General features: G+C 40.4%; 1 protein-coding gene across 1 annotated transcript; it reads left to right on the top strand.

Annotated features, from left to right (window-relative positions):
• The first annotated feature begins 26,964 nt into the window (after positions 1-26,964).
• Positions 26,965-68,619, top strand: LOC122399236 (protein lozenge-like). Its single transcript, XM_043399768.1, has 6 exons — positions 26,965-27,895; positions 29,707-29,937; positions 37,307-37,420; positions 46,373-46,672; positions 66,739-66,909; positions 67,641-68,619. Exons 1-6 carry the CDS (start codon positions 27,640-27,642, stop codon positions 68,108-68,110), a joined length of 1,542 nt encoding a protein of 513 aa, XP_043255703.1. The 5' UTR covers positions 26,965-27,639; the 3' UTR covers positions 68,111-68,619.
• Positions 68,620-72,089: the final 3,470 nt, after the last annotated feature.

The following is a 72,089-nucleotide window of genomic DNA, read 5'->3' as shown; positions in this document are numbered from 1 at the left end:
TGCCATGTCTATTTTTTAATCCTATAAAAATTTCTAAACGTACTCACTGATAAAAATTGAAAAAAGAAAATGTATTCTGTTCAAAAATTTTGTCAAAATAAATTAACGAAGCCCACATACCAGTGTGAATAATTAAATACCTTAATCGGAGTTAAACGAATCAACATCTAAAGTGATCGACAGTAAAAATATCCCTGAGTAAACAAAACTTGAATAATATTTAAAGGAAATAATCTAATTAAATTACAGTTGTATTCAAAACCGAGGTACGTAAATAATTTTGTAGTAGTTCCGTGTAATCGGGAAAACAGTCCGCCATTTGCAAGAGTTTAGCTCCCCGGTTGAACATAAAAGTTGCATATAAAAATGGAAAATTTGCGAATAAACTGAACTTATTGACATCGTTTTAAATATTTCAAGTGAATCTGCTGATCCTGTGTGGTCGAGGGCAGAAAATATTTATCGTTCGCTTGATGGATTTATTTTAAATTATTTAACCTATACCGGGGACACTGCGATAAACTGAATTTGAATTTATTGAAAATAGGATATTACGTTCACATACGAACTCATGGAACAGATTACAATAGAAAATTAGATAATTAGAATTGAGTTAACCACTAACAGTCTTGGAAATTACTTGACTAATTGTAAGGTGTCACAATAAATAATAATTTAAAAATAGACAATATTCCCATTCATAAAGGATAACAACACAATCAGACACATAATATTCTTAGCCTTAGATAATATCGCACATGATGTCAACGATTCTAAACCTACAACTACTAAATAGAAATATTACAAGCTTGTGGGAATTTACTAACGTATTTTAACCCCATAAAACCTCACGCAAAAAAGCGTTAAGAACTGAGGAATAAATTGATATATTGAAACTCGGAAAACTAAAAAAAGCGATGATAATTTCAAACAGAGGAGGAACCACGTATAAATTAAATAAACAAAGTACTAAACGCATCGAAAACCACGCGCGCTTTTCCCCTCTAATTTCCCCTGTGTTTCCCCGCACTGCGATTAATTCAAAATGCAATCCGGATGAAAGCGGTGACGGCATCGGTGGTTGCACCTTGAACTGCAGTGTATAATTCGTGGTCTCGATCGATGGTGCATCGTTTAAAGTTAAGGCAGACGAGGTACGCAAGCAAACGTTACATTACAAGACGAGGTAGCTAAGCAAACATTACTTTCAATGTATTTTTTCGGCCCATTTCTCTAAAGCTCTAGAACCCCATTACCATTTCGGTGTCACTCGCAACATTACCAACAGGCAACAGAATACGACACTAGCGCATACTACGGTAGGAAATGAAATTACAGGAATTCAAAGGAAACAGAGTTATATTTTGGCATATTATTAGTCGAAATTCTATAGGGTGTTCGGCCACCCTTGAGAACAATTTTAATGGGAAATTTTGCAAGACAAAATAAGACGAAAATCAAGAATGCCAATTTGTTGATTGAGACTTCGTTAAAAAGTTAATAACGTTCAAAGTTCCGTCTGTAGAACGGCAATCTGCTACTTGCGCGTGATAGTGGTGCTCACAACTTACTTTTGACGACTAAATTGTCAGTGGCATCTGTTAAATAACGTAAGAATTCCTATAATTTAATTTCCTACCGTAGTAAGCGCTATGAACGATTTCTATAGCCTGTTGGTAATGTTGTGAGAGACACTGAAATGGTAATGGGGCCACAAACGAAATATACGAGTAGACCTTTCACCTAATGTATTTTTTCGGCCCGTTTCTCTGGGGTCCCAGAACCCCATTACCATTTTCGTGTCACTCGCAACGTTATCAACAGATTTAGACATAAACACAAGAGAAAGTGAGCCAAAAAATAAAATGACATATATTTTATTATTTTTTAACGGAATGAAAGCTGTATGGTCCAGAATTGAGCATCGATCGATTAATTTCATTGGAATAACCAATCGATTGAGATTATTTAAAGATTTCAAAATTATTAAAATACGTAAGGATCTCATTGATAAATACATCGCAAATCCTCTATTTTTCATTTTAAATTGTAATATATTATTTATTTAAAAACTAACTCGGCAAAAACATATTTGCGACTCGAAATCAGTGTTATTAGACCACATACCAGGACGAAGAAGGTATGTGGAACTATAAGAAGAACGCAGCCATTAGCTCATATTATTTGCTATGTAACTAATAATTATATTAATTACATAGTAAATAATAATCCCCAGGTCTCACCTCGTGGAGGTTGCTGCGACTGGAGACCCACCCTAGCCTCGCCCTAACCACCCTTCCTTTGGCGAGGAATTCGAATACCTATCTAAGGGAGAAGCTATCGAAAAGTTAGAAACGAGCTAGAAAAGGAGAGTTCTTAAAAGAACTGCCCAATCAACAGACGAAGAACCTAACAAAATGTCAATACATGTGAGATGATACACATGTTTTCTAAAAACGAAATTGAAATGTGCAACTGCACGCACGAACTCTGACCGATGAAGAGATCAAAAATCTAACAAAATGTTGATACATGTGAAATAATCCATCACATGTTTTCTAGAAACGAAATTGGAATGTGCAACTGCACGTATGAATCTTGATTACTAAATTATCAATATATACTTTATTATTAATTGTTCCTTCTTAAATAAATACTTGCATTATGACAATGCCTAACAAGACAGTTGTACAAAACGAAGAAAGGATCCTGAAGATCCAACCAGAAATGTGCAACTGCACGTATGGACCTTGCATATTAGAATACTAACATGTATCTTAATATTAATCATTCCCACTTAAATTTACGCACACGTTTCGGTAATATTTAATAAACGGCAGGAGAACGCTTTTTTATCTTATAAACTATATACATTTGTACTTATATTCGAACGCAATCTGTAGAAACATGAAGAAATACGAGGAAATATTTTCTTCTTGGTGTCTTCATCGATCCCACGATGTTTTCCTAAAACATACACTAATATACAATAAATTATAACCGACATGAAACAAAGAAATACGACAAGATATTTTCTTCTTGGTGTCTTCGTCACTCCCACGATGTTTTCCTGAAACAAAAACTCATATCCAATAAAATATATAACTCATATAAAACAAATAAATATGAAAAAATATTTCTTCTTGGTGTCTTGATTAATCCCACGATGTTTCCCTGAAACATAAATCAGACAATAAATAAAATTGTACAAAGAAACTAACTATATCAAGCTACTTCAAACTACAATAGAGTGGCACATATGGGGATGAAGTTAGACGTTTTAAATATCGCAACACTACGGGGCAACAACGCGATAAATCAACAATCGCAACGCTAATTTATAATAGAAAAAATTCCAAACGCGACTTGCAAGAATAAAAGCAACCCGCGAATGGTAATTATTCGCAACACTACCCTGAAAAGCAAACGCGAAAAATAATAATTCGCAACTCTAATTCGCAATCGCGTTTACTAAAAATTCGCAACGCTATTTTTAAAGCAAACGCCCGGTTCCTAGGTTTGCATAAAGACAATCGCGAATCGTATTTATTCGCAGCACTGATATATCAACGCGATAAATATTTGTTCGCAACTCTACGAGCAAACGCGAACATTGTATATTATTCGCAACTCTAACTTTAATCAGGGGCTATTGGTACATGTACATAGACATGTACTGGCCACAAAATAAACTAACTACTACTAGTACTACAATTGGGGTAGAATTTGGGCATTGAAAATATCGCAACGCTAAATAAAAAATCGCACGATTAATCAAGATCGCAACGCTAATTTATAACGTGAAAAATACAAACGCGGTTGACATCCATTATTATATATATAAAAGAGTAAAAAAGCAACGCGAATCGTGATTGTTCGCAACACTACCCTGAAAAGAAAACGCGAAAAATAGTATTTCGCAACTCTACAAGCAATCGCGTTTGTCGATAATTCGCAACGCTATTTTTAAGCAAACATTCGGTACCTAAGTTTGTAAAAAACCAATCGCGAATCGTGACAAGGCGCAACGCTACCCTGAAAAGGAAACGCGAAAAACAGTGATTCGCAACTCTACAAGCAAACGCGATTATTGGATATTCGCAACTCTATGTACATCATAACCGCGAGTTATGGGGAGGGATGGCTGGCATGTATGGTGCAATCATGTACCATCAGGTACATGCATACGTGAGCGAGTCAAAAAAATAAACTAACTACAACTACAGACGAGTTAAGTGACAAAGTAGTAACAGGAATGACTTTCCATTCTCATCCGAGGATGAAGATGAAAAGCCATTTGTTGCAGCCCACTCTTGAGACAGTTTGTCAGGGCCTCTTCGGCTCATCGAGAGCCTTTTCTTTCTTCGGCGGTCCTGCCGATGCCTGAAACTTACGAAAGACCGGGCTCGAGATTTCGTGCAATACGTAGTCTTCCAACAATATACGAATTGTTGAAAGAGCAACGTGGTCATCTCGAGGGGGACGAGCGTTTCGAAAGGGACCTAATCACGACCGCGAGCGCGAGAGAGCGACTTTAAGAGTCGCGCGATTCGAGGAGTCGATAATAAAGCCGAAACAAACAGCACAAGTGCACCGTTTGAATCAGCAAGATTTCTACTCTCGAAATCGTAACTACAGGAACAGAACTGCCACGCGAAAACGCGCCTACCCGAATTACTAATGTGGACAGTCCTGCCCTGACCCTACCTACTTAGGTTTAAACACACACACCAGAGAATAAGTTACCTACCTACCTAACCCTATATTTAAAAAATTGAAAAACTCAATCTCTCAAACAAACACTCCACGGTTCTCATTCTGAATGTCCGGGCGCGACCTAAACTAGAGAGGACTCCCCGGGGTTCCTCCGACACCCGGACACAACCTCATTCATACTCTAAATGTACGTACCACTTCTGGAATCGACTGACAAAGCTAGTGCCCATTGCGTACTTTTATTATTTATGTAAAACATTTTAATATATCTGATATTGTCTTTATTAAAATATACTCTATAATATACTCTATATAAGATTGAAAAGCTAATTCATTATGCATTTTGCAATATTATTGACTAATATGCAATACGAACAATTGCCAAGTAAATAATAACTATAAGTTTAATATTATTATTGTGACTAGTATGAATCTAATGTCAAAAAATTCTGTATCTGAATTGTAATAAACTTTTGAAACGATGCACTTCCACATCCTAACCACAAACACACATATGTGGACAGTACATCGTGCACGAGACACTAGCATTGTCAGTCGCACGGATAAATTATTATTATAAATGTTACAAACTAAGTCATCGTGCCCCGTTGCCTTCGCTCGTGCAAATAACACTTGGGCATGTGCATGAACTTAGGCAACGAACACGGAAAAGTATCCTGAAAATCCTGACTAGAAAAACTGGTTATTAATAATTAACTAAACGGTATCTATTCTCAGTTAAAATGACTCGACTCGTTATATGTAATATATCAACAACAGAGTACGTTAATATTGAAAGATATTATTATTCAAGAAAAATTTGTGACTGAAATCTAATTGTTCAAAATGTAAGACTTTAATAAAGATGTCATGATAAAATAATTGACTTTGCAAATTGAAATAAATTTGTTAAATTATTATTCAAAATATTCAATTAACCTTGATCGATTCTGTCGTCAAAGTAAATTTAAAAAAAAATAAAATTAACATGCATATTCCTTTGAGTTCAAAATCGACCAGTCGCGAAACGCCTTCTTGCACATAAAATACATCAAATGATGTATTAATTAATAAAACGAATATTTAATAAATTATATTAATGATGTAAGATATTTTACTCAATCGTACAATTAATATAATGTTTTCACATTATATTAATTCATATTCTACTCAATTATCTAATTCATATAAAGATAATAAACATATTGTGTAATATTTATTGATAACATTAAAAAACGCGAGTGCAAGAAGACCCTAGCCTGCACTAAAAATATATAATTCATGGGTATTTTTCATACCCGCGGTCACTTAACTCGTAAAAAATACCAAGTATACAACTGGTCACCCGTGTTGATTCGGATCTTTCATCCTACAACATGGTTGGGGACCAGAGGAACATAAATAGCATGCGACTCACGAGTGATGAACTTGTTCCTCTGGGATGACTGCATAATTATGCTGCTGCTGTCCAGTGAAAGTCATCAGTGCCCAGTGGAAGTCATCAGAGCCCCCTGCATGGTCCTGCTATAAAGAATAAGAAAGCAATTATAATCTATTGTTAAAATTACAGAGATTTTTAATTAACAAATTTCGAAGTATAAATTTATATACTTACGTTGTTCGCTCGTGGTCCACCGCCCGATACCCCCTAGGTACTGCTGCTGGTTCCCAGGATCATGTTCAGAAACTGTAAGAAAACTGTAAGAAAACAATTAGAATCTATTGTTAAAACTGTAGAGATTTTTAATTAAAAATTTCAAAGTATAAATTTATACTTACATTGTTTGCTCGTGGAGCATCGCCAAATAATCCTCTTCGGTGATGCACTGACTCTAATTCCGATAACGAAGAGTTTAAATTTCAAATTGAAAAAATAATTGATTTGATTATAAAATAATAAATTAGATTACCGCGACCGAAGGTTGAAATCGGCGAACAAATGATTCTATTATCGCGATTCAGAAAACAGAAAGAGCCACGATGCTCTGGAAATAATTTAATACTGCGTAAGAAACACTGCTTCTACTCTCGCGTTTGTCTAACACCGTGAACGATAACGTGCTTGGGGTCACTTTGCCCCGAAAAACAAACTCGTTGCTACGCACAATCACTGAGTCTACCGGCCGCATTGCGCTCGGCCAACAAATTTCCTGGAAAGAAAAGAGCCGAAAGAAAAGGGACAGGAGACAAGAAATACAACAAGCACATCTGTGCTTTGCCTATCGACTTTTGTTTTTCTTCTTACTAGAGTTCGACAACGAAAACACTGCTTTACTTACAATTAGTACTGCTGTATATTCTGTGTATTCTCAATCAATGAGAATTTCAACGACAAAATATTATCTACGGAAGTAATTATTCAATTTATAAATATTATATCACCAAATTTCATAATTAGAGTTGTAAGCATGATTAAGTATACTTTATCGAACGTTAGAATATCCCGTAATTTTTATAAATATTCCGAAATTTGCAAGAATTAAAGTTCGCTAATTATTTATGCTCGAATAGCATATTTCAATTTCGCAGTTACTACGTTTTCTGAAACTTGTATCGAAATATGTATGCAAATTGCAATTACAACAATTCATAAAGAAATATAAACGATCAATTAAATAAATAAAAGTCGGAAATAGTTAATCGCGATCAGAATACAGTCTAATATAAACTATTCCAATGTATCGTTAATATCTACCGACGCCATTTCTGTATACTTCGATATGTATCGAAGTAGATAAAAAGTTTGTTAATGATTTTAATATTTTATCTTAACAATGACCGATTATAAAATTAAAATCATGCTTACAACGAACGTAATAAAACTACAATAATAATGTATAAATATTAATATGAATGTTAATTTTTGTTACAATTGTTTAAATGTTACCAATATTCCCTCCACAATTTGTCGACTCGTCTGCCATCTGTTATGGTGTCCTTTACGCGCCAATAAAATTTCCAATGGCGTCGAATTTCAATCAGAGACTGCAACAGAAATAAGATACAAATTAAATCATAATTAAACAATGATTGATTACAATGAGGAAATAACAAAAGGTTAGGAATACGTACTTCGTTGGTCGCAAAACGCCGACATGTCTTGACAGGTTCCAACAAGTCTTATTATTTCTTAATTTCGAGTTCCAATAAGAGACTGTAACAGAAACGAAATAACGATGCATTAAAGTACGCAAACGATTATTACAATTAAGTAATGATTAAATCGAAACCGTATTGCAAGAGATCGTAAGTAGTAATACGCGAGTAGTAATAGTGGAAGGATAAACAGGTTAGAAATACGCACCTCGATCGCGAAACGCCGATACGTCTTGACACGTCTTGCTATGTTTATTTTCAAAGTAAGAATGATGGCCGTCCGCTGTGCTCGGCAATGCTCGCGAATTAGAGGGCGGGGTGGGGGCAGCTCCGATGTCTCACGAAGCTTGCATTACGAATCCGAGCGCTGCCTCAGGTAGAAGCCGCGGATAGACTGATTTTAGCAAATTATTCACAACTTTAACTAGTCAAGGAATCGCGAATAATTCATACTTTTCAACTGGAATGCATTTACACGCTCTAGCTGCTGCCTATCACACTAATTCAGTGAGTTTCTCAACTGACCGTCATCCATGAGAAGATGCCGCTAAAATCAGCTCCGAATTTTTAGGTCGGTATGGCAGTCAGATTCGGCCACGAAAGTCCATAGGGTGTGAGGTCTGCTCGTATACCTCGTCTCTGGTGAAAGCCCTTTCACCTTATGGACTTTCGCGGCCGAATCTGACTGCCATACCGACCTGAAAATTCGGAGGTGATTTTAGCGGCCTCTTCTCATGGATGGCGGTCAGTTGAGAAACTAGGCACTGAATTGGTATTAATGGACAGCCAGCTGAATGTGTGCGTAAATACATGTGAGTTGACTATGGGAGGGATTGAAAAAGTATAGCTTCGAGGATTCGAGAAAGGCGGCGAATGTGAGTCTATCCTTCTTGCTCTCAACACAGCTGAAATTCGAACTCGCATAATCTCGAGTGCCCAGACATTTTTTACTTTCCGACCTATGTAGGCATATATGTATATGTTCCTACGCTTGGGTACAAAAAATACTCGCGATCACTATATTCGCCAAAAATACTAAGTATATAACTGGTCACCCGTGTTGATTCGGATATTTCATCCTACAACATGGTTGGGGACCAGAGGAAACAAAATAGCATGCGACTCACCAACTGTAGAATTCAAGCACCCGGGCGACGATGTCGCCTAGTAGGAGTCATCAGCGAAGTCATCAACGACGTTAGAATCGAAGTCAGCATCAAGGTCAGCAGCGAGATCATCGTCGAGTTTCTCTGGATCCACAAGTACGATGATGAGATGCCAGGATCCTTTAGAAGGAAAGAGTAAATGTTTTTACGAAAGGTTTCTATCGTATTTGAAAACTTGATGGCAAATTTAGATCAAACAATTTTTTTTAAGCGTACTCGGAACAAAATACAAAGGATACTTACATTTTTCGCACGTGAGCATCGCCAAATACTCTTTTTCGTATAGATACAGGTTTCCTGTCAAAACGTGTTCACAAACTCTCAAAGCATTATGGCGTCGCGTCTGTAGCGTGACCGTAGTTTGCCCGCAGTTGAGAGTCTCATGTGGTTGAATTGTAATTACGAGCTGCCACAGAAATAAAACACAAATTTGTTAACAGACACTTATTAATATTGGATAAATGCATCGATGGATAATGACGAAAAGAAGAGAACCGGTTAAAAATGAAAAATACGTTTGACCATAGTTGAGCGTCCCGTATTTGAATTGTAATTACGGGCTCTTACAGAAATAAAACACAAATTTGTTAATATGCACTTATTAATATTGTATAATTGCATCGATGGAGAATGACGAGGAGAATAGAAATGGTCAAAAATAAAAAATACGTACCTAATTAGACGCGAAGCTGTCAACGCACTTCTCACACCACTTTCCAGACGAAGAATGACGAACAGGATCGGACACGATCACGCGCGAGGAGTGGGGAGTGGGGTGGGGAGTGGGGTGAGGGAGTCACGTAGTCCGTCTCGACTCTTGATGTGTATCTTCGAAATAAAGGTTAAACCTTATATCTCGAAGAACTGAAAATAAATAAAATTAAGACATGATGTAAATAAAATTAATATAAAAAGATATGAAACAAACAATTAATTAATGATTTATAATCTTTATACTCCTGTGACGTCACAATGAGCAGCATCCGACTTTCGATTATTCGATAGATTCAATAGTGTCTCTTAAAGATGAAATATCGATATACATAGGGAACACATTTTATCGAAATATGTACTAATTAATATGTAAATATATTCATTTTTAATTGAAATTTTAATAAATTCTTGTCATATAAATTGAGTGAACGCAACAACAATAAACAAATAATATGTTTAAAATATTCAAATATATTAATTTTTCACGATGTTTTTCTTTTGCGTCATAGGACTCCCACTGAATACTGTTTCTGTCTGTTACTCGTCTGTACCTATTTCTAGTGTATTCTATAATATTCTTTAAAAATAATTTTATTCTTACCATTGTTAGCATTCCTAAGCCAAGGATAATGATGCGATACGTTTCTTATCTTTTAAAAGCTCGGTCAGGTTGTGTTTACATTCTCGGACGCCGGCCTCTCGACTTCACCTTGGAGATGGACTCATGAATTCCTGCTGCGTGACACTAACACTGTTGTTTTATGCATCTATACTATGCATTGTCTGTGCCCTTAATCCATGTGTTACGAAAAAATATCGCGTTCGGCGTCTACTTCACACTTCGTTTATGCTTGTAAAAGACTTCTTACCAAAACAGTGTCAAGTTCAATGTTCTCATCACCGCGTCAAAGAAGGTTGGTAATCTAGTGAGAATTAAAATAAATATCTTTAGAAAATTTAGTAGAAACAAAAGAAACTTTTATATGAAAAACTGATTGAAACTTAGATTGAAAGTTAATACTTACATATTATATGGTTAGAATTAATATATTTGAATTGATCTAGTTACATATGCAACCAATAACAGATCGATATTAGATGAGCCAATGACAGCTTCTCATTGTGACGTCACAGGAGTATAAAGATTATAAATCATTAATTAATTGTTTGTTTCATATCTTTTTATATTAATTTTATTTACATCATGTCTTAATTTTATTTATTTTCAGTTCTTCGAGATATAAGGTTTAACCTTTATTTCGAAGATACACATCAAGAGTCGAGACGGACTACGTGACTCCCTCACCCCACTCCCCACCCCCCTCCCCCCTCCTCGCGCGAGATCGTGTCCGATCCTGTTCGTCATTCTTCGTCTGGAAAGTGGTGTGAGAAGTGCGTTGACAGCTTCGCGTCTAATTAGGTACGTATTTTTTATTTTTGACCATTTCTATTCTCCTCGTCATTCTCCATCGATGCAATTATACAATATTAATAAGTGCATATTAACAAATTTGTGTTTTATTTCTGTAAGAGCCCGTAATTACAATTCAAACACGGGACACTCAACTACGGTCAAACGTATTTTTCATTTTTAACCGGTTCTCTCCTTTTCGTCATTATCCATCGATGCATTTATCCAATATTAATAAGTGTCTGTTAACAAATTCGTGTTTTATTTCTGCTACAGCTCGTAATTACAATTCAACCACATGAGACTCTCAACTGCGAGCAAACTACGGTCACGCTACAGACGCGACGCCATAATGCTTTGAGAGTTTGTGAACACGTTTTGACAGGAAACCTGTATCTATACGAAAAAGAGTATTTGGCGATGTTCACGTGCGAAAAATGTAAGTATCCTTTGTATTTTGTTCCGAGTACGCTTAAAAAAAATTGTTTGATCTTTTGCCATCAAGTTTTCAAATACGGTAGAAACCTTTCGTAAAAACATTTACTCTTTCCTTCTAAAGGATCCTGACATCTCATCATCGTACTTGTGGATCCAGAGAAACTCGACGATGATCTCGCTGCTGACCTTGATGCTGACTTCGATTCTAACGTCGTTGATGACTTCGCTGATGACTCCTACTAGGCAACATCGTCGTCCGGGTGCTTGAATTCTACAGTTGGTGAGTCGCATGCTATTTTGTTTCCTCTGGTCCCCAACCATGTTGTAGGATGAAATATCCGAATCAACACGGGTGACCAGTTGTATACTTAGTATTTTTGACGAGTTAAGTGACCGCGGGTATGAAAAATACCCATGAATTATATATTTTTAGTGCAGGCTAGGGTCTTCTTGCACTCGCGTTTTTTAATGTTATCAATAAATATTACACAATATGTTTATTATCTTTATATGAATTAGATAATTGAGTAGAATATGAATTAATATAATGTGAAAACATTATATTAATCGTACGATTGAGTAAAATATTTTACATCATTAATATAATTTATTAAATATTCGTTTTATTAATTAATACATCATTTGATGTATTTTATGTGCAAGAAGGCGTTTCGCGACTGGTCGATTTTCAACTCAAAGGAACATGCATGTTAATTTTATTTTTTTTTTAATTTACTTTGACGACAGAATCGACCAAGGTTAATTGAATATTTTGAATAATAATTTAACAAATTTATTTGAATTTGCAAACTAAATTATTTTATCATCAAATCTTTATTAAAGTCTTACATTTTGAACAATTAAATATCAATCACAAATTTTTCTTGAATAATAATATCTTTCCATATTAACGTACTCTGTTGTTGATATATTACATATAACAAGTCGAGTCATTTTAACTGAGAATAGATACCGTTTAGTTAATTATTAATAACCAGTTGTTTTAGTCAGGATTTTCAGGATACTTTTCCGTGTTCGTTGCCTAAGTTCATGCACATGCCCAAGTGTTATTTGCACGAGCGAAGGCAACGGGGCACGATGACTTAGTTTGTAACATTTATAATAATAATTTATCCGTGCGACTGACAATGCTAGTGTCTCGTGCACGATGTACTGTCCACATATGTGTGTTTGTGGTTAGGATGTGGAAGTGCATCGTTTCAAAAGTTTATTACAATTCAGATACAGAATTTTTTGACATTAGATTCATACTAGTCACAATAATAATATTAAACTTATAGTTATTATTTACTTGGCAATTGTTCGTATTGCATATTAGTCAATAATATTGCAAAATGCATAATGAATTAGCTTTTCAATCTTATATAGAGTATATTATAGAGTATATTTTAATAAAGACAATATCAGATATATTAAAATGTTTTACATAAATAATAAAAGTACGCAATGGGCACTAGCTTTGTCAGTCGATTCCAGAAGTGGTACGTACATTTAGAGTATGAATGAGGTTGTGTCCGGGTGTCGGAGGAACCCCGGGGAGTCCTCTCTAGTTTAGGTCGCGCCCGGACATTGTGAATGAGAACCGTGGAGTGTTTGTTTGAGAGACTGAGTTTTGCATTTTTTTAAATATAGGGGTAGGTAGGTAGGTAACTTTCTCTCTCGTGTGTGTGTGCTTAATCTAAGTAGGCAGGGTCAGGGCAGGACTGTCCACATTAGTAATTCGGGTAGGCGCGTTTTCGCGTGGCAGTTCTGTTCCTGTAGTTACGATTTCGAGAGTAGAAATCTTGCTGATTCAAACGGTGTACTTGTGCTGTTTGTTTCGGCTTTATTTTCGACTCCTCGAATCGCGCGACTCTTAAAGTCGCTCTCTCGCGCTCGCGGTCGTGATTAGGTCCCTTTCGAAACGCTCGTCCCCCTCGAGATGACCACGTTGCTCTTTCAACAATTCGTATATTGTTGGAAGACTACGTATTGCACGAAATCTCGAGCCCGGTCTTTCGTAAGTTTCAGGCATCGGCAGGACCGCCGAAGAAAGAAAAGGCTCTCGATGAGCCGAAGAGGCCCTGACAAACTGTCTCAAGAGTGGGCTGCAACAAATGGCTTTTCATCTTCATCCTCGGATGAGAATGGAAAGTCATTCCTGTTACTACTTTGTCACTTAACTCGTCTGTAGTTGTAGTTAGTTTATTTTTTTGACTCGCTCACGTATGCATGTACCTGATGGTACATGATTGCACCATACATGCCAGCCATCCCTCCCCATAACTCGCGGTTATGATGTACATAGAGTTGCGAATATCCAATAATCGCGTTTGCTTGTAGAGTTGCGAATCACTGTTTTTCGCGTTTCCATTTCAGGGTAGCGTTGCGCCTTGACACGATACGCGATTAGTTTTTTGCAAACTTAGGTACTGAATGTTTGCTTAAAAATAGCGTTGCGAATTATTGATAAACGCGATTGCTCGTAGAGTTGCGAAATACTATTTTTCGCGTTTTCTTTTCAGGGTAGTGTTGCGAACAATCACGTTTCGCGTTGCTTTTTTACTCTTTTATATATATAATAATGGATGTCAACCGCGTTTGTAATTTTCATGTTATATGTTAACGTTGCGATCTTGATTAATCGTGCGATTTTTAATTTAGCGTTGCGATATTTTCAATGCCCAAATTCTACCTCAATTGTAGTACTAGAAGTAGTTAGTTTATTTTGTGGCCAGTACATGTCTATGTACATGTACCAATAGCCCCTGATTAAAGTTAGAGTTGCGAATAATGTACAATGTTCGCGTTTGCTCGTAGAGTTGCGAACATATATTTATCGTGTTGATATATCAGTGTTGCGAATAAATACGATTCGCGATTGTCTTTATGCAAACCTAGGAACCGGGCGTTTGCTTTAAAAATAGCGTTGCGAATTTTTAATAAACGCGATTGCTGTTAGAGTAGCGAATTACTATTTTTCGCGTTTGCTTTTCAGGGTAGTGTTGCGAATAATTACCATTCGCAGGTTGCTTTTATTCTTACAAGTCTCGTTTGGAATTTTTTCTATTATAAATTAGCGTTGCGATTGTTGATTTATCGCGTTGTTGCCCCGTAGTTTTGCGATACTTAAAACGTCTAACTTCATCCCCATATGTGCCACTCTATTGTAGTTTGAAGTAGCTTGATGTAGTTAGTTTCTTTGTACAATTTTATTTATTGTCTGATTTATGTTTCAGGGAAACATCGTGGGATTAATCAAGACACCAAGAAGAAATATTTTTTCATATTTATTTGTTTTATATCAGTTATATATTTTATTGGATATGAGTTTTTGTTTCAGGAAAACATCGTGGGAGTGACGAAGACACCAAGAAGAAAATATCTTGTCGTATTTCTTTGTTTCATGTCGGTTATAATTTATTGTATATTTGTGTATGTTTTAGAAAAACATCGTGGGATCGATGAAGACACCAAGAAGAAAATATTTCCTCATATTTCTTCATGTTTCTACAGTTTGCGTTAGAATATAAGTACAAATGTATATAAATTATAAGATAAAAAAGCGTTCTCCTGCTGTTTATTAAATATTACCGAAGCGTAAATTTAAGTGGGAATGATTAATATTAAGATACATATTAGTATTCTAATATGCAAGGTCCATACGTGCAGTTGCACATTCCAATTTCGTTTCTAGAAAACATGTGCTGGATTGTCTCACATGTATCAACATTTCGTTAGGTTTTCGATCTCTTTATCAGAGTTCGTATGTGCAGTTACACATTCCAATTTCGTTTTTAGAAAACATGTGTATCATCTCACATGTATTGACATTTTGTTAGGTTCTTCATCTATTGATTGGGCAGTTCTTTTAAGAACTCTCCTTTTCTAGCTCGTTTCTAACTTTTCGATAGCTTCTCCCTTAGATAGGTATTCGAATTTCTCGCCAAAGGAAGGGTGGTTGGGGCGAGGCTAGGGTGGGTCTCCAGTCGCAGCAACCTCCACGAGGTGAGACCTGGGGATTATTATTTACTATGTAATTAATATAATTATTAATTACATAGCAAATAATATGAGCTAATGGCTGCGTTCTTCTTATAGTTCCACATATCTTCTTCGTCTTGGTGTGCGGTCTAATAACACTGATTTCGAGTCCCAAATACGTTTTTGCCGAGTTAGTTTTTAAATAAATAATATATTACAATTTAAAATAAAAAATAGAGGATTTGCGGTGTATTTATCAATGAGATCCTTACGTATTTTAATAATTTTGAAATCTTTAAATAATCTCAATCGATTGGTTATTCCAATGAAATTAATCGATCGATGCTCAATTCTGGACCATACAGCTTTCATTCCGTTAAAAAATAATAAAATATATGTCATTTTATTTTCTTGGCTCACTTTCTCTTGTGTTTATGGCTAAGTCTGTTGATAACGTTGCGAGTGACACGAAAATGGTAATGGGGTCCCGGGACCCCAGAAACTCGGGCCGAAAAATTACATTAGGTGAAAGGTGTATTCATATACCTCGTCTGCGGTGAAAGGTCTACTTGTGTACGTCGTCTGTGGCGTAAGGGCTACGTGTACAGTTAGTCTATGGCGCGGGTAGGGAACTATTATACCAACAGTCGCGTATACAGTGCACTTTTCACAGAAAATGCATCACATGCATTTCCAACCGTTGTTAAATTTTCCAACGAGTACATAATCGAGTTACATTTGCGGCTGCTGATTGCTATAAAAAAGGTCGATAAACGTGGGAATTTCTGTCAATTTGTATTTCTTAAAGTCGAATTGGAATTATCGATTCAGTACACGATCGAAATTCCTCGATAGATCTCTAAATCTGAATTTAAATTGCATTTTTATGCAGGAGATACAATATTTATGTGAATTAATATCGTCTCGCGTGAAGTTATTTTTAAAATAGATTCGTAATACATAATTACTGTACAACTACCTAGGTAATCATTGCTTTAAATCAGTCGTAATTATTTTAACCGAGACATGACTGAAGTGAAAGCCCTTTGGACGTAGAAAAGAGAATTTTTATGTATTTGAAGCCCAGGCAATATTGATCATTCGTATTTTGTGCGTTTCATGTCGAATCCAGACCGGGGGTACGCTTAATACTCGGCTCGAATATTCTTAATTTACGCTTGGCAATCCTGTTGAAACGACCGTGCAAAGTTCGTGCTTTAAAGCTAGTTCGTCCAAATAGGATGAAGAGCAAGAGAGTGGGACAGAAAGGGTATGTCTCATATCAGTATTGTTATCCTTTTGATGTCCTTCTCAAAGCCGGACCACGACGGGCTTACATTCCCCGTTCCACTAAGCGCAGAGAGGCAGAAGCGATAAATTTCGACGGTCCAGTCTTGTCGTTTAGCGTACATCGTTGCTATACTTCGGTCAAACGTGTTTCAATTTGCATAAAAGCACTCCATCTTAGATGCAAAACTGTAGCTCGCGGCAAAGCACTACGGTAGTCCAGGTGAAAAATCAACCTTAGCGTGCAGTAATTAGAAATAGAAATTTGTATTGCATGTATGAATATATTTAAAAGTCAATTTAGCTTCTTCGATTTTGCACAAACGAATTTAGAGAAGAATATGTAAATAAAAAGGCTGAAGACTGTCAGTTTCTGCCTTGTGTCTTTATAATTATGCAGAATTTCACAGAAAATACGATGATTAATTATCAACGAAAAAAATAAGACCGAAAATACAACGCTTTCTAATTGGCTCAACAAAATATAAAAATGTATCGTTTGTGTATATTACAATTGAGAAAATGTATACGATATGTTTTGATGTGTATAGTATGACATGAAGTATGATATCTCGGCGAGTTTTGTATAATCATGTAGGCTAAACAATTGCTATTTTCAAAGGTATCACTTATCAAATCAGAAATGTGTTTTTCTTAAAGATACAAAACGAAATACTTCTCTGCATTTTCACGGTGGTAAAAATATATGTGGTCTCTGGATCACACTTACATTTCATCCTGTAAGAGAATAATGATTTCGAAGAACGGAATCCTTTTTCGTTTTAACTCCCTGAAATATGTTACGAGCATATTTTCAGACCGGATATCGAATGGAGCGACGGAATGTCGAATATAATGTACCAAGGACCGAGAATCGAGAGTCCATCCCTGTGTCCTCGGAATCTAGAATACAGTAGACAGTAGAAAGAGAGGCAGTCGTGCAGGGGGTTTATTAAGCTTATTAACGGACCATACAAGGGTGGACGTATCTACGTCGGTGGTCGTGGAAAGTATGGCTAGCCAGAAGGGGCGCGAGGGTGGAAGATAATGGTACGTGTGCCGTGTTCTGCCCTCTATTCGTTTAATATAGTGGATTTCGAGATTTCGGCTTGTTGTATCTATAATTATCACTTCCCTTTACGTTATTTCCTTCCTACCTACCTGTTCTCTCGTTGCCTTCCCAAAGTACCGCATTCTACACGATGTAATGTTCAAATTGAATCGTGGATCGTAATTAAATTGAACACGAAAATGAACGTGACTGTAACGTCTGCAAAAAATGGTCATTCTGATTCGAAGTGCAAGGGATTATAATTTTATTTCATGTCTTTGATCAGAGAAGAGAAGGTTGTAATTAAAATAAAATTTTGCTGGTTGAATGACTAAATTAACAATCGTTCGGCCGATTTACACTATTAGATATTATTCTACTTTATAGGCTTCGGTGATACACATAGATTTAAGATCATTTTGAACAAAATTTACAACGATTGAAATACTTAATGGGCATATAAAAGGTAAATTAGATTGTCGTAATGTTTGTTTACGAAGTGATGAACTCTTTTATTGAATAGGGTGATTTTTCTTGCGATATTATGCTGGAAAGTATGATCTGCTAGGCAGATTATCAGAAAACACGAGGCAGAATTTTCTTAAAATATTGTTTTCTAATACTGAAAACAATATCTCAAAAAACCGTGCAAATTAAGGACCCTCCATAAAAAAAGTGATACAAGATATGGATGGTGACTTTCGTAAAGTAGAATCTTTCACGAAATATGCATATTACTTGACAAACAATAATATTAGGTAATTTCTAAATTTGCAAATCTGAGTCCAAATTCATAATCAGCTAGCAAAGCAACAAAAATCATCGAGTACAAAGAGTTAGCTTGATCGCGAGGGGTTGAACAGAAAAGATGAAGAAAAATGTTAGAAATTATCCGTGAAATTAGGAACGCTAGGAAATGTCATGCAATCATTTGTTTTCCAACCCTGCCACCCTCTTCGGTAGGTCCTGGGTGTTCCTCGATCGAGCACACCCCTTCCCGTTATCGCGTGGCCACCCCGACGAGTATTATTAGCTGCACGCTTTGCAAACGAATTAACGAGAGCGGAATTGCATCGACGGAAACGAAAACTGCATAAATTGTTCCACGTGGTCACGAAGACCCGCCACTTTTGCTTGCTTCATTTAATGGAAATGTGTCCCGGTACCAAGACACTATTATTATTGGGTTGGAATTGTTCTAAACGTCGCTGAAATCACACGAAGATGAACCATTCGATGTAACGTACACTTTCTTTTCTTCTTAAGGCATTCTTACTCTTAACCATATTAATAATTTTGTCGAAGACTCGATGGTGACGCCCTTACCCGGTAGAAATAAAAATATAGTGTTAAAAAGAGACAAAAATGGAAATAAAACACCGAAATAGAGAAAACAAAAATTACAAATGACGTTGTTGGGTCTTACGTGCTTCGATTAGAGGATTTAAATTATAAATCATATTTGGCAAACAGTTGGCAACACATAGGAAATACTAAAAGCAAGGAAACCTAATATTCCGATAGAATCATATATAAAACAATATATAAGAAAAGAGACCAACAAAAACAAACCTACTGTCTAAATATCCATGTAGTTTCTGATTAGTTAAGTGAGATATTTTCTTGACGTTGTAGAGTTACGGAACTACAATTATTATAGTCTTTGTCATATCGAGTAAACGTAAACGTAAACTGTTTAAATTAGTAGTTAAATTCTATCGATGGAGATAAAGCATTTTAATGGAAACAGGGAGCTTGCAGAACCGACGTTAATAATACAGTGAAATGGTGACAGCGTGCGTGGACGTAAGAATGAGGGGTGAAAGGGTCGGTGGACGTAAGGGCCACGGATTTAGGCTTCATCGGACGCAGGAGGAGAGGTCGTCTAATCGTGTCCCTAGTCCTGATTTAGGACGGGATTTTAATTACGAAGGGTCAGTAAGTGTGGCTGTCCACTTGCCGTAAGTATACCTCCCTTATTTATAGTTCATTAGCTCGGCTTTCGCGCAAAAGGCAGATTAACTTACGCCTGGTTATACGGTCGTTCCCTGAGACTGAGAGCTTTCTGCAAATACTTGGAAAGATCCGACGGAAGAATTTGAAACATTTATCTGAAATGCACGCTAATTTTTATGAAAATTGATTCAAGGTCGAAGAAATTATAATCTGTTCAAAATTCAGTCCCAATTTAAATAACTCTAAAATATAACTAACTAAAATAAAGCTACATTGATAGTCTCGGAGTGCAAAATGTCTACAAACTTATTAGCTGAGGGAATTTTTTATTTGAAATATTTCAGTTAGAAGTATTTTAAAGTAATTTGTTATGTAATTATTTTAAAAAATTCGCTCCAATTTACATACATGTGTTCTTCTATTAAAAGCTTAGCATTTGGAAGCATAGCTATTCCGTACATGAATAAAAGATACAAAATTATTGTTTTTTTATCCGAAGTAATGCTTTAACTTTAGATGGAATAATATATGAACATTAAAGATCAACCCCAATTTATGTATTTTGCTCATAGTGGTTCTACGATTGAAAAATCGATGATCCCTTATCCGTAATATTGGAAGATATAGATTTACTAAGTAATGTTACTACAAGTTTTAGAATCGAAATTACAATTATCTCTTATCTAAATTAGTACATAAAAATAAATAATAAACATTAAAAATATATAAGCCCCATCAATGTGTAACAATATTCTATCGATAGTAACTTGAAAAGGAGTTTCATAAAAACTGGCGTCGCATCGAAGCTTACTCGATTATCGAGGACCGTGCACTCGGTATCAGGATGAATTTCTTTCCAAGGGGACATATTTTTTCTCAGAAACGACCTGCCGATAATCTGTGTCTTACGAAGCCTTTCCGGTGGCGCTGGAAGTGACTCGTTTCCAGGCGGTATCGTTGTTCCGATAAAAAGCATAAGAAAAAATATATTTCCATTTTTCCCGTCGCCTTCGATGGTTAATCTGCGTTATCTCGCTCACCCTGTGGCGTCCACTGGTCACAATCTCGTCGTCCTTCAGGAATATCGCACGATCCCCGTTTTACTAAAAGAAAATTACATACGGAAACTCGAGTAGCCTGAGAAACGAACGCCTAATCTCATGGAATGAGTATACTTGCCGGGAGAAGCCAATAATGTCTCGAGTCGGAGGTAGACGATACTTCCTGAATTTTATCTGGATTGAAACTGCAAATAACAAAAGAACATTTTTCACAAAGTACGAGTGCAAAAGATATTAGGGCCCCCAGAATTCAGTTTTTCTTATGTGTGTTATTATTTCGACAAGAAATCATGCGTTAAAGTGGAATCAGTGATAGAATGAAATCCACTGATAACCACTCCTATTTTAGTAAACCTAAAACGGGTTTCGTGAATCTGATATCATGGTTGTTAAGTAGAACGAAAGAACCGATCGAGTAGCGATTTATTTACCACGTTTATTGTTTGAAATATGTATCAAAGATAACCCAGACCATCAAATTTTCGACCGTTTGTCGAATCTTTTCGTGTTTTCATTCATGGCGAAGGATTAAGGCAGGCACACATATTCACGTGACCGTGAATTAATGTCATTGGTCCATTGCATCTCTGGCTGGAAATAAAAACACAAAAAGATTCGACAAACGGTTCAAAAATTGATGGTCTCAATTTCTTTGTGGCAAAGGTTCATGGCAGTTCACGTGATTGTGAATTAATTTCACTGGTCCACCGTATCTTTGGGAACATGAAAAGATTCGATAAACGACTAAATTAAGAAAAGAGAGAACACTTATAAAATTGCACGCGACGCCTATGAAATTCGTATACTTGTATGAAATTACTAATATTTATGTACACTTTCACGCAGGAATATCACAAACTCATTTCTACTTATCCTTCTGGCTATCCCCCTATTCGAATATCTCTCTTCTTTCAGTATTCGAACATTCCTCGTTTCTTCAAAATTCAGTTTCACTGACTCAGTTTTTCTTAAACATGACCTTCTATGTCATGAAATTGATCGTATTATAACTATTACCAAGCATAATGGAATAGAAACAGTGGTGAAACGAGATACGACTATTCAAGCGACACATTCGTACGTCTTTCTATAAAACATAAATAGATGCATGCAATTCCGTTAAATGGAGGTTGAATTCAGGATAATATTTAGACAATACTGTTGCGTTTGATCGAGTGTCGCGGACCGTGGATGAAAGTAAATCGGGATCGTATCGTCGTAAATACACGCGACGCTCGTGATAGATCTCCCCGGGCGTCTTTCGCCCAAGTAATTGTGGTTTCACGACACGCCACGCGGTCCCGATTTTTGCGGTAGATCGGTGTGAAACGGCGAAACCGTACGGCGAATGTGTCCGGGTCGGCGTGCACCGCTTAACGCCGATCAGATAAGAAAACGGCCGGTCGAAATCTGCCACGGGTCAAAGCACCTTGCACTTCCGAGGGGTTAATTACATTCTTGCAGAGTCCGCACGAACGAGTGAAACCGCATTTGCTTCCTCGATTGCACTTTAGCAGACCACAGTGCAATAAACGGTAGCGTTGCGGCGAACACGCCACCGGAGACCTCTAAAGCGCCTTACAATCTTTTCGCGTGCGTACGTTCTGGGAAAATTCTTATAGTCTTTGCCGGGATGAAAAGGCCGCTGATATATCGACGTACTGTTACCCAAGACCGTCCAACGACTTCCTGGCCGATTCCACAGGGTGAACGAACACTCCGCCAACAAAGGTGGCTCGATTTTGACCCGTATTCTGCCTTCACAATAACATCAGACGTACGTAGATTGTTTGTATTGGGCTCAGCCGAAAAGTAACTGGGGATTTCTGCCCAAATAGTTGGCAATACATCTCTTGCAACGTAACTAACTCCACGTTATGGTTCGAGTTTGTTTTAGAAAAAAACGTACACGTTTTCTCTTTAAATTATTTATTTGGAGGTGATTTTAAGGTGGAAAATATTACATATGCCTTAAAATTACGACCTATGAGTAATATTGGAGCTTCTAATTTCTGGGCATCATATTAAATCCTGAAAATTGCAAAGTATTTTTCAAGAAATTCCAATTTTCTTAATCTGACGGAAAGCAATGATTTTGTTTATATAATTAATACTTTTGTTGTAATTGCTGTAATTTGAGACGAAGGTAAAAGCAAGTATCTTCAGAAAATTTAAACCAAAGAATTTACCAAGGAATGATTGTCTCAAACCAGAGATCTACTTTTTGGAGTACTCTGACTTTCAGTTTTGGAGTACACTTTAAAATCGAACGTCCCATTTCGAGACAAGGATATCGAGTATGTTTAAAGCAGATAACTAAGAGCCAGAGGAATCCACGACAGATTGGTACCCTTATTAAATAAATAATTTTCATAATTGATATACCAAACACCTTATGGATTCTTCGTAAAAAGTTATCACAAATGGTTATTATGCAATCAATCGTCGTCTCTGACCCCATACTCAAATTGTTCTCTCTGCCGATGCAATTATTACAAATGTGTCTAAACGATAAGTGTTCCAGCATATATACAAGTCCATAAAGCTATGTTCGGATTGCATCTTGTAATGGCTATGCTCGGTACTGCTCAGTTCCTCACTTGATGGAGGCGCGACTGGTGGGGTGGAGAGGGGGATCGCTGAACAAAGTTCAAAAGAGAGGAAAAGAGGCCGCCAGGGAGGGAAGAAGGAGGTCGAAGGTGGCGGTGGCACGAAGGAGCAAAATCGTGGAGGTGGGGCGAACGATCCACGATGTGGGAGAGCCCCACCCCCCCACCTGCTCCCCCAATCATAAGCTCCGCCTCTAGAAACCCGCGTGACGTCACACGGACACTTGTTACGCCTTGCTGGAACACTGAAACGCCGTGCTACTTGGTCCTCACCACTGTGGAGGAATCATCCCTTCGAACACCCTGAATTACCTGTAACGTATACTTTAAACCCCTTCGATCGCGAACCTGTCGAAACAATGTCATTTATTTCAGTTTTCTGCTCGACCCTCTGAGTAGCGACAGTCTGCTAATTACGCGGAGGTCCGTATTGGGTCAACATTGATCCGTACGCGTCTCCTTTTTTCTTGTCATTTATTGTTCTTTGACCAACTCTAAAGATTGCTTATTCAAGAAATATCACCAAATTTATGTTAGCGTCGATTCCTTTTTCAAGGGGTGACACGTGTCAGGGTGAATGCATTTGGGGCTTTGACCTGTTTCTCAAGAGTATCGTAGGTGTCGATATCAGAACCATAAGTCTGTCATCAGACTTGGGCTATTCTTTGACCAACTCTAAAGACTGCTTATTCAAAAAATATCAACAAATATATGTTAGCATCGATTCATTTTTCAAGGGGTGACACGTGTCAAGGTGAATGCATTTGGAGCCTTGACCTGTTCTCAAGAGTATCGTAGGTGTCGATATTGGAACCATAAGTCTGCCATCAGACTTGGACCCGACGTAGTTGATACTCGAGTCGCGACGAATTCTAGAGTCGCGGATGTTTTGTTTATGGATCATCAAAGGTACCGTGTGCGTGGCCGATGACCCGAAGTCATGGTGCTGCATGGCACGTGGAAAACGCTAAGGGTTTCTTAGAAGGATCTGGCCACGTAATGGGGAAGACCTTGCCTTTTGGTAAGAGGACTGTGATGAACCCCATGGCTCATACCCCGGAACTTTTGTGAAACGCGAATCGCTTAGAGATTTTGCTAACATACATAATAAAATATGAGTAAATTAAACGATTTTTAAATCTATTTTACACACGTACCGTTGACCATTGTCACCTTTGTTATTTTTGGAGCACATAAAACATTTTTCATGATTCGGAGTTGTCGAAACATCTTCCTCTTTAAGTATTTTTCAGCAGTTACAATTTCTTTGTATGATTCCGTAGTTTTTTATTGCATTAAAGATGGGACAGTCAACACCTCATTCTCTGTTCCCACAATTTTTTTCATAGTCTGTTGTAGCACGATTTTTTTATTTACCAAATGACAAATTCATCGTATGGGGTCATGTCGAGGAAATTGGAAGTAATTTGACAAACGATCGGTTAAAAAACGGAAACTGATCAAGGAGGAAAATAGAAAGGAAATTGTAGAAGAAAGAAAGCCATATCCGAGTCGAAAACCGTGGTCGAATTCACATGTAAATACGAATTTGTTACATTAATTATATATTCCTATGATTTGCAAACATTTTTTTTTGTCTACTAGTAACCATTTTGAAAGCGACACGATTACGATATCGCGGGTGCCGAAAGATTGGCCCGCCTTGGGAAATAACGCGATAACGCGGGGAATTTAGGCGATACTACTTCCTCCTTATCGGTGTAACAACTAACCGAAAGATTATGCAGAGAAACGACTAATTGCCGTGAAATAATTCCCGGTATTCGTCGGTGACCGAGCATTTATTATAAATGAAAACAAAAATTATCGGTTGGCTCTGGTTTTAATTAAACGCGAATAAATTTGCAGATAGGGACCGTTGCTTGTCATACGCTACGATGACACACAGGAATTTCCGCAATGCGATATAATAACGTCCCGTGTTACGTTTACGTACCTTTCACATAGTTCGAACGGCCTTCGATGCATTCTATCCTTTGGAAACTTGCTTAAAATTATTCCACAAGTATTACTGTACACACGTCGATAGAAAAAAATTAATTCTGATACACATATTTCGAAGTGAAAAAGCAATACATATTTTATTTAAACATATTAAGAGATAATTCGAAGAAAAACTTTCGAATGAAATTAATTATTCACTTATTTACTTTAGTGTCGCAAAATTAAACTGACACGTGTATTAACGGAGCTATTTACAAATTTATGACTACTAATTAAATTTTTTAAATTTAACGTTTTTAAGTATCGTAAGATAGATTGAATTAAATTTCCTCATTTTTCTTTTACTTTTATTTAAAAATTATATTTAGTCGACAGGATCGAGGTCTGGTGACTGGAGAGTTTCCAACAAATTTGGGAGTAACTATGAACTATGTGTAACGCATGTTTTCTGGTCATCTTGTTGGGAATAATAAACCTTGCTAGAGAAATATTATCGAACGTTAATATAAACGGACACAAATAAACGAGTATTACTTAAATTGCGCATAATCACATGTATGCATGGGCTACAATGCTTACTGATCAATGACTCAGAAATCCTTGGAAGTTACCGTGGTAAATAATACATCTTCGTTAATTATTCAAGCAATGAATTTTAATCATGCATCTTTACTTTCTAGTATACTTTAACATCTTTGCAAACGGTAAAGTATTGCAGTATAATCTGCTGTTACATATTTAATTAGACAATCGGTAGCACCGGAATTGTGCATGGAAATGAAGAAACTATTTCCATCGGACGTATTATATTTATATATTACTCCCTAAGATAAAAAAGTTTATATTTTATTATTCCAAAGTGTATGAAAAAATTGTGTAAATGTCTCATTTTTTCGAAAACGATTGAAATTGACGGTGTAATTATTAACTTTGAAAGTAATAATCTATGTTTCGATGTAACGATCGAACGCGACACTTTCGATCTACTGCAATGAAAAGAATTCCCATTTCATATTCAGCGCTTATCGAGCATACATGGTTCGTCAGTTAAGTAATTAAAAGGTTGTATCGTTGTGGTTAGGACATCGGGTTGGCATCGAAGGAATTAATCAGAAGCGATCACGAAAAATCACGAATCACCGTAGAAAAATGATCGCGATTGGGAACGAAAGCGATGGGATCGGTGGTGATTCGCAATTTTAGCTATATCTAAGGTTAGGAAGATGGTTCCCGTTCGAAATGGAAAATTAACTCCGAATGTGTCGCTCGTTAATGAACGAGCCGTAGGAATATCGAATCGCGAAGGACGCTGGTCGCGAAACGAGTCCGCGATCGGAGGGCGGGCGATCCGACGCCAGTGGGGATACGGGAGCGTCGGGACGCGGCGGGAGGACGCCGTCGACGGTGGGGAGCCTCGGAATTGCGAGCTTAGGCCGTCCCGGGCCGCTTACGCGGAACACGCGGCCGAAGTCGCGCCGCCGGCATTACGTCGCGCACCGTCGACCGCGACTGACGTTCGCGTGGTCGTTCCTCGATTCACGATCGACTTCCACTCGACCACCGGATGCGAGTATTCGCGCCTCGAGAGGTATCTCGACAACAGCCTTCGATAGCTCGCGGAACAGAGTGAAAGCGAGTGCACGGTCGAGCCTCCGGGGATCGAGGACTTCCGACGTCCAACAACCTGTAGGATCTCGCGCCACCCGCTAAAAACGTGTTACGTCGATTAAGTGGCTCGTAGAGTAATTCGGTCACCGATCGCGCGTCATCCGGACCAGTGACACCTCGCGGACTAAGAACGCGTCAGGAGTGGGGGAGGTTGCAGCGAGTTTCGGAATTTAAAACCCGGTCGCTGGTTGCATCGATGTCGACAGCAGGGGACATGACGTTGGCGGGAAACCAGTAGAATGATCCACGCTCGCCATGGAATCGGGAGAAACATCCGGGACGCGGTGAATACCGAGAATGTCGCGGAAGATACGATGAACGCGTCGGCGTGCAGCCGGATCGTTTTTCGAGCCGTCGAGAAGAAGCGGATAATTAGCTGGTGGACCATAAGGACCTGGTAGCGGAGGTGTTCGCGGGCTTCGGCGAGTGTGTTGGCGTCGAGGAGGCAAGTGTTATCACGACGTTCTGCCTTGAAGGTGCGTGCTTTGGCGACGAGGGGCGGCTATTGGCCGATGGGATGCATCTACCGGTGGGTTCCGTGGGCTGCGGGGAGAATTACGCCACCGTTGGATCCCACGAAGGCGCCGGCCCTTGCGGCCCCTCACTGGCGCCGCTTCAGGGGGTGAGCACCAGGTACCAGCAGGCCGACGACGCCGACGCCGGGGGTGGTGGTGGCGAGATGAGCGAGGGTGCCGCCGTCGGCGAGCTCTGGTGGACCGAGAGGCTCGTCGGCGAGGCACAAGCCGAACATCCTGGCGAATTGGTTCGAACAGGTTTGTACGATCCACGATATTATCTACAGACTTACCATCGCTTTGTATTCCTATCTATTTTAATTTACATATGTCTATTCGTAGTTTGTGGTTCATCGTCTAGTGCTAAAATTGTCATCTAAACATTAATCGACTACTTTCCATTTATCTACGAATATTATCTATAGAGCAATCTGCTATAACTACTTTTTATATAAAAATAGTGGCTAAAATTGTCATCTATCTGAATTTGAATACAACTATTTCCCGTCTAATCAATCGATTGCCAACGATTTATTATCAATTTGTTTCTGATCTACAACTACTATACACTTACCATCTACGACTGTTAAACGCCTATGATTTTATCGTCCAAGGCTATTTATTGTTTATGAATAGTTTCTCTATGACTATTTGCTGTATATGGTTTCATTGTCTCCGACTAATTATTGTGTGTTCGCCGTACATGGATTTAATGTCTGCTATTAGTTATTACCAATGATTTATTCTCTTCTGTTTATTTTTTATACGTGTCTGTTCTACAACTATTTGTCGCTTACGAATTAACTGTTTGTGGTTATTTGACGTTTATGGTAGTTTGTTTATGTCATCTAAACACTCATTGTATATAGTTTGGAAAATTATAATATTGAGAGTTCGTTACGAAGGACTCTATTTGCATTTAGTAACCAATATTAAATATACATATGCGTTTGCGACAAATATTTAGAATCCAGTAAATTGCATTAGGTTTAGCGGATTGTTGCCAGGTTTTATCAACCTATAAATAATTCATTACTAATAAATATTTACATGTCGGTGTTGACACAGTTTAATGAAAATATAAGTAACTGTTTAAAATCTTATAGAAACTAGAGGCAGGTCCAGAAGATTTATTTGGGAAGAGGGAAATTTTTAAAAATATATCTGTGGTCCTTCTTTTAAAAATTTATTTATAATTCATTAATTAATATTTTAATTATTTATTTGTTTACTCACACGCATACTCACAAATATAGAATGTAGTATCAAATGCATGATAGATATGTTTTGTTAAGATTTTATAACTTTAGGAGGAAGGGTCCACCCTAATAGAAACGTTAACAAATAAAAACTGCATGTAAAATATGTATTAGCAATAAGTGAAATTATTTGCCTAAGCGTTTTGTCGTTTTATTTCGGCAATATTTACCAATCGACTAACAAACGTAAACTGATGAATATTTATTGAAATATTTTGAATTCTCGGCAATTACTTTTAACGTTTCAAATTTCTAATAAAACATTACTTTCAATTTTGAAAGATTACATTGTATGCTTCCCATGTCAATATAATTCTATTCTTAAATAACTATAACTTAGATTCTGTATACTATTGCGGTTCTCCAAAACTACGAACATAGTTTTTCAAACTAAACTATAGTTTAAACTATATGGAATCATATAGAATATGTTTTTATCCTATATAGTAGAATTGTTTACATTCCTCGATCGTACATTGTAAAACATAGTTTCGTATTATTCAATCATATCAAAATCAAGTTAAATGTTGAATGAAGCCACTAAGATACTAAACGTATAATACATTGTTATTCATTCTCCAAACTAGAAGTCTCATTATTCTGAACAATGTGTTTTCCATATGTTCTTCTATTACTGAATTTGTATCACTACGCGTTAAATACAGTAACAAAAAGACGATAAACGATTGAAACGAAACTCTGAAGTGCAAATGATTTCAAAGTTCAAAGTTTACTGTGATATTTCGCGTTTCGTTTACGAGTCGTTATGGATACTGAAGTAGCCGGAATATTTATGGTTTCTGTCCTCAGGATCGCCGTATTTTCTCTGTAGCGAACTGCCGACTCACTGGCGGTCCAACAAGACGCTTCCGGTGGCGTTCAAAGTTGTCGCCCTGGGCGAGGTCGGCGATGGGACTGTGGTGACAGTGCGAGCGGGTAACGACGAAAACTGTTGCGCCGAACTGAGGAATTCCACTGCCTTGATGAAGAACCAAGTCGCCAAGTTCAACGACCTCAGGTTCGTCGGAAGAAGCGGCAGGGGTGAGTCTCTGAAACGTCGACTATATCCTCCGAACATTCCTTTTCTGCTCACTGTGTCACACTCTACACCTCTAGCCTACTACCTCTTCTATTATAACCCTAGAAAGATTATTACTAGGTCTGACTCTAGAAAGACCAAGGGTCAAGCTATTACGCGGGAGACCGAGTTGGGACTTGTCGAGATCACCTGCATTTCCGGTCGAAAAGCGACATCCAAAGAAACGTATTTCAAGAGTACATCGATAATTTTAAATATCAGAAATATGAACGAAATGTTTACATTAATTTTATTAGATTCTTTATCAAACATTCGTAACTATATACGAACATTTGTTTAAGTAGGATAAGAAAAGTAACTTATTTAGCCTTCGTGTAGTGGATACAGAACTATTTTGACCCAGCTGTAGTCGAGAATTAACTCGATACAAATATATTTTGTCTCTTTGTACAATTTTTGACTGATTTATGGACTTCTTCGAGCATTCATCAAAGTCAAATGGTTCTACGACAAACTTAAAACTTGATGAGCGATTCCTTTTTGAAACTCGTGCAATGTGAACATTTTATTATGTATCAAAATGACTCGTGTTCATCCTAAACTATCCACCTTTCGATGGTTAAAACAATTTTTAAGTGATAGGTTTGAGATCCTCCTTAGTCTTTCTAGGATCTTTATGTTTTAATCCATAGCATGAAATACTGTACAATGCATAAACAATCTTTAGTTCTGAAAAACCCTATCCGAGTTAATAGATACGAGTTGAAACAAAAGTTAAATTGCCAAAAGGTTGTGGGGGTTATAAAACGATCAATCAGGAATGTTTAGTTTGAGGATTGCGCGATCCTCAGAACTAGTTTACTTTGTAAGTGATGCAAAAAGCAGCCAGTAAATTGTCTGCACGGGAGAGGCATGTGCCGTGATTTCGAACCCTCTAAAAGCACGGTTATTGTAATCATCGTCGTCATCAACTGGCCTCGACCTCCCCCCGTGGACCACCTCGCTTTTCAACCCTCCGCGGCCGCGAGTTCTCTCGCTCCCGCCGCCCCCAGAGTCATTACTCGATGTCCGCCGGTAGCCCCGACCTAGCATCCGAAACAACTGGCCGTTAATCAGAAATCATCGTCCGTCGGCTAGGGAGAGAGGCTAAGTTCCCAAAATCAAGCAGATCCGGTTCACGCTCGCGAGTCATTTAATCCTTTCGATTAAAAAAGGGTCGTTTTCCTTTTACGTTCTGAACACGACGAAAGAACCGAATCGCGAAACTCGCCAGGGCTTCGAATGCAACCCAAATTGTTCGAAAACAATTTTCAGTTCTAACCTACTCTGTATAAGACCTGTCTAACCTACTCAATATAAAAATACGAATTCACTTTTGCTAGGACACGTAGTTGCTAATATTCGAATAAAAAACTGGAGGAGGAAGATGCACCTAAGTAGGATTTGGTGGTATTCTTGATCCCCGTTGAGATTGTTTGGATGTTTCAGAATCTCTTAATATTGTTTATCTCGTTCTGTGGATCTCGTACAAAACCACGAGCGTATCTCGTCACTTCGAAATGGAATCACCGAGCCAACCGCGGTGGTAACTTCGCTTATTCACGATTACCAACGTTTTTAAACAATCCGTTTCCCTGCGGATTAAGTCCGTCGGCTTTCAGGGACACGCGTCGATCGACGACGATTGCGCGCGGGGTCCCGGCAGGTAGTTTCGTCCGGTTCTGCAAATGCATTTTGCATCCCGTGCACCCGGAGGATGCATTTATGAATTAACGAGCCGGACTACGCGCGCAAGCGTTCGATAACGTCATCTATGTTTCATTTGATTTCATCATGAAGTGCAGGGTCAGCGAGTTTCATCCTTCTGACGCCGGACACGCTAACCCCGGGGAATCAATTAGCGAAAGAGACACGTCCCTCGTCAAAATCCTTCGATCCCTTTGTTCAGTTTTTTGGGAGTATTTTTTTATTCGTTCTATCTCTCCTCGATAATCCGTAATACTCAATTTCGACGATTGACCAAACCGCCCCTCTCCATAGTGCGCTCTCGTACTGGCCGCGAACGACCAGGCTACCCTCCTATCATCGAGGTTTTGTTTCCGCGACTTATTAATTTGATTGAATCTCGCCACGACGCAACGATCCCCGATATATCGCCAATATCAAGAACTTGGCCAGAGGACATTCGCTGGACACGTTTCCCCAAAACCCTGCACTCTCCTTGGTATTTTTCATTCGGGTGTAACTGTTTTAAAAATTTAGAATCCTTCGATAGAGGAAAACATCAATGGCGATGAAACTGCGTTTGTCGAAGCTTTGTGCTTTGAGTTACTAATTGTTTATAACAAGTTTATTTCTCGTCGATGCGTTTGTCGAACTAATAACAAACAAAGTAAAATTTTACTTGCGAAAATCTAAGATTTCTACCATAGTATATAAAAGTAACTTTCAATGTTGTTTCCTAAAAGCTTCCTAAGACCTCTTGCATTCTGATAATAAACCAGTGGTAAAAGCAACACGTTTTGTTGTAACAACAGACGGTTGTATTTTCCGTTCTGAATTTGATGTCCCATTGAAAGCTACGCAACTTTTGTTTGCAACATTTTGTCATATATCAAATACATTGTTGTTTTCATCGCGTTGCGAGATTCACTCTGTATCGTAGAACAAAATATTATATTTATTTTAAAGATTTTGCTACGAACGTTCTATCGCTGTTAATGGAAAAGCTGGACGATTTGCGGGAGGAAAAGTAGAGTTTAGGCGTCGGGCGAATGCAACAATGTAGTAATCCGAAAGAATGTTGATGAATCAAAGTCGGCGGAAGGGTATGGTCGCAATTATCACCTTCCTTGGAAGGTGCACGGCGTTCCGGGGCGCTCGTAAACGGAAAGAAAAGAGAGAAGGTGGATAGTAGCGCCGGATCAAAGAGGGACTCGCCAGGCTGAACGGGCGTTCCATCATCGTCGGTTCCGAGGTAGCCCGTGCCTATAATTAGTAATATACCGCAGTCTATATCGACACGGCTGAAATTACCACCGATAGTAATTATTTGACAATTGCAGAGACATCCTGTTGCGAGACTCGGGACCTTCCGTCCCCGTTCCGCCGTGTCCCCTCGTTTTCCATCCCAGCTTCTGGCTCCCACTTGGTGGACCAGCTAGCCCTACGATGAGCGAGAGACCTCGTGTCTCCCCTCCTCTCGCTCCCTGGTGCCACGAGTATTAACGGACGGTTTCGAGTGGTTTCGGACGGTTGTGTGGGCGGTTTGGGATGGCGCTCAATCTCATCCTCGGCGTTGGAAACGCACCGACACACCGAAACCAGGCCGTGAGTCGCGTTGCTGGATGAACCCGTTGATGCTCCACGTTATATAGGTGCCACATACGCGTGGCCCGGTTTTGTCTGTCGGTCTGTCCGTTCGTCGTTCGCGAATGCACAGCCTGGGTGTCCTGTCTCTGCAGATGACCGTTCCCATCATCGAGTATTAACCGCAGGACCGGGGAGGGGGGAGAATCGTCCGTGCGGCATTATTAGCCCCAAATGCGATGGACTCGGCCGGTAGAGGGAACGGAGGACTGGGGTGTCGCGCGCGGCCCCTTCTTCCGCTCGCTCGCGATACGACTTCGACGAGCTTTCGACCCCTTTCTCGCACTTTTAGTTTCAGAACTGCTCGTTCGTCTCTCCCAACGACGATCCGCGTTCCTGTCTGTCAGCCCGAAACAAACGTTTCCGGTTATCGAGTCGCTGTCCACGAAGTTCGCGATCTAGGTCTACCTTGGGGTAGGACGTTGGGGATGTTTGCAAAAACGAACAGTTACGTTGATCGTTGATGCATCAATGGCTGTTACCAGATGATCGATAGTTAATTTTTCTTAATTTCATCAAAAATCATAGTTTACAACTCCATTGATTTTTTTAAATTAAATGGTAAATGATGAAATTAAGTAAGCTGAATTCGTGTTTGAATTGTGTCAAATTAGACTTTAGTATCGTTGAACTTCTTTAAATTATGTCTTATCGAATATATTCTAGTTTGATTTGTTATTTTAAGACGAATGCAATACAATGCAGTGATCTCTTTACTTTCATTGAGGACAGAACAAAATTGGTTGCTACTGGAGAAGTTAGAGATAGACACATACGTAGTAAAATATAGAAATATTGTATATAAAGTACTGTCATCTAGATAATCCATCCCTAAAAAATTTCAAACCTTCAAGTGGATTCTAAAAGTGTTTGAGAAACCAATCGCGTTGGTGTTCGTCCAGTGATTCGCACCAATTATATCAATCACTCCATTTAGAGCCTGTGTAATGATTTGAGCCTATTTAAGTGAATCCGCCAAAGTCCAATGGCATTTCCATATTTAGAAGTATAAATCGATGGCATAAAAATATGCGTGAAACGAAGAGATCTCCCATTAGCATAGAAATTGTAAAAACAACCCTTAAATCCTTATCCCAGCAATTCTCAGAGTGTCTCATAATGTCTGCTTGACGAAATTATTTTTCTATTAGACGCGCCGAAAGAACGATTTAGTAAAAAGTCTTGGTTTCGATCTCGTAGGGCGGGAATCTTGGGGGAATCGACATTGTGAATCGTATCTGGGAAAAGCATCGGTTCCAATACCGTCCCATCAGTTGCAAACGTTTGCCGCGTGTCATCCGGGCCGCGATGCCCCGAAAGGACAGACGCGGCTCTCCGTGATCGATGCCGCTAATCGATTTTAAAACGAAAGCCAGAAAGAGCAACCGCGACACGCTGCGATTTTTGGTATTCCGAAACGAGCCACTTTGCGCTCGGCCGGAACGATGACGATAACAAGGATACAATGACGGGCGCGAGAGCGACAGCCACCGCGGGCTCAGGGGGTTGCGATGGGGGCGGCGGAGGAAGAGGGTGGAGCGGTTGCAAGCGGGGGAGAGGGGCATGCTATAACTAGGATATAACGCCGTGCCTCTCTGCAGTCAGTTGCAGTTCCCGGGGGCGGCGGGGTTGGGGGTGTTTGATGCCGGTTATCATGTTGACAGACACAGCGAGGTGGACCAGGCCGCGCCAAGGGGAGACAATTACAAATCGTTGACGTTTACGCCAACACAAACGACTACATGTCCGCGACACGTTAGATATCCCCTCTTTAGCGCGAACGATCTTCTTCCCATTTTATCGCGGTTCAAGACTTCGAATCCTCCGGCACGGAACCGGAACAATGCCTGTACCAGGCGTCCCACGTAACAGGGAAAAGCTACGTCTCTGAAACGATCAGTGATACAAAAAAATTTCGTTAGGCAAAAATTATTTTATTCAGCTTTAGGCATCGATGCGCTTAAAAAATGTTACTGCATCCTTCCTTTTTAACGGGACTCTACAAATTTAATTGCAGTTTTTTAATCTCTATAGAAAGTATTTAGGTATTCAGCCTTTAAATTGAAAAATTATACCACTTTAATGTTTATTAAACCACTCAGGCTACAACAAACGTTCAAACAGTGTTCCATTGTAGTCTAAACATTTTTACATTCTCTTCTTTGCGTCTCGTTTTATAATGTTCGATGTTTTTAAACGGATATGACCTTTCATCTTCTAAAATTGGTTGCGACGCATCCTTTTCATAATTTATAAAAGTATGAAGGCAATTGTTATCTTCGACGAGGATACTACTTCTTCGTACGATTTTGTAACACCACAACCGTTCTGGTTACACTTAATGAATGAAATAAACATTTCTGCCCTTCCATAACTCGCAAATGCATAAAATTACATTCAGTTTGAGCATCGTTTGATCCTTCATAAAAGTCGTCAACGCGTTTGAATATTTTTAAGAATCCTAAGCCTCGCCACTTTTCCAAAGTTCGGGTGTTGTCTATTTGCAAGCGTGTATTTCCAATACCATCAACACCTCCTTCCTAAAAAGCCAATCTATTTTTAAGTGGCCGAACCGTGCCGACACAAAGTAACTCCGAAAGGACCTAAGGTGTATAACACAGTTGACTTTGCCGGCCGAAAAAAGACAACGGGGGCTCCTTCGTTCGAGCGGCGAATTACCGAATGCATATTAGCGCGCGAAGAGCCCGTTTAAGAGAGCGTAGTCAATCTCCGCGACGGACATTTATGGAGAGGGAATTAATATACCGGACCTTCAACCTCGAGACCTTCGTCGGTGATATATGTACAACGGTGCCCCACCCCCTAGCGTTCGTTTCGCTTCCCCTTAAAGTCTGGACAGTCGAAGAAACTCGCGGTCGCTCGAGACATCTAATGGCTGCTGATGTAATTGCTGGAATCGTAAACTATTTGGATCGAGATTCGGTAGACTCCCTTCTGACCACAGTCTTCGAATCTATCGTTTGATTTTTCACTGTTGGCCCCAGCGATAAACCAGCGTTTCTTATTAATTAACTATCATCCCTTAGGCTAGACGCGCCAAGAGTTTTTGCGTATTATTCTTCTGTCAGAGAATTTGTAGAACTTCTGCTGATAAATAAGGGAAATATTTGACTGTACTTCATCCAATGGTATCGAAGGAACCGGTAGGTTAGAGTTTAATAAACTATGACCACCTATTTTGACAATCATTTAACACAAGCTCGTTTTAAAACTTGAAGTTTTCGCGAAGAATCGTTTCTCGAACATTTTCTCACGTCAAACAGTAGAACGAACAACTGAAAGTAGTTTTTTTTTAAACTTCGTTAAATTCAAACAACTCTACGGCTCTTAATTATTTCTTTTTGCAATTCATTTTACAGTGTGGTTGTAGAGAAAGGTTTCCTATTTGTAGCGACCACCTCAAAGTCAATTTACGATCTTTTGTTGGCGTTTTATCGCAGTTTGAATGAGAAGTGTGCCGTCAGCGATTGAAAAATTCGAGGTACCCAGTGTTTGCAATCTGAGAAACGTTTTACTACGCAAGTGTCAGATCTATCAATCTTGTTTGCTGCTTCTAGGATGGATATTGCTTATTTCGAATATTTATTATAGTATAGTTAAACGCACAACAGCTTTAAAATCCTATTGATATTATGAAACTGTGTTTATTATAGAATAATATACCTCCCTGTTTTTCTTTAAAATCGCAAAATAAATAACAGAAAATATAGTGATTGAAGAAGATTAAAGTGAAGTCTAACGTTTAGATCAGTTCGATCATGTCACACTCATATGTTTGCAACCCTTTTCGACAACTCTCCCATCGTTTCTAGGCAAAATGATAAGGATATCTTTTGTCCCTTGAATGACACTGTAAATAGTCCTGCAAGAATGTTTCATTTCCATACGAGGCCAAAAATGACCATTTTCTATCATCTTCCTTTGCTGCCAACATGTATTTATGGAACAAATGAACCGATGTTAAATGTTTTTTTTTTCCAGGAAAGAGCTTCAGTATCACCATAACGGTGTCAACGACGCCACCCCAGGTAGCAACCTACACCAGAGCAATCAAGGTGACGGTGGATGGACCAAGGGAACCACGTTCCAAAACGAGTGAGTAGAACATTTTGCACTTTGCGTAACCCCGCGGATCTATCCGCGAGATCTATCCGCGGCCACCGGCTGCTGCTAGCGTGGATTCCCTGAAAATGTACCGATAATTCAACGAAAGTCCCTATACGCGGTAATGGGGAGTCATTACCGAGCAGATGGTGCGCGATGATGCAGTGGTCGACGTGCGTACCGCGCGTATGCGTGTTTCGGGTTAGCTATTCACCCGGCCGTGCTACATAGACAATGCTTTTACCCGGGCACACTAACGCGCGAAAAGTAATCCACTTACCGTAATATACCTATGAAAACCTCCAAAAATATCCGTTAATTATTGATGCTTGGGCATGCTTAATAACCGGTCTCGCATGTTGCGTATTGGCGACATGGGGCTTGATATACAAATAACCGGGGACCATTGTCGTTTAATTCGACGATGTTCGCCATTTTATCGGGCGCATGCGAAACTTTCCATCGTTTTTAGAGATTTCTTTATAAACCGTACAATCATTTTTAATCAAAGCATCTCCCACCGTTCTTTTTTTTCGTGTCGACGTATTTTTGAAGATTCAAAAGAATTTGAAATTTTCCACAAATGCAGTTCAACGAGCCTATCATCGAAACAATTTATTGTTCTGGCAATGAAACGATTTTTACGGTGGAAAGAATTCCTGAAGTTGTTCATTATATGGAACTGTCGTAACATTTTGACCTGAATTTAACCATTCACATCATCGCGACCATGAAAGTTTTGCTCTGGCTACTCGAAATCATTCAAATAAAAATGGTCCAATATGTGACGCTTCTTCTATAGAGGCATTATTTAAAAACCAAACCTAAAGGAACAAAAATATTTTTTGTATATTCCTTTTATAACAAGTAAAATTTCTGATGTTTGAAGTACTCTTTTTCGCTTGGAATTTTCCACCCTTGAATTTCGATTCATCGTTGTGTGCGTCATTATAATGCTCTGCAGGAAAGCGAGTAACGTTAATATACTTGTGTATTTGATGTTCTGAATTGCAGTGGAACTTCGATAATTGCAGGAAAACTAGGCTGAAAATTTATGCAGTTATCGAAGTAATCAATCCAATGAGGGAACCACACTTACACAGCGTATCTGCTCTATCTATGGTCACTACTATCTGTTACTACCTGTGGTTACTAGTATCTGCACTGTCTATGGCTACTACTATCTATTATTAGGTTCTATCTATGGTTACTACTTGTACCGTCCGAAACCGCAATTTTTTTACAAATTTCACCGAGTTCATAAATCTCGCTACATTCGAAAGTTATTTTGTTTTTATTTCGTGTCTGGTTGTATTCTCTCGATCGAGCATAACTGTGCCTTTAATGTAAGCATCAGTTCTGTTTTATAAAGCGATTGGTGGTGCGTACGGGGGAGGAAAAATGGCCGTTTCATGATTTGTGATCACTGTCGAAAAAAACAAACAACAGGAACATAAAATATTTGAGAATTTTTTAATTATTAGGATAAATTGTTTCATATTGATTCCTTAACTTGTGAAAATACACCACCACCAATTTTACCATCGCTAAAGCAACGTTCCTTTGTTTACCAATTTCTTGATCATTTGGCCAACTCTTTTAACACGAGTAAAAAAGATCTGTTTTTCCGTTTTCTCGAAGCAACGGGTATCAAATTAATTGCGTGGAAAAATTCTATCATCTCTTTGGCGATAATAAGTAAATAGCGTATAATTACTTCCGTGTTTTGCGAAATTTTAATTCGACGATTAAATACGCGCATTGCGGCCGCTGAAAAATTGACGAATATTATATAGTTTTCTCTGTTAGCTAGGGATTGCTCGCCGGGAGCAAAACGGACGATAAAAAAAAACGTTAGTAAAATCAATCACGGTAGACCATTTCGAAAAAAAAAAAATCTGCGAGGCCAACGGGTACGCGTCGCCCTACGCCTATCAATACTTTATACAACAAATGCGAAACGTCCGCAAAAAGCTGCCGTATTCGCGGTCGACTCCGCAGCGGCTATTAATCTGATATCGAAATAACAGACATTTTTTTTTTTTGTTCGTACGGACGAAGCCAGAAATAGGTGGCAAAACTCGCTTAAGCTGGAACAACTGTTACGAATCTCCGGACTCGTACGCGGAATCATCTGGCTGTTTTAAACGAGTCTCGTCGACAAATATTCCGTGAAATAAATTTACATTTTGTGGAACCATTATATAAAACCGAGGACGAATAATCAAAAAACGCTGAAGTTTAATCGTTCTGGCTTGCGCGGATTCAACTGAATTATTTTCATTATTGGTCGATACCTGTTCCCGCGTAGTTATCCTCACCGTTTCTGAATCACCTTTTCGAATAAATATTTCATGGCTAAACAACCTGTTACCGGCTCACTTTCATTTTTTAACGCGTTGCATTTATGCTAATACCAAGGTCCTGCCGAGGTTTCTATACGATTTCTTGCCAATTGTACAGAATGATAAAGCTTCGGCGTGGACTAGTTTTGAGCGAAGCAGAATCAAACAAGCCGAATTATTTTAAAAAGGAAGACGACAATGATCGAGACTAGCATAATTTTGACAATATGACAGCTCGTAAAGATGAATTTGTATTCTACTGGTTATTTTTCAACATGAAATCAACAATTGAGTCCCTCAATCTACTGAATCCTTTCAATATTGAAACAGTATTTTTAACGATCAAGAGCCCCTAACAACGATTGAAGTAGACTGAAAGGGTGCCTAAGCCAGATGAATTACAGTTGATGAAAATACTCTTCTATTCCACTGTTTATTCTTCGACATGAAACCAACAATTGAATCACTGAATCAACTGTACCCTACCAATATTCAACGATTAAGATTGCCTAACAAAGATGGAGGTAGAGTGAAAGATAGCCTGAACTACATGAATTACAGTTGATGGAGACGAAATTCTATTCCACTGTTTATTATTGAACGTGAAACCAACAATTGAGCCCCTAAATCAACTGAATCCTTCTAATACTTAACAACTAAGAACCCCTAACATCGTTGAAAGTAGACTGAAAGAGGATTTAAGTAAAATGAGTCACAGTTGATGAAGATGAAACTCTAGTTAGCTGTTCATTCTTTAATGAGAAACTTATCGTTGAGCAGCTGAATCGTCTAAAACGTTCTGATGTCGAAACACCGTCTTCCACGATCAGGGTTCCCTAACAATGATGGCGGTAGCCTGGAAGTGGACCAAAGCCAGACGAGTCACAGTTCGTGAAGACGGTCCCAGTCTGGAAACGTCGGGCCGATCTAATTCCGTCCGTAGAATGAAAAGGACGTGTCGCGTGGAGGCCGGCGCTCCTGTCGGATAGGACACGCATCACGACATATTGCATATACGGGTTTTGGCAGCGGTGGCGTGTCTCCTCGGCTTGGCACGCACCAGGGACAATCTATGTAACGACCAGCAAGCGTACGGGCGCCGTCGGGCAAAACAACCGGCGCTTTCATTGTGCTCGCAACGATGCGAAGCGCACCGCTCCGCAGACACCTGCCGGCTATCATTATTGCGTGGATAATCGTGAGCTTTTTGTTATCGAAAATCACCAACCCCCTCCCTCTCTCTTCGCGTCTCGTCCATCGGCTGGTTCTCTTTCCCTCGCTTCGACTGGCCGTTTCGGGGCGAGCCGGTAATCGTGCAATTTCTGTAATTCGCCGGCCGTCAGCGCGTGTAAATACTGCAAACGCGGCTACCGTGGCCAGGAACGACACGTAACAGGATTAACGGACTTCCCAAGGCTGTAATAGACTGACCGGAACCGTTCGAAAGCATTAGGAGCTTTTCGGACAGACGGGTCGCGAGCTACGAACCGGCGACCGATCGAAAGATGACTTTTTTTAAATTAAAACGTGGATGAGGAACTAACGCGAGAAGCGACTGAATCGATGCAACTGAAAATCGAAGCAGCAGCAATTTGCATCCGAAAAAGGAAATTGTGCGCGAAAGGAGTCCTCGTTACTCGTGTAATGGGTTAAAAGAAATTAATTTTTCGTTCTTCTCGTGAGTCAAATGTAAGTTAAAGTCGAATTCGCACAAATGACAGAGTTTCATTTTTCAAATTGACATCTAGAATTTTAAACTCAATCCATTGTATTAGTTATGTGTTTCTTTAGGTACTGAACCTAAAATTTTGGGTTTAGTTTTTATTTATTTTTTATTAAAACCAGTAGAAGGGGTGTTCTGTTATCGTTGCTACTTTGTACGAAACAAAAATTGTTTTTTGTAATTTGACCATATGATAGCTTTTTCCCAAAAGATTCGTAAATATCAGTTACTTTTGAAGCTGCTATATGAGAATCCCCCTCGAATTGTCGGTCAGTGCTGAAAGCATTCGAAGCAACGCGGAAAAACGAGTCAAACGAACGGAGAAAGGGATCACGAAACAAAGTGGCCGCCTACCGTCGCCCAAAATCATCGGAACATTCCCGCCAGTACAATATCGATGGCCGCTGTCAGTCAAAAGTTGAAATTGAATTTGCTTGACCATTAATTGGTCCGCGTTTGGAATGTCGATTAAAGGGAACAGCGTACCCGAAATGATTTCTCATCCTCGTAGGAAAAAAATCCGGAATCTATTGTCAGAGTGTAAGGGTCATACGAGGATTGAAATTGTCCCGCTGGAAAATCAGTCTTAATTCGTGACTGGAACTGAATGGATGCAGGATGTTGGAAAAACGATCGTTCTCCAAGATCGTGGATTTCGAAGTGAGTTGCAAGCAAAACAGGATCACGATTGATATCATGCATACCAAAGGATATATTGAGAAAATGTGACATAATAATCGGAAATAAACTCCTACAATCACCCAACGATAAGACTGTTAGACTGTCGTTAAACCATTTGGACACGTGATTAAACGTGATACGAATTTTAATTCTGATCTCTCGTTGAAACAAATAATGTTAAATTGTTCCATCTTCCAAGAAATATTTTTATTATAACGAATTACAATTATTATTTAGATTCGTTTAAGAGCAAGTTGAAATTTCTTAACAAATCAGCTGAGGACCCTGTACATTTTTTTAAATAATTAAGGAACCGAATGAAATTATTCTTTAGTGGACATCACGAACATTAGAGATAATAATCAACATTATATCCAAATGTTGGGTATTTTATCTTAGAGATATTAGAGAGAAAGATTGATCACCTTCGAGACACGAAAGACTCCATTCCAGGGGGCAACGTTTCAAACAGGACGGATTTAAAGTCGTCTTTTTAGGAGAATGCAGACTTGTTGGACATCGATGGAAATGTGCAAGAGAGGAGAGAGGAGAAAAGATTTGAGCGAAATTCTCGAAACGTCAAGGAGGACGTAAGACGAGCGGAGGGGAGAGGTCCGTTATTAGAGAGGAGGAAAAAGCCACGCTATTTCCGTCCTCCGGGGCCGCCACACTTTGATTAGATAAGCCCACCACTCGTGCTGCGGAGATTGGAATTATTGCTCTCTCTCTGCTTCACCATGCTCCACGAATCCAAAGGGGCAATCGGCGAAGGTGTTATATCACAATGGTTCTTGTTTATTGTAATTAACCAACTTTCCGCTCTTGGATTCGGATACCAGGTACATTTTCGGCCGCGTCGAGTCCCCTGCACTTGGCCAGACGATCGTCAAGGATTTCGAGCCAGGATGACTAAAGTCGAGACGCGATTACTGTTCACCGCGATAATTCAGTCGAGCTTCGACGATCTTTCTTCAGGAAGAAATCGTGACCAGAATTTTTCGTAGAAGCGATTAAACCTACATGCGATGAATGATAGAAACGTGTTATAGTTGCTCGAGGAATCAAGATGAATTATTCAATAATTTCAATGCTCCAAAATGTGTTAACAGACGATACCTTGTTAAAAAGTGACGAGAGATCTAGAATTCAGTTTCCAAATTCATGATAAAATTGCTAAATTGTAATTGAACCTAGAAACAGATAGTACTATTCGAAGAGATAGTGTTTTCTTAATATTCTCTTGATATAATGTGGCTCGTTAGTTTAGATAATAGGTACAACTATTGCAATTTTATCATTTGCTTCATGTTACGAATTTACATTGTACAAACACTTAATTTCGGCAATCTTTTAGCGATTTAGGGTAACGCTATGTCCAAAACAGGTGCTTTAATTCCACTTCCTGAATAAATAACCAGATATCTAAGGACGCGCAACGAACATTTAACTTACAAAGTAATCAGTGACGTGATAAATATAGTTAAGCCGAGAAACCGATAACACTGTTCCAAGAAGCATAGTGTGACCTTATATGTATTTCCTACCAAACGAAGTACTCTTTGTTTCTACTCTATCAGACGTGATTCCCATAGAATCCATAAAATTTCCCAAATTATTTGACGGTATCTTAGCGAATCTAGTATGGCGCCTTTCAAAGTTATTTGCCCCTTCTTTCGAGCTTCCAAACACTCGCAAGATAGAATTTACGTTGATATTCGGGACTATATGCATAATTCTTGATCATGGTAGTTCGTCGAATGAGACACAGATACACACAAACGTCAAAAAATAAGTGTCAAGGTTTTCTTCGGTAAAACAACAGACTTTATCCATTTGTTTCTCGGCGTAAAAAGCGGCATGAACTTATCAGGTGACCCGATAATTAGACACCGAAATCCTGTTGAGACTCAGCCAGAAGGCACGATTTGACTTTTTTTTTTATGTTCTTCGCCGTACGAAAGGATCTCCTCGCAGACACGGGGATCCAAGATGAATTATCGGTACCTCTCTGCGTCCCATTCTGCTTTGCTCCTCTTGAATGGAAACGCCGATCGAGGTATCCAAAAAGAGCGTCGGCCGGTACGTTTGGTGCATTACAAGCGTCCGGTACGTGAGAAGTCGTGGGATCCGGTCGTGGAGCCGAAGGCAGAGCTCCCTTGTTTCTCCTGGCTTGGCTGATCGTTGTAGTCGGTAGCGAGGGATAATCTTGTAGGCATCGGTTGGTGCACCGGAGCTGACCATCTGGGCTCGCCGACAATTTCGTGCAGTTTGCGGTCGAACTTTATTTGTCGTTCGCCCTCGTGGCCGAAGTCTCTCCTTCCCCACGCCGTCGATTTTCTTCCTTTATCGCGCGCCCTCTTCTTCCTTCGTCCCCTTCGTCTCGGTTACTCCCCGCCGGAGGAATAACAATTTACGCCTCGGCTCCCATTCTTGGCTTCCTCTCGACCGACTGGACCCGTTCAGAGATGAAAGCAGAACGACGCGCTACTTCTCCCGATCGCGACTGGATCCGCGAGCTTCGTCGTCCTTTTCAAACACCACGACAGAGTCGCCAAACGTTGACGGCGTGACATTAAATTATGAAAAATGTGAGGTTCGGAAGCATTTTTCCAATTAGTTTTCACTAGAAAGCCAGTGACTTGGGAGTTTGCTTCGTATCCAAACTCGACTTCTCTCCACATATTCAAATCATCGTTGCAGAAGCTGACGAAACCTTTAGCTTCGTCAAGCGGTATTCATCAACCCTTACCAATACATATTGCATTCGATTGCTTTACTGCTTACTTGTGAGGTTACGGCTAATCAAACATAAACAGATTGCATTTAAAGTAGGGTGAACTATGCCTATAACTGATCATATATATTGATTAAATTTAATAGATTTTAATTTACGAACGTCTACAAACAAATCTAGAATTTGACCAACAATGTTCCCATATTTCTCAGCGAGGGTTTATTATCTGAGTAAGAAGCATCAATTTTGTACATATTGGAGATTTTTAAGAAGAGATAAATAATTTCGTGCCTCAACCCGAAGGCAAAATTGTCAGAGATCAGTGGGAGTAGAGAAACAGTTTTTCCACGGATTTGTTCCGCGCAGGGACGCGAACGATGGAGCCTCGAAGAGGCCCAAAGGGTTTGCGAGAATGGCCGTTAAAGGGGCTTGATCCGTGCGGTATTTCGCGGACAAAATGCCGATGTTACGTAGTCGAGTCATCTTCCCGCTAAATATCCTGTCCAATGATTATGCAAGCAATCGAGCCTATGCACGTGGCGCATAATGTGCAACGCCGTATAACGACACGCGCGGGCTACATGCATATTGCGATCCGACACAATAGCGAGTCGCCGTGTCCGCTGTACTATGTAGGCGCTGCGATACTTGGCTCGGTGTTCTATCAATTCACGGGGGCTGGAATGTGCGAGGAATGCTATTGAAGTCGATCGGTACACGGACCAGGTCGAGTTTCTTAATTATCCCACTCTATCGGGCTAATTGCACAAACATCTGCCCCTTGACCCCTTCCACCGAACGCTTGGACGCCGTTGCTTTCGTTCGCCATTGCAAAAGTCTTGAGAGGATACCTTTAAGAAAAGGTGTCCAGCCCGAGAACAGACATTCCCATAAGATTCGAGCTTCTTGACGAGTGTCTTTGGCAAGTAGAGCACTTTGAGTTGGGATCCATTGTTTGCGTTAGGGAGAAATTGTTTGTACGTTGGTGTCGGGGCGTTTTGGAGTCGAGTTTGACAGGGCACAATGATTAAAAATTCCTTCTATATATTTTCCTTGTTACCCATGCTTTCTCTCTATTGAGCATATTTTAGTATTCTGTGCTTTATTTTTTTTTATTCGCTCGCTTCTGTAGTTCGTCTTAATCTATTTGCAACGAAAATTAAGTGCAAAGGTTTGCAACCAATTAATTATTCAATCTGTGCAGCACAATCTTGCTGCCTAGTACTTAACACTTAACACTTATTTGTACCATAGGAATTTAAACGATAGATACGGGTCATTTCTAGAGTTCAAAACATATGAAGAGAGAACCAGAAAAGTGGTGGAAAGTAAGATGAAAGATACTATTTAACTACTTGAAATAAATGTGCTTGTCTCGCAAACTATCCCTAAAGATGAACTGGAACACCTGACGAGTTTTCGGTTGTATTGTGACGCGATTCAAAAAACAACTGTTCCAGGACAGACACACATCCCTGGACTGGCGCGAGTTCCTGCATTGCCACGAGTCCCTGGTCTGGCACGAGGAACCTTCCCCGACGCACCGAGCCCGTTCACCCCCTACCTACGAGAACCGGACCCGTACAGGAGGAATAAGCATCACGTCGGCAACAACGTCACCGCGAATTCGGTTAGTGGTGCCTGTAGCAACCCCAACAACACCGACCCGACCGCATCGCCCGCTTCCAGTACACACCTCGGGGCTACCGGCGGCTCCTCGGCTCATCAGGATTGCTACAAGCACAGCCCTCAACACGGCGGTGAGTCTTGCTACTTCTACCATCGCTTCCGGATCTGTGGATGGTTCATTCACTGACCTGGCTGGCTCGATTCCCGCGGATTAGGCTACTCGGAAATTTACCGGAACCTCGAACGCAGATTCGTTCAATTTTAACGCGCCGGTGACTCGTATCTGGAATCGTAAATACGACTCGAACGCCCAGAGAGACGATAAAATATTCATAGCGATCGATCTCTGCTATCTGTTCTACGTATCATTGTGACGCAGCTACAATTATGCATAACCCACGAGGTCATCCTGCGCTAATTCGATCACCTTTTCTCGTCGAGGTTAGCGGTTTTGATGGAATTTAAATCTATCGTAAGCCGCCATTTTGCTGGTGCAGAATTTGCTTAAAAAATACATCGTCCCACAAGTGGGTCGGTCGACGCGTTAATCCCTGTAGGTCAGACTGTTGGACGGTAGTTAATCATTAATTGGTGGTACCACAGGTTTTAAAATTTTACACTTTTCATGATTCTCGTATGGCAGTTTGACTTCAACTATTCGTTAGTATCGCATTTTTAGGTGCCTCGAATATTTTTTGTTCAACATCCGGTATGTATTGTATTTCTTCTTGCTTATTTTTAAACTTCGTTCTTCGCATTTCTATGGAAGTTTGATCTATTTAACATTTCTTAACATTTAAAATTTAGCTTGAAAATATTTTCTAAATTTAATCATTTGTCCTGGATTAACTTTTTGACTTTATAAAAATATTTCTTTTAACAATTACGTCTACAGCCATTTGCATCCAAATGCAGAGCTATCGAAAGGCACTTTTAGATCGAAATAAGTGTGCGTAAAACCGCGTTAGGAATGGTGTTAAATTGCTATAAATTGGGGTGTTTTTACTCAACTATAGAAGCACACATGAGCAATTTACGCTTGACCCTCTTTTTGCATGGTATCTTTTTACACGAAATTAAATTACGTTTTATATAGTTTGTATCCGTCGCTTTCGCCGTGTAGAAAAAGGTCAGGTGTAAGTGGAAGTAGTCGAACGAAAAATCAAAACTGGTTTGGAACGCGAAGGGTTAGTCTATCATTATTCGATTCAACAGCAGGGAACTAGAAATCGAATCCTATTCGAGACTACAAGTTGTTCGTGCCGATTTCTCGGATATGATTGCACCTTGCAGCGAAACGGATCGATTAAAACAATCCATAAACGTTTGATCACCATTGCTAATTAATCGCACCGTCGGATTTCGCGGCTGGAATCGACGCTACCGTTCGACCAAGTAACAGCCGAGAGAAGCCGCTGTCTTCCGATCTGTTTGCTTGTTTCGTTCGATAGTGGATATTCTTGGGGGCATCATCATCTTCCGACGAGCATCCTCGTGGCTCGTGGAGCGACTCAAAACTACGCGCCAACCCCACCCACCCCCTCTACGGGCGGAGGGGAAGCGATGGCGCGGAATCGAGAGGAAGGAGAGGTTCGCCGTTTCGCGAGGTAATAGTTTCATACCTCGTTCCGGCTCTGCACCCTCTAATTCAACGTAATAACGACATTCAACCTGCCGTTTCCATCTCTTCTCTTGCCTGATCCCCGCCACGGAGCGCCGTTGAATCTCCCTAGCACGAGGCAACAGTGTCCTCTCCTCTCCTGGCGTTACGTTCTCGTTGGTTAACAGGATTCCCGCGGAATTCGACCGTTTCCGGCGACCGGTCCGTCACTTTTCCTCGTTTCGAGACATTCGCGATAACTGGAATCCTGAGAAAAAGAAATTATAGATAGACAAATATTAGGTCGTTCCATAAGTTTTCTTCTTGAGCTCTTCCAAGAATTTAACTGACTCGAGAACTAAGAATGACACTCATCGTAAAGCTCCCCCTAAACCACGTTATAGTAGACAAAAAACATTTCGAATCACTAATATTAGAACAAATTAAGCTGATCAAGTTACGTGATTCATTCTGTGACGTTTCATATGCAACAACCTATTGTATACTTCAATGTATCCAAAACCACGTTTGAAATTGAAGGAATCGGAGCGTACGGGAATCCAAAGATAGTTAACCCCTCGCGAGAGCAACGGAGCATTTTTTCGCGACTCGAAATGGAGTATATTTTTCGAAACGAAGGCGCCTTGGTCGATTGGACCAGACTGGGCAGGCCAATTCGCGTAACAGCTGCTCGGTAGCAATTCCCAGCGATATTTGGAGGTCGAGATATCTGGTGCCGATAATTCAAGACGCAAAAAGGCGGGAAAGGTCGGCGGCCACTTCATTTCTGCGCGGCTCGTCTCGCATCAGCGGTCTCGACCTGATCAAAGTTAAGTAGACGCGCCCCTGGCTGGCAAGACCTCTTTGAAGCTACGTTGCGGTTTCTCTTTGCCCTAATCTCCGCCGCCTCCGACCTCTGCCACCCTCTTCGTCGATCAGCCCCGTGTGCTGCCTTCGGGGCGAACTTTGCTGCGCCCGTGTCACCTTCCCAGATCGGCCACCATTGTAATTACCTCATTTATCCAAGGCAGAGTTTCGCCTGCCTTCTTTGAGTAGCCAAAGACGGAAGTCTGCGTCTTTTCTTTGACACGGCGAGTTCGGCGTAGGTGGAAACTTTCAACGACAGTGGGATCGCGAACGATCGGAAGGCGGAGCCTGAAGTTTTTTTCACGCGGAAAGTACGTTAAGTTAGCGGTTATTCCTGTCGTCACAGCTGTTCGTCAAATCTGATAGGAAAGAATGCACTACTAGTTGCCCATACGATTGTTATTAATTGATACAAATAATTTATTAAAAGAGGTAACGTCCATGTGTAAATATTCCGTTTCGTAAACTTTTTTATTTAACACGTTGACTGCCACGGTGATCACTAGTGACACTTTAAACTTACATCGTGTTGTAAAATTGTTTATAATTGAACAATCATAATATTTGCAGCAAATAACGCTACTGTCATTCTATTTTTTGCACTATGTGTTGCTTCGATATTGAAAGTTCTATTGCTCTGATCGAAAAACCCTATAGAAACCAGTCTTCGCGTTCAACGGCGGAATACGCGATCGATCGAAGTATCCGATTCTTCCTTCCGCTGAAAATCCAACGAACGGATGTATCTTTCGATATAAACGACCCAGATTCCGCGTAATATCCTTCGCGTACCGCTCTATCCAGCATCGCGTTTCTCCAGGCTGATGCTCGCAGAAACCCATCTGCAAATCGTTTCTACCTGTTCCTCGAGATTCCCCTCGCTTAAATTCGTTCCCTCTCGTTCTCCGCGCGTAATGCAAACATTTTCACACCTATCACATGAATGGGAAATAGTCGAGCGCGAAATAGTTCGTTTACTAGTCGCCCCATTCATCTCTTCTCTTTTCTGCATCCTCCCCGCGATGGTCCCGTCTTTCTTCTTCGCGCCTAATGAGCAGATCCGAGGCCGGGCACACGTACGAACGAGCATAGAGTGCGAAATGAGCGAGCCGAGTGTTGGTGGATGCAATTTTCTTCCTCCCTCCTCCGCCTCTGGCCCTCCTCCTTCAAGTAGCTCTGCTCTTTTCGAGTTGCCCACCGATTCAGGCCCTCTCCCGAGGCGTCGTGGCAGCCTACAACGCCGCTCACGTACAGCTCACGTGCACGTCTGCGTAATACCAGGGATCGATCGGTCGATCGATCGCCTCTCGATCGATCCAGAGCTGGATCCATGTTGTTTTTGCCCTTCACTGCCGCACCGACTCCTCCTTTTGTCTCGGGCTCGGTTCGCTTGCGATGCCAGACGTTGTTGAATCGAACCTATCTCTCCTTCTTCATCGTCATCTTCCCGGCAATCTTCTTCCTCGCCGTTTCGTCTCTCTGTCTCTCGACTCCTGGTCTCCGATTGCTCTCTGGATCTCACCTACACGACGATCGCGAATCGGTCGTGCGTTTACCGTATGAATTGAACCGTCTAAGCAACGTTCAACAATCTCCAGCTCTCTACCCAAAGGGTTTCTCAAGAAGGACGCGCCATTTTTGAATTTGTATTATCAATTTATGGCCGTCACGATTGTTCCTGTTTGCCCCTATTAGTCTTTTTAAAAGAGATGCTGTTTGTAGGTCGAACAAAACTGTAAATCTGTTTTCCTTTTTAATGCCAAGCCATTATGAATGGGATTCGTCGGGTCTGGATGATCCAAAAAGTCAAAAATGTAAATTGAAATTTAAAGAAAAAGATGGAGAACATATTATATTGGAGTTAAGTTAAGCTGTTTAGCGCAAGTCTAGTAGCTTCTGTCCGTGGAAAGATGGAGGACTCGCGACCCGAAGGAGCACGCACTTACGCGCGTCGTAAACGCAGCGGAGAGGACACTGTGTCCGATGGAAGGGCAGCAACGACCTCGGCCAGAAGGTCTCCGAGCGAAGAAAAAAGGGAAGCGAGCATTACTCCTGTCTCTTATAATATAACCGTGTCCGTTTCTCGTCTTCTTCCCCGGAGTCTCATCTCGAGTCGTGATCGGGGTAATGAGGCTCCGGCAGTGGCAGCGGGCCCGAGTACCCGATGAGTTGATGCGAGGGAAGAAGAAAGATGGCGATTCTTCTTCGCCGTACCGTCGGTCCAAGCGAAATGGAGAGACGTCGCGGGATAGAGGGGACAGGGGAGACAAAGATGCTGACGTGGTAGGGGTAAGGACGCTGATTATGGGGTGTCAAACAATCACACTGATTGTATATTCTCCGCTGAGTCCTTCTGTCTGCCTCAACGTCTACTTGCGTACACCGAAACCGGCGGATTTGTCTTGTTTCCTCGCTGCTTTCGACGCTGGACGATGGAGTCGGTTTCGAAACGACTGCGCGGAACGTCGGATTTGCGATCTACCTGGCTGAACAATGTTGCAAAGACATCGTAAATGAGGCTGTGATGCACCACCAGCAGTTGGAACTTTTAGATTATCGAAGATTGACAGAGGAATTTGGGCATCAATTTTTTTCTGAAAACCCTAGATCTACTAGTATCAATCAATCTGGACGGAGGAGTTTCGAAAGGATTACGAGGAACAATGTTGCAAGGATCTCAAGAACAGACTGTGCTGAAACATCAACAAATGGGACTCTCATACCAGTCACGATCGCAGATTGGTCTCCAGAAATCCTAAGATAGGAATTACCATCGACAGAGAAATTTGGGAATCAGTAATCTTTCGAAGATCTCAAATTTATTAGCTTCATTTCAAACGTACCAAGAAACTTCTTCACTATGTAACTTCTTTAATTTTCTCGCGATTGTGGCCAGGCGACCCCCGAAGAAGGTAGTAATAATTTTTAGCGAGATGATCAGGGAAGAAAGGGACAAGGACACGTCTCTTTACCTATTTACCGAGAGTAATTGGCCAGCAGGCTGAAAAAATACAATGAGACTGAGCCAGAAGTCGAAGAGAGGGGTTGATACTGTGATTCCCACGTGCCTCCGCGGATAGCAGAGAATGCGGCTACCTTTCTGGCTGTTTCTCGGCCTTTTTCTCCGCCTACTGATTGTCCCGCAACGTTTCTTGCCTCCGCCGTGGATTTTGCCCGTCGCTGCGCGGAACTTAATGGAAGGCTAGTGCGTGCTTGTACGGAATTGTTACTCCCCGCCCTTGGAACGGTTGGGAATTTTAGTTAAACGATACCGCTGAAAGATAAATCTTCGTCATTTGTTATCAAACCGCGACGCAGTTTTTCAGGGGTTGCGCGTCTAGAATTAGTAGTTCCATAAATTCGTCGATCAATTCCTCCAAGGGAATTATAAGCAAAAATGTTGGCTTTAACAAACAATATGAGTATTAACTAAAGTGTCACAGTAGTAGTTGTTTAAACGTACAATGTATGGTAAAATAAGGTTGAATTGGGTGGTAAATCTGTTCATCGGATTTAGGAGAGTGAACCCTTTTAATCGGGAAGAATTAAATTAGCAGCCAGAGAGTTTTTGTGACACGATAATTGCTTTACGTGGCGATGGATAAATTGTGAAATTTCGTGTTTAACTATCTATAAAGATAATACGTCATATATGTTTCTTAACTCATCGAGGCCTATCGTTTGAAGTATGACTTATTAACTCTAGATTTTTACTTTTAATTAGGATATATATCCACATCTTTACAGTAATAAAATTGAACGAAAATCGCTAACAAATAATATTTATAGATTCTAGAAATTTAAGTACGGGGTTTGAAATAAGTATAAAATAAAAATTGACTTTGTGGATGGTTCACATCGGCGATCGTAGCATAAAAGCAATGTCGTCATTATAAACAGCCGTTCCAACCATTATATCCTTTTTGATTCTCAACCACGGTGTTTAATGCTATTTCCTTCATTACTGAAAGCAAATTGTTACGTTACGCAAAGCGCAGAACCGGTAATTTTCATACGTCCATACAATGAAACGTAGAAACGTTTATTCTTGTTTCCAATACGCGGAGAACTCGATCCCAATCGAAGAAGCTGTCGAAACGTTCGATAGTCTTGTGTTTCTAATTTAAGTGGTGTCGCGTACGGTGTTTGGTTAAATTTCTCCATTTTGAAGGTCTGAAAACAACGAGGTGAGAATCGCGGTTAGGGTTAGGCGCCTTTCTTAAAGGGTGAGGAGGCAATTAGGAAAGTGTCACATACACTCCTTTCGCGAGCCTCCCTCACAACATGGCTACCCCCTATCATACTCTATCAGGAGGTTATTAACGTACGCGGCTTAAACTTATTATGGGAATGCTAAAGGATCTCTGACACATTAAGAGAATGTGTAATTAACACCCTTCTTGGCGTCCTCGCCTTTCTAAACGCGCCAAAAATTACTTGGTTTTCTCTCGTGGGAACGCGTCGAGCGTTACGAAATCTTTGAATCTGTTATTTTTTTTTTCTCTCTTCTTCGCGGAGAAAGTATTTTTATATCGTTCGCATAAATTTCTGCCCGTAACGTAAACTTCGCGACATTCTTTATCCGGATTCGTGCCTCTTGGAAAGGACTTGGTCGCAAACGAGTCTTCGATGCTCGCTGAAATGACGAACGCGACCGCAGAACTTAATTAAACTCGTAAATCCGTCGGCACCATCGTTCTAGACAGCCACGACTGTTGTTGCGTCTTGGTGCTTATTTCCCTCGTCGTAGCCCTCCAATCAGAGTCACGCGCTTAGTTTGGAGAATACAGGTTTAAACGTATCAGGTCGTTCCATGGGTAATTTTCTGGAATTCAAGTGGACGCGTGGAAGACAACGATCGGAAGAGAATATCAAATGCCTCCGGGAAAACAAAAACTCATGGAATATCAACTATATTCACTGCAAACTTACGCATGAACGCTTAATTTAAAAAAGAGATCCACCAATCTGTAGTCTGTGTGACGAATAAATATAAACAGATTATAATCAACAGACTCTCATCTCATCTTCAACAGACAATCTGAAATAAACCAAAACGAAATTCACGGTGGCCACGAAGTTATTATCAAAGACGAACATCTTCAACAGGAGTTAAAGGATCAGTTTTGAGCAGCTCATCAAAAGGTTCAGTCAATTACAAAAAGATATGATTTAATATTCATCTTGAATCATATCTTTTCTGAGAAGTGAGGATCTTCCTACATAAAACATGTTTATGTCTATTATTTTCGACTCCACATTTTTGTCCAAGTCACGTTTGAATTTCATAAGACACGATTCTGATCATTCCAATTTAATTTGTCGTATGTATTTTAATTGACTGGTCCTCGATTCGAAGAATTTGGTCAACGAAGATTGCTCCTCGAGTTTGCAAGGAGCTGCTTAGTCTTGCAGCCACCTTCAAATTCAAAAGGCGTCCGTTTGACACATTTCTGGTGAGTTTTAGGAGTGGGGCGAAGCTGACCAGGACTAAGAAGTTCCCTAGGTGCCCGAGGCAAGATGGAAGCCTCGACGGCGACGTCCGGCGTTCCTCGAGCAAAGCTTTGCTAGGAAATCTTTGCCTTTCGCAAAGTGGAATTTCAGAAATCCTCCGGGCTGCGGTGCTCGGTGAACTTTATCGCCCGTCGGTTTATCGCGTATCCTGGTGTTACAACATCCTTCGTGTCCGTCCAATCAGGCGCGTACTTGGCGGACGGCTTAAGGAAACCCGCGGTGGCCCCTTAACCCACACCGCGATAATAACCAGGCCGAGCGGAGCGTTCCGTTTCCACGTGCACCTCCTTTCGAATGCTCAGGATCTGCTGAACGACCCTTCCGCAGATAGCCGGAAGCATGTCCTTCCCTTTCCTGGTGGCTACGACACCAACAGCCGACCGTAAATCTCCGGCAGGCGATAAACTTCCAGAATTAACTGCTACCAGAAAAATTGCGGTCGAACAACCTTGTTTTCTGGTGGATAACTGAAACTAGGTTTCCTCCGCTTTGGAGATAGGAGGTTGGGACTTGGAAGGGCTGAAAACTATTCTCAAAGCTACAAATTGTCTGAGCATTAGTGATCTCAACTCTTAAGGAGAATAGTAAACCTCCAAGTGCAAAATGATTTCTTTCTGGTGGAATATAGGACTTTGTTTATCAATGCATAGTTGTAACTAGGTTTTCCTTTTGTTTTAATGATAAAAATTTATAGTACTAAGTCGTCAAGTATAGTATAAAATGGTACCAAGATATTTGTACTGTTGTAGCCCGTTTTTTGGAAAACAAATGAACCCCTTTGCTTTAGCAGTAGGAACATGAGAATTTAAATATGTTGAACTACGAACTTAAAATTTCTTCAATTTTATTAACCATCGTATTAATTTGGTTATTTGTAAATGGGATATCAACAAGTAGATACTTACGTCTCTGGGGGAAAATAGGATCACGGAAGAAAGTGGCAAATTTATTTTCCTCGTTTCACTGCCGGAGGGTGTACGATGAATGGAGATCGAGCATCTAGGATGAGACAGACGAGTTTTTGGCACAAGTGCTACTCTCCGGAGGGTGGATTGAATCGAACTTTTCGCTCGAACGCATCCATGCTTTTCCCACGATGTTAGCTGCTGCAAATTCCAGGTCATTCGAGATGAATTATCCTGCAGGATGCTTTCGATAGAAAAATTCGTTCGTTGGGGCAATAAGAATTATATAGACATTATATAGATTTAAAATTTTTAAAGATTACAAAGAATATTTTGTGGAGGGACATTTCATAAAGGACATTGTTTCGATGAACTGTAATAGAGTTTCTAATGTAGAAATATTTTCCAATAGTCTTGTGCATCAGTATAGTAATTTACCAAATTTTTATTTCTTATAGTTTTTTACCAAGTTTTTTACCAGAATTTACCAAAGAGTTTTGGGTGAATTAATTCTCTAAATATGTGCAATTTTTTGCGTAATGAAGTGGCTACGAGGATTATCCAATCAGGTGGTTTAGAAGTGCATGCTGATTGCATCTCGATTTTCTTTTCGGATGAAAAAATCGTTCCAAATAAAAGAGCATTAACAACGAAGTGCAAGGCTGTTTTTCCGTTTCTTCAGTCGACTAGTCAGTCGATTATTATTACAAAAACCAGGGGACTTTTTGCCCGGGAATTTTCGAAAGTTTTTGCTTCGATGTTTCGGTAGGATGACGATCTCGGAGTCAGGATCCTCTGGATCGTGAACCGCTTTCTCGCTTCGCTCGTCTGGCTCAATTCTTTCAACGTTTCGAGTCGGCAGATCGACCTCGATCGATTTGCTCTCTCGAGATTGTCCCTCGATCATCTCAAATCGATTCGAACGAGTATCCTGATTGCCCAGACGCCTCGATTTTCGGCGCTGGCCGACGTGCGAGCCCCGGCCGTTCCGGCGCTGGAATTTTTGCGAATCGCCGCGAGGTTACTCATCGAATTTGTTTATGCAGTGCGGTTAAATAATCCAACAAAAACGACCGGGCTACCGTATCATTATTTAAAAGAAACAAACCGACCTTTCAGGGAATTATTTTAGTAAGAACTATATCGAAAAACCCGTCGGTATATTCGTAGTCGATTTTAAGGCCTCTTCGAGCAGCTTTTAGTTACTCAAAATTAAGTAATTCGGAAATTCCCATTAATTACTCGTCAAAATTATACAGTCAGGTCTAAACATTAGGGGATGATTTTACCATGCTAAAATTAAAAATAACAAAATTACGTTTATGCCACCTCATGCTCCAATCTATAAAAAAAATATTGCAAGCGAGAATATTGTATTATGATGAATTTCTATAGTCCAGAAATTAATGTAAATAAATAAACGAGTGTTTCTCGTTTCGAGGGACAAAATATCTGCAGGGGAATTAACATATGGAAAAATTGGTTGCAAAAGAGTGACCGATGCTGGCACGCGGCATGAAACAGCGTATGCAGTTGACTTGATTGACAAGTATGGTCGTCGGTGGTTAAAAGGGGAAGAATTTCTGGCGAAAGGTCAGTTAGCAGGTGGTTTCACGAAACTCGAGAGCTTCTAATAACGAGTTCCTCGTCTCATTCTCGATTCGTCGCGCGTTTCTTCCCGTTATTTCTCTAAACCGTAAATGACGCTGGCTTTTGCAAGAGGATTTAAAGGTCCCGCCATGTTCCTTATAATCGCCGTTGTTCGCAGAAGTACGGCGAATTACCATACTGTTTCCTAACCCGCCGCGACTGCCGCTCGTTCGGTTTATAAATCACAACCGCGCAGTCACGACGATACGTTTCTGATGGACGAAAACGAAAATGAAAATTTGGATCCGCATCGTACGATTTTTAATTTTACCCTTTGGCATATGCCTGTTTCTTTATTGATTTTCGATATCACATAACTAATTCCCTGAATTTCAACACGTAAATGCTTGAGATCCCAGAATCGACCATGCATCGAAATCTCTCGTCATTAGGAAAAAATGTCGAACAGACTGCAAGAAGAGATAGAAAATCTTGAATATTACGCTTGAAAAGTATCGAGAGATACCAGAGAATTAAAAAATATTTATGATCAAGTGAATCAATTTTATAATGTGGTACTATAATTAATATTTCTTACAGTCTATTTGAAATCTCTCGAAAAATAACTAAATGAGTTTACTTGATAGTGGTGTGGATTCAATATTGATATTCTTTTCCTTTCGTTTTAACATGAATATAGAATGATCAATGGCAGGAAAGTAAGTATTGTATTATCGAATAACGGAGGATCTTCCGCGGTACTTTCATTCACAAAACCACGGAATCATTCCGACGAAAGGATGCACGTTCCCTGTTCTCTTCCGATACTCTTCATTTGCGTTCGCGCGAAGAAACAAAGAGCGAAGGGAATGAGGATCGTTTGGAATGAAAGGAGGACAAAGAGGCCGCTGGAATGGTGAACGGAAGTACCGACGAGGCGGACGAATTAGGATCGAAAGGAAGCCCATGCTCCCGACTTCTTTTTTTTATACACGAAATCCCCGTACTCGTAACATCCAGCAGGTACATTGGCTGAATTGTGTCGAGAGAAAGGGAGAGGACAAGGGAAAAATAGAGAAGAGGCTAAGCAAGCCAGGAATAAGGCGTCGTGAGAAGGAGGGGGAGGGAGAAAGAGGGACGATCGAGAGGAGAAGGCAGTTACGTGATCCACGCTCGAAAGGGCACGAATCCTCGTCTTGATCTCTCGAGATATCCTCTCTCATTTTGCCTGCGGATGATTTTGGTCGTCTATCGCCCTCTTCGTCGTTTTTCGTCTTCTTTATTAGATGTCGAACAATACGAGCCAAATTGAATTACGCCGGTGGGCGTGAACTATAACGAATTTTTTACGCAATCGATGCTTGTATCGCAGCGGCTTACGAGCCACCAGGATGGTTCTTGTAGTTCCTCGATCGTTTTTCGCTCGTCAAGCCCATTATCATAAAACTGTTTTGATTTTTCATTAAAATGTTATTCAATACTGTTTTTAGCACGTTAATATTTTCTATAATACAAAGGAAATAGTAATTGAATACTATCTGCAGAATTATATAAGTATAACAAAATTTCCCAACCAAATCCACATCATTTTTTATTACTTTATGTCTGACATTGAAGTATCATGATGAAATATCACTTTGTTTCTAATCAATAATCCTGGAAGTTTTGCATGCACTATAATTGTTAATGTTGATGTTTTCAGAATATTAGACAATTTATAAGATGCCCTAAGAGTCAATGGAGAGTAATTAATAAGAGATGCAAATTTTACCCCCAAGTTACAAATATACCGTATTGTTAACATAATCGAGTGATATTTGTACAACATTAGTGTATTACATTTTAAAGATTCGTCTGCACTTATTTACTATCACGAGTCGATGAAATAAAATCCTAAAAATGATGCATTCTTTATTGAAACAGTAAAATCGCGCGACAAATTGCTGTCAGAGTATTAAACGACAGTTTAGCGATTGAATTCGAGTTGGGTTTGAAGAAGCCGACGTGCTCTCTGTGGTCCATCATCGAGAATCCCAGTGGTCGACTTGACACCGTGTAAACGGGTTCGCTGAACTGTCGAGTGGAGAATTGACCGTGGGTGCCAGGCGACTCGAAACGAAACCGGAAAATGGTTCCGTACGTGCAAGATCAACGAATGAAAAAGCGTGTTCCGGGCGACGATTCGATCTGAAAAAGCGAGCCGCGATCGACGGACGATCCGTTTGAGTTCGCCGCTAAACTGTAACAGAATCCAGAGGATCGAGACTAAGGAAGCCCCGTACGAGGAACCAATAGAGCGACAAGAACGCACGGCCTTTCTTTCGCCTGCGGCTTTGTCTTTTTTTCAATCGAAACATAATTGATCGCCAATCAACGGTACGATCCGAGCGTGATCAATTGATTACCGACCGATGTCGTTTTCTCTGAACTCGTGGATCTCTCGCTGACTGCAATCTTTATGATCTATTCTTCGAAAAATAGCAAAGACAAAGTGGCCTTTCCGACTTTATCAACGTTTCGCGAGTCATCGATGCGTTCTTCCATCAATTTTTCATTTAATTTCTAAATTTAATATTCATACGGAGTGTCCAAAAAGGTTGGGGCTAAACTTATACTTCGTGTTACTCAAATACATAAAAAAAAGTACGTATAAACTTATATTCGAAAATGCTTTATTGAAAAGGTATAAGTTTTTAACGAATAAAGATTTTTAAAAAATCCTTGTACTGAAAAGTAAAATAATAAGATTTATATTTGGATCAAAATGGACCCAGAGTCTACCATGATCTATCTTTCACTGATTCGTTTTTTCTTTCTTGTCAATTTGTCTATTCGTGCGCTGTACGTGTATGTGTTTAAAGGACTCTTGCAGTTTATAATAAGAAATAAAATAATAACGGAGGGTGCGTTCAGAGAATTCAGAGACATTTGTGCAATTATTTGTGGAGATTCGGGGCTTGAATGGACTCTAAAGCGACGTTTTGAAATCTGGCTACACGCGATCTGCCTTTGAGACTGAGAAGTATTTGGGAGCCTTGAAAGAATAACTGCCAGTCCCTTTGATTTTTTAATTCACCGTTTCCGCTGTTTATTCACACCGAACAGTCCTCGATCGTTTATGCACGGTGAATCCTAACGCGGGCCAGCTACTTCAATAGTCGATTTAAGATACCAAAACAATGAAAACAGCTCGAGTAAACGTGTGCTGTATTCGAACTGGTTCCCAAGTTACAGGAAATTCTTGAAATTACAATAGAGGACCTAAATACAAATCTGTAATCGTCATAGAGTTCCCCAATCTTTAAAATATTCTGACTATTACAATGTTTCGTATACATTATCAAAGTATTCAAACACGGGGAATGAATTTTGAATTTTCAAATGTATTTAAGAAGCCCCAAAAATTAAAATCCAGCATAAAATAGTTCGTCCAAGACCTGCTTAGCTATCAGAGTCGTGAAAATTTCAGAATTTAAATTTTTATTGGAAATTAGCTTTGATCCAGTGCTTCAAATGAATTTCACGTTTCTTTGAAAAGTTTCAAACAATGGAGCAACTATAATTTAATCGTTGAATATCGAGTTTCTTGACTTGTCTTCATGTTTAATAAGCTAAAAGAGCAATAAAGAAAATTCGTTTTTTTATGATATTGGTTCACACCATCGTACTAATCATAGACATATAATTCAGTCAGTTTTGAGTATTTTCAATTGAAAAAGAATTGTGAACGTTCATGAAACATTAATAAATATGTATGGAAAATGTCGGTATTGAGAAACTTATACTTTTTTTTATAAAAAAAAATGATACTCTAGACTAGAATACTCGTCTCTATGTAGAGAATAGAGGATCCCAGATAACAGCTGACAAACAAAGAAGTAATTGTGGGTCGCGTGTCGAGCGATAGCGATCGCGCACAATCGCTGGGCATCATCATCGCACGGGGCCCCGTGAGTTTCCGGGCATGCCAGTGGGGCCCTCCATTCATGCTCTTCATTCACCCTCGAAATTGCGCGCGAACGACGCCAGCGTGAGATGAACGAGGACTGCGAAAGACGTCCTGAAAGACGTCGGACAAAGGGAAAAACAGGAGAACCGTGAGAAGAAAAAGGTGGGGGAACCGCGTCGAAGGTATTGACGTCCATTGTCCGTTTCGATGCAAATTGCGGCGATGCGTGCGTGCGAAACACGCCGAGGTACCGCGCTAAACAGATTTCCGTCTTTTAGAAGACCAACCGAATGAATGGACGCGCGAGACGTGAATGGAAAACGGCGATGTCGCGTAAACGCAGAGCAGGATGGAGCATGATCGCCTGTAACGGTCGTTGAGATCGTCGACGTTTAAGGAATTGACGAACCATAAATTGTCTCCGGTAAAATTGACGAAACTGCCGCGATCGATCGAGTTACAAAACGGCGTGATTATGGTCTTTCAAAGTGTCCGGTGCTTTCTCACGTTTGGGACTTTGAAAAGTACGAATCGTCGAAGAACGTACACTCTCGTCCATAAGTCACCGGAACGCTTAGAGTAACCCGCGAAATTGTCTATACGGTAGTATAGTTTCTAGTATTCTACCACGTTCTACCACTGAAGTATCCAATTTGTTGGTGTTATCCTTCTGATCTGTGATATAGCAATGGAAAGTTGCCTTTGTTTTGAATGTATCATAAATATACAATTTTGTCCTTACGAGCCAGCAGAACTCAAGATACTCCAAGTTGTGAACCACTATTTGAAGGATCTGCTTCCCTACCGAAGAAACATGCGATTAAACTGGTCTATCAAACATTGACCTTCGTGACACGGAGTCCCAAAGAAAAATGAGTAACCTGACGAAGAAAGCAGTCTAATTTTATTCAGTTGCGATCGGGAGTACGCGCAAGCTGGGTAGCTTCTTCACGGATCCCAAAGACATCGGAGAGAAACATTATCCTCGGCACAGGATACTTGGTACAAGAAGAAATCGCCGATGGTAAGTGATATGCGAGGCAACAAGAGTTTCCTGGGCCGCTCGTATGCGTAAGACTTCTCTCTCTCCTCGGAACGTTATGCAGGTTTACGGGTGTAGACGGGCCGATATGTGTCATACACGGGCGTACGCGTGTGTCGACATTCGTGTCGACCGGGAATATCGAGACGACGCAATATCGACTTACGTTACACGACCAAACGAGCATCTATCTCGGTGGGAAACGAAGCCCCACGGCTTCGTCTGTTCGACGTTGTTCTTAACGTTCGATCTCTTTCGGACGGCGACACCCCTTTCCACGATGCTCGTTCAAGAAAGGATTCGCGATTCTGCCGGGCCATGTTGCCTTCCACTTGGAAGTCTCTATACCCAAGTATCCTGGAGCACCAGATTACCTGGAACACCGACAGAATTCCAAAACTTTTGGTAGACTCCACCAGAATGGATAAGGTCCAAGAGAAAACGTCTTTGCTTGCAATAGTACTTGGAGTCAAGATTGGAACGCTTAAGCACCCTTCCTCGGTGATATGGAAAGCGTCGAGAGTTCGACGGTTCGAACATTCCAAGACAGCCGTTCCCGCGACTTTTTGGGGGGATTAGAAAACGGAGGAATCTCGAGCGATGGCCAAGACACGAAGATAAGGTCGATCGAATCACCAGCTAGCGGTAGCACGAAGCTGGGTGTGGGGCAGAGTTAGGTGGGAGAGAAACCGAGAAACGACGAAATGACGGCGGTCGATGGACGGTTCGTTAAGTAGATGGCTGGTCGGGGGACTAAGCACCAAAACCACCTCACTGTGGTTTCACACCCGCAAAGCAACACAGAGAGAGGAAGACAGAGACACGAAGAGAAGGAAGTAGTAAACAACTCGGAGTTCCTTTGGTCAGGACTCGTGCGTTCCTTCGGTCAGGATCGACGCGGCGAGGTTACACCTCTGCGATTCTTGAAAGAGTTTCCTGAGAGTCGGTTGAACAGTGACCAGCGCCGTGACGACACCGAGGCGATCAATGAATGCTGAGTCAACGATGGGAAAGCTGAGAGAATGAATCGTTGATCTACTATCCACTTCACTCTTGTTCCGCGTCATACCGGGCAATTTACCGGTGACCTTTCTATAATTATCATCGTGATGCTTAACACTCGTTCCCAGCGTCGAGAATGATAAACTTATCTCATGCAAGGTTTCTTTTCGTCTGTTTCATTACAATTTTCAACAATTCCAAAACAGTTATCACCTTTCAACGATGAAAAAAACTTGGTAATAAAAGTTGTGGTGGAAACAAATGATGATCTTGGTGAAAAACTTATCAATTCTGGACGCTTTTCTTCGATGAAGTCCATATTCATTTTCCATATTAAAATCATAACGAAATTGCGTACGCTTTTCTTCTAAAACAAGAACCATAACCTATCAGAATATACAGTGTACGTTCCATTTAAAATGATGTTTGGAATAAACGCAATTACTTTTAAGCCAACCGAATAGACAGGACCAGCGTCCAAGTTGTTCGTGAGGAGGAACATTCAGCCGATGAAAGGAGTCAAAGAGGAGACGATCCTCGGCCAAGGGTTTCCTGCCGATTCTTCTCCGTAGAATCGATCTCCCTTCCTCCTATAGTTCATAGAACCGGGTTCTTCCTCGTCTTTCCTGAAGAGGCTCGAAACGGACTATTATCCAACAGATGGTCGCCCGAGCGCCGACCCGCAGTGGCGTGCCTTTGTTTTGTTACCGTTGTTCCGGTAATTGCGGCAAATACACGGCCATTTTCGGTAATCACCCGCACGCCCCCATCCCCGAGGCGGTCCCCTTTGAGAATTCCGAAACGACCTCGACCTTCCTCGGCCCCGGTAGGCGCAACGACAGTTTTGCCAGGGGACCCACCACCAGCGACCTCGACCTCATCTCGAAGATCGACTGTCTTCGCCTTGGGCAAACGGATCGTTGACAGGGAAGCTTGATTCCAAATTACGAGTTGCCTCTAAGAAGTAATCAGACCGATTTCTATTCTCTGGCTATACTGTATGCTTGCTGCTGAAACGTATAGCCCTACTCTGTCTCCGGTATAAGTTTCAGTTCGATTGAAATAACAGGTGCGATTCGATAGCAGGGTTATGCAACTAAATTTTTTATCAAAGTTAAGGGGGACTTCTGATAAAATAGATGAACAAATAAGCATTCTTTTTTTAAAGAGACAATATAAAATCAATAAGTGAGATATATTTTATGTACTTACAAGAAACACAGACTGTCCGATTCCGATTTTAATATGCTTTTGTAGAAAGACCCTTTTCGATGCATGTAAAATATTAAACGTAAATTCTCGATCATTTTTAAGGTATGACTAATTAAGGATACACAAGAAGGTGTGTGATACAAACTTCGTGCTACAAGATTGCGGTGGTATATTTTATTGTCTTAAAAAATATGATTAAAATCAGGTGCAGTCGATGTAATTCTCTTGCGGATGGACGTGTGTATTGTCCATCCAAGTCCCGCGCTGGCATCTGAAATAATTCGATACGAAAGACACTAAACTGCTCGAAATGCAGATCTAAAGGCCTGCCTATAGGTTTACGAGGGAATTAGCAACCGTTAATTACAAAACCGCCGTCTGTTTCTTGCGCGTTGCAGCCCCTCGTAAGCGTCGGAATTACGAAGCGTGCAGCCGAGTCAATGGCGAAACCCGAGATTTATCGGCTATTAAAATCGACGGTTTTCTAATCAATTCTCTCTGCGACTTCCCCGCCTTGACCCGGCTGCAGCGAACCTGTTGGTTTCCATTAACTCCGTGAAATATAGGTTTCTCGCTTCGAACGGATAAAAAGGAGCTCGCGAGCAGATAATCGACGCGAAACGCTTTTATCCTGGTGGACTTTCGCGATTCTGCGCGATTTTCTCCAAACCAGGGAAAGTCCCAGAACGTAAAAATATTTCGTTTTATTTCATTCCTTCGAAGAAATATTTTTCTTGATCAGGTCGACTAGAGTCCATTCGAGAAAAGCATTCAGACAACCCTTTTTGTTTAGTTTTGTTTATTTAACGGCGAATAATTCCTAAAGAATTTTCTGATGTTCGAAACAGTAAAAATATGTTGCCTAGTATATGCAGAGCACTGTGTACAAAGGGTTAACTCACGGAAGATAGCAGCGATTAATCTCATTAATCAATACAATTGATTTTCGTGGGAATATTAAAGGAAAAAATACAAATTTTCATCGTTCGTTCAAATCTGTCGCTACGTCTTTCGTGGGTTTCGAGCGAGCGAGTAAAGTTAAGGCGAGAAAATTTGTTTTCTGCCAAATCTTTGGCGGAGACGAGTCGTAAAGTTTGAAAATTGCAAGGCTTCTCTGAGACTGGCGGTGTTCTTGGAACCGATTGGACGATGAACGCGCGTTTTGTCATCGAGCGTCCGCCGAGAATCACCAATGCCTGGACTTTCCATCAGCTCCTCTCGTTAAAGGAATCTAGACATCACGTATGCGGCTCTGTGATCATGAGACGGACGGTTCCTTGAACTTTGCAGTCAAGTTCGCGTCGAATCATCGATACGTTACGTTATCGCGAATCCATAATATCTCTTTGTTATCATCTCGAATGGGAAACGAAGCATTATATGATCATTCGTCGTCGATAAATGATAAAACAGTTCTGACGTTAAGAATTTATTGAACCAGTATATGAAGACAGTTCCTACTCTAGTAGACTTATTGAGAACCTGAAAGATGTTGGGTGCTTCACGTTAATGGATTGATTGGTTCGTCTCAACTTTCTTAATTACACTCCAATAGATATATCGAACGGTATAAATTGCATCAGGACGATAAGTGAATGGAATAAAATAATTTAAGAATTAAAAAAAAAAACCTAGGGGAATAGACGTTGTTTTATAATGACACGAAGGCCGTCGGGGACGGGAAGCAAACTCTAGTGTTACAGATGCCGAATGAAAGCTGAAACGGCTCATCGAGGGGAATAAAGAAAAAGACACGAGGTATTGTGTGTCGGTGCGCGGACTTTTTCGTGAAACATTATTCCCGATCTCGCAGAGCCGTGAATATGCATTTCATAATCGGTTCTGATTCGTTGTCGATGAACGATCGAGAGCCAGCAAACGCGGCGGCAAAAAAGTTTCGCCGAATCATCGATGACTCAATGCGTGAGTGGCAACGTTTTCCTCTCTGTTTCCGTAACTTTTACCGAGCCGCTTGTCTCGCTGTTCCCGCCGAGGTATTTGGACATTCATTGGGCGTACGACGGAAGTCGCGACGGGCCGCGATAAATATTTCACGAGATGTTAATTAATATCGGGTAATTGCCGCGAGTCGAGTTGTCGAAAGCATTGGCGCGATCCTGTCGACGATAATCCGTCAGATTTCTTTTTGTTCGGTCCTTTGAAAAATTGGTGGAAAGGAGTTTCGAAACAAGGTAAAGAATTCTTTGCATTATAATGTATCCACTTGTTATCTGTACAAAAAAAATTTTGATTTTAAACCATTGTGAACTAAATACGTAACCTAAAATTTATGTCCCTCGAAGTCTCAACTCGAGAATTAATTTGTCTAGTTCCATAATGGAAAATCCTGTTACCCATATATGGATGATATGGCTGTCGAAGTGTCAAGGTGTTAAAATAAAAATCTCATCCGAGGAGTTGCAGAAACCAGAAGTTGCTATTTTGTTAATTCACCGCGTTGTGCAAAAGGTTACGTGGGACAGTTAATTAACGAAAAATGGTACGTTTTGTTGCAGATACGGGCGCAGGCACCACAGAATGGGCCTATTCGTCAGCGGCGCCATCTTACCCAGCGCCTCCGGTGAGCAGCGGTGGTTCCTTTTCGCCGATACCTGGCGGCGCGTTTTCCTATCCAGGAGAATCCCTCTCTCACCACCCGACCACGGAACCCGTGCCGTTACCCGCTGGTGAGCATTCGAAAAGTTCGCGAGAGCATGCCGCGTCAAGCTGAAAAGGGAAAAAACCGACGCGTAACGTCCCGATACTGTTGTGACGCAGGAGGCATTCGAGGAACGCGTTCTCTTCTTCCTCTGTGTGACGTAACCGAGAGTTGCAAGAGCGGTATGACGTGCCACGGAGCAAACAGCTCGGAACAGTCGTCAATCCGCTCTATCTCTCGATTACAACCATCTATGAACTCAATGAAATTTCCGTATTTTCATTACAATTTTTCCTATTTTTTGATGGCTGAAATAGTCCTTTTCTATTCACTAAGAAGATCTTTATAGTCTGCAAAACTATAATTGCAGTAATTAAATTACATAATGGGGTGTGTCTTGGAGGGAGGAAATATTAGTTTTCCATTTTTCACGAATTCTTGCAGTTTTGTGTTCCCAGGTAAAAGGTAACTTTGTTATTTCCTGGCATACAGTATATTTTAAGTCAGATTCTCGTAGAAATTTCGCTGAGTGTATTATTAGACGTTTGCCAAGTTCCCAGTGCCTCCTGGTCTCCATCGGTTCGCAGTTCTGCGATTCTTTAAATCGATTTCGTGTCTTGGATTAGCAATGTACACGTAACATTTGCTTTCCATAACCTTCCTGAATCTCCATCAGCCACCAGCTTCAACCACCTCGCTTCGACCCAGCTTCGAACCGCCTGACCATGCCATAGGACAAAGCCTATTTCGATCTTACAGTGCTTTCGTCGGAGAACCAGCAGGACACTTACACGCCAAACTGCGTCTCCATGTATCCAGGCCACGGGACGTCATCTACGTCTCTGCCTCTAGTGCCCAGCAAGTCCAGCGACCCGGACATCTTCACGGGAGGCGGAACAGGAAGTGGCAGTCCTGGCTATCACTATGGTTCTTGGACACCGACACCAGCCACGCCGGTTCCGGTCGCCTCGCACAACTACAATCCTAATTACCAGGGCTACTACAACAACCCTAGCCAGAACTACATCAGCCCGGCGCCTATGGTTCTCTATCCGCAACTCTACAGCACGGTGAACCAAAATCAGATCCATCTTCACCTTCACGGCGACCTGACCGACGAACAGGTCACCATAGCAGGTAGCAACCTCACCATCAGCAGCAACAGACTGGAGATCGGGGTCCTGGGCGAGGAGAGCGAACAACGGAACGACGTCTGGAGGCCCTATTGAGGAGATCCTGACTACGGGGATGCTGAGTTCGTAAACGTTCGAAATTGTACCCGGTGTTATAAATGTGATATCGACGAAAAATTCGTCGCTCAAAGCGGCCAGGACGTTCGAAAGAACGTCTAAATAGGAGAACTCGAGTTTTTGGGACTCTGTGGTGTTCGTGGGTTGCAGGTTGTATGGTTTTCATGGTCGCGGAAGGATTCTCTGAGAGAAGCAAACGCATCGAGATCACAGGTGGAATGAAATTGTTTTTGTGGGAGATTTGATGTCTCAAGGTCTTTTTCGAATGTTCGATGCTTCGAAGCCCAGGCGCGAGTGATCAGTGTTTTGTGGAATAATACTGATGACAGTGAGGTAACTGGCGAGAGAGTCTGAGATGTTGGAAAGGATCTCGCTGGACTGCTTGATCGCGATTGAGAGGATCGATAGGGATGGAGTAGCGAACGATTCGGTGTTGTAAACCGAGCCAGCGGGTAGACAGTCCATGTAACGTTGTAAATACACAGATATTTTCCAAGAAATAAAATCTTGCCTGAACAGGTTCCTGAATCCCCACCGTTCACCAGATTTATCAGGTTCAATAGAGCGCCCAGCCGACTATAGTCACATTCCCACTTGGGCGTGTCACTCGTTCAACGCGCTGACTGCCACAACCGAATCCATCAAGTTTCCTACGACATTTTGTTTCAGACAGTTTAAATTTACTTAATCTTAGCGTTTATCGTAGTGTTAACCGTTGCAACTTCGTCGAAATTCATGAACATCTCGCGTTGGAAATTAATTTTTTTAATTAATTCTGGGCCCTTACATTAAATCACCTATAACATTTATTCAAACTAAACTTTCTTGCTTATCAAGAAATGTCAACTGTAGAACTATGCAAGCGTCATAACTTGAACAAACACTAATGAGTCCAACAAGTCATCGAAGCAAAGAAATTGATTAGTTCGAGTTTCGCGAAAAAAATTTCTATTTTTTGAACAAAGAACATTTTAGAACACCGAAAAAATTTGTCGACCATGGTACATATAATTTTCCTTTTTAAGAGTCAAGACGTCAAAGTCGAGGACTAATTGCAATTAGCATTATCCGAAGACACAGAAGTAAAAATGGCCTCTGCGATTGGATGTAGCTACGGTAGGACTTTGTTTGTGTGAACAAACAGCTCGATCGAAGGAAGAATCAAGAAAGATGAACGACCAAAGGACCCCCTTCATTAGCGCGGAAATACGATGAATAGATCCTTTCCGGTAGTTTCAAGTAGAAAAATTTTTATCCGGCTGGCAGCGTGGTAGCAAACCACAGAGGCGCGGTGGTCTGTCTGTGTCTGTCTCTGTTTCTCGGCACAGGGGGCACGGATAATCCTTTTCACGAGCGCAGCGAGCTCTATTTAATATTTAAAGCACGCTGGAAATGACGAACGGACGGATAGTTGCGGTCTACACCGGCCAGGCTCACAGTGTCCTACCTCCCTTTATTAGCAATCCACCCTGCTTTGTTGTCCCTGTTTTACTTTGCCGAACTCTTCCGGACCGTCGTTTTTGCTCCCAGAATCTCTCGTGAGGTAAAATTAAATCTTAAAAATTATGCTAAAATTTTTCCCCCTTTCTGCCATTTTCACGCCACAAAAGTTACGAATTCTTTAATCCCTAATGTTCGTGACGTGTACGAAACGTTCAATATGGCAGCTCGTTCGATCCAGAGTCGGGTAAACTTTATTAACTTTTATTTATTATTTGGTGTATGCAAAAGTTTATATTTTATTCGAGATATCTTTATTAACATGTTATAAACTATATAATACTTTTTAGTTCTTATTTTTCGAGTCAATGAAATTTCGAAATCGTGAAAATAGAAACAAATGAAAGCCTGATCGTACTAAGTTTATTAACTATTGGTGCGATTAAACTTCACGTTTCGACTCTATTAACGTTTTACGAATCATCAATGTAACGTAGGAAAATTATTTTACAAGTTTATTTTATTTTGATTATTTAGAAAAAACTAATAAAATGTCAACGGTTGTGTCTACTATCAGAGTTTATTTGGCCCATATTCAATACGTAAATACGCATATTCAATATTCAAACTGTGGTTAATACAATCATAAAAAAAAAATGTTAAATGGCTCGGTAATATTTTAGTAAAATCTGTGACACGCAATATGAGTCATATTTTTACTTTTATTCTTAGTTTACGTTTCTTCGATGTTTTCCGTAGTCCTTCGACTGGATTTAATTTATTTCATTGGTGTCTCGAGAGCTAGAAACTTGAAACATTGTGTAATTATTTGAAAGAGTACGCGGAAAATGGGTTTTATTTATTTCGAAGTCCTCGAACGAGGTTAAAGAGCTGCCTCCAACGAATTTGGAGTTTAGAAAGACTGCATTGAGCAACGATTGCAACGATCAGTAGAAAGTTACTTAAATCTCGAGTTCCAAGCGAAATTACTGCCTGAATGAGGAATTAATAGATAATCCGTTGATCGTCGAGCTACGTGTATAGAACGAAGAAGCAATCTTCGTGATTAGAATCAACGTTCTAATGAGGAGGTTGAAGCAACTGCGCTGTCCATTTCCCGGTTTTAAACTTTTACCAAACTGGTAATGGCCGCGTTCTTCCTTTCTGCAAATCGATAAAAAAAAATAAACGACAAAAATACATTTACTCCTTGAAACTTCCGGTTCGTAGAAAGTATTGTCACAAAAATCCGGTAAAAGGAAATGTGAGATTACACGACTAATTTCTGTGTCACTGTATCTGCTTAGAATCTACTACATAATTCTGAAGATGGATTTCTTTAGTACCTTTCTCGGAATTAGAATCTGCCATTTCATTATTCCATGACAGTACCGAATTAAAATTCATCTTCCTCGTACAGGTAGAAGCTTCGTGGAGTTTCAAATGCCACAAACACACACTTGGGTTTTTTTTAAACAGTGCAAAATACATTATTCTCTCTTATTTATATTCTGCGATAATAATGAATCAAATTCATTTTCACGTGATAACACAGAATTACAAAATACTACACATTACGTACACATTAAGTTTTCTGAACAGTGCAGAATACAAAATGCAGAATTACGGATTCGAGAATCAAAATTATTCATTATATTTTATAAAATAGATTCATTCAAAATTGATAATTTCGTAAAGTTCAAAAAAGTCACAGATACGCGTTTAGATGTTTCTCTTCCAACATTCAGAATATTCTAAACGTGATATAACTTTTTTAGAATCAGTATTCATTATCCATTGCCTTTCAACGCAATACGTAAATGAAGTTGTCTTCCTCGCGTGAAAAGATTGAAAAAGTCCTGGACAAAGGATTCTATAAAACAGAGGAACATTCGCTGCAGAAGGTACCTGCCCTTTTTTAAAATAAATACAGTCCTTCCCGCGTCGATTTGTCTGCTCTTCGCGGACGGAACGCTTTCCGGTGACTTCTTACGCTTCCTCTTCGGTGATGTTTACTGCCACGGCGAATGGAACGTCACGACAGGAATAAAAGCATGGGATAGGCCTAGAGGCGGCCGTCGCTCGTAAGCTTTCCTCTTTACGAGGATGACTCGACCGCAGACGAAGAGCCTCTCCCGCCCTTTTCTGCGCCCGTTAAAATGAACTAAAACGCGTTTCGTCTCGCAGGAAATCGTCGACACCTTCGATACCACACGACATCCATCGCGGTTCGTGTCAAAGACTGGCCGAAACTCAGCTAATGAACTTAGACCCGTTCTCCAGAATCCGGAGCCTTAAAATGTCAGGTTCGAAAAGTCGACTTTTCAGTGTTTACAATGATCAATTTCAAACACAGTTAAAATTCTTCTGCTGGTTTGATCCATTCCTATGAATTTCAGAATTTTCCAAAAAGGAACAAATATGTACTTGCATAATATTTCTTTGAAGATTTGAAATCGCTGAGTTGTAAATACGAAAAAGAAACGGAATATAATTTTTACTTTATGTTAAACTTTCG

The sequence above is a fragment of the Colletes gigas genome, unplaced genomic scaffold (assembly GCF_013123115.1).
Source record: "Colletes gigas isolate AHSC1104 unplaced genomic scaffold, ASM1312311v1 Colletes_gigas_Sc00002, whole genome shotgun sequence".
NCBI lineage: Eukaryota > Metazoa > Arthropoda > Insecta > Hymenoptera > Colletidae > Colletes > Colletes gigas.
Note: the sequence above shows the minus strand (reverse complement) of the source record. Positions and strands in the feature narration are given on the sequence as shown.

Bases quoted from the DNA above. Each gene is read 5' to 3' on its own strand.
- LOC122399236 (XM_043399768.1), top strand. From the start codon at position 27,640: ATGCATCTACCGGTGGGTTCCGTGGGCTGCGGGGAGAATTACGCCACC. The intron at 29,938-37,306 runs GTGAGTCTCTGA...TTTTTTTTCCAG, and splicing joins CGTCGGAAGAAGCGGCAGGG to GAAAGAGCTTCAGTATCACC. The intron at 66,910-67,640 runs GTGAGCATTCGA...TCGATCTTACAG, and splicing joins ACCCGTGCCGTTACCCGCTG to TGCTTTCGTCGGAGAACCAG.